This window comes from Zea mays, chromosome 8 (assembly GCF_902167145.1).
Source record: "Zea mays cultivar B73 chromosome 8, Zm-B73-REFERENCE-NAM-5.0, whole genome shotgun sequence".
Lineage (NCBI taxonomy): Eukaryota > Viridiplantae > Streptophyta > Magnoliopsida > Poales > Poaceae > Zea > Zea mays.
In genome coordinates, this window is record NC_050103.1 from 166,850,621 (window position 1) to 166,921,464 (window position 70,844).

The following is a 70,844-nucleotide window of genomic DNA, read 5'->3' on the forward strand; positions in this document are numbered from 1 at the left end:
GCACCAGACTGTCCGGTGTGCCACCCGACAGAAGGCAAGGATTGCCTTCCCGGATTGCTTTCAACGGCTCCTAGCTGCCTTGGGGCTACAAAAGGGACCCCTAAGCGCATGGAGGAGTACACCAAGCATTCTTTGATCATCTCTAAGCACCAAGTCTTCATTCTAGCGCGTTTGATTCTTTGTGATAGCAATTTGAGCTCCTTTTGAGTTGAGAACTCCGTGTGTGAACTTAGAGCTCAAGTTGTGACTAGTGTGCGTGTTTGTGCTGTTGCTTTTGAGACTTGTGGGTGTTGCTTTTCCCTCCCTTACATCCGTGCTTCTTTAAGATCATCATTTGTAAGGGCGAGAGGCTCCAAGTTGTGGAGATTCCTCGCAAACGGGGTATAGTGAAAGAAAGAAACACCGTGGTATTCAAGTGGATCCTTGGATCACTTGAAAGGGGTTGAGTGCAACCCTCGTCCATTGGGACGCCACAACGTGGAGTAGGCAAGTGGTGTACTTGGTCGAACCACGGGATAAATCATCGTGCCTCTTGTGCTTGTTCTCACTGTGACTATTGTGTTTCACAAGAGCTCGGTCTCTAGCCACTTGATTTAACTGTGCTAACACTTAACCAAGTTTTGTGGCTATAAGTTTTAAGTTTTTACAGGATCACCTATTCACCCCCCTCTAGGTGCTCTCAAGAAGTTGTTTCTTCCACGCCACAGGTTCCCAATCGCCCAGTGTCGGGCACCGCTGCTGTGCACGTTGCACGACAGCATACAGCTGCGCGGACATCCCGGACTCCGTCGAGGGCGGCTCCGGGAGCGTTGTCTGCAGCCAGGGAGTTGCTGCGACACCCTCCAAGCTCCACGTCCTCACCAGGGGTCATGAAGCAGTGGCAGGACGACGTCGACCGACTGCTCGGCATGGCACATTCTACCTTGACCAGGTCGAGGCCACGGTCATCCCGGCGCCAACATGAGGCATCAGCGTCTGTGCGCTCACCCTCAGTGAGGGACACACAGACCAACGACCTCCGGACCGAACTCAACCGTAGGAGAGCGGGAGAGGACGCCCGGGTCTCTTTAGAGAGGGCGCGTGAGCGCCGCCAAAACATCGAGGGCCGCAACCTCGATCAATACTTCGCCGCGGTAGCACCGCAGACCCCAATGGGCACCCGGTCCCAAGCGGGTGTCCCCTTGGTCAGTGTGGGCTGCGCCGCCCTCGCGGATCATCTCCACGCGGCATCATGGCCATCTAAGTTTCGGCCGCACCTGCCGGAAAAGTACGACGGAACGTCAAACCCGTCGGAGTTCCTGCAGGTGTACGTCACCGCCATCACAGCAGCAGGTGGAAACACCACCGTGATGGCGACATATTTTCATGTCACCTTATCTGGACCTGCCCGGACTTGGCTCATGAACCTCGCCCCAGGATCAATCTACTCCTGGGAAGAACTTTGCGTGCGGTTCGTTGCGAACTTTGCCAGTGCTTACCAGCAGCACGGTGTGGAGGCCCACCTCCATGCGGTAAGGCAGGAGCCTGGGAAGACTCTCTGGACATTCATCTCCCGTTCCACCAAGGTGCGAGGTACTATACCTCGCATTTCCGATGCTTCCATCATCAAGGCCTTCCGTCATGGAGTACGTGATGAGAAAATGTTGGAGAAGTTGGCCACGCATGACGTGGAAACTGTCCCCACACTCTTCGCTCTGGCCAACAAATGTGCCAGAGCCGCCGAGGGCCGCGCATGGCACTCGGCCCCACAAACCGGGGCTGCCCAGTCGGGTGGCTCAGGTGCTGTCCCCCCGGGACGGTAAGAAGAAAAAGAAGAAGGACCGTGACTACCAGAGGTCGCGGTCCACCGCTCTAGTCGTTGCAGCCGCGACCGGGGGTCGGGGCGACCGCAACAAACGCCCACGATCGCAGAGGGGTAACAGCGGCTCATGCCCTGTGCAACTCAACGGTCGCCACAGCGCCGCGGAGTGTCATGAGATCATTGACCTCGCGAAACGCATCAGCGAGCGGCACGAGCAGTCCTCCAAGGACGGCTCCCCACCTCGTCGCTGACCTGGCAAAGAAAAGGTCGACGACGGTGAGGTAGCCGCGGCTGAACGGGACCTCGGGTATCAGTCACCCGAGGGGGACCTGAAGGATGTCTTCACCGGAGGCTCCTACTCCGGTGGGGACAACTAGATGGACCCCCAGAGGGACCCCGTGCTCCCTAGTCTACGGGGCTGAAGCCTGCCTTCCCCCCGGAAACCCTTCTGGACTCCCCACGGGTCAAGGCTACTGACAAATCCATGCAGAAATGGCTACAGCACGAGGGCGAGGACTCCCTCATCAAACGCAGATGGGAACCTAGGGTCGGGACCTAGTCCTACGGCAAGTACCAAACCTAGAAGGGCCCCGCAACTCTCCCCCAGCTGGGAAGGACCCTTCAAGGTGACGGGAATACGCCGACCCGGGGGTGACTATCTTGCTATGACTAAAGGAGTACCTCTTCCTGGTCACTGGAGCATCTCTGTAAGTTCTATCCATAGGAGCAAGTCTGAGGGATCGAATTTTTCTCCCTTTTGTAACTAGGTAACGCATACGTGTATGCCAACCCGGTGAGGTCCGCCCTCATAAGCCCAGCCTATTGGTCTGCACCCATGCATGACAGGTTATAAAGAAAAGATTTACCCCCTCAGATGCGCCTCTATGATAGTTTTATCCTACTGCTCCATGGTCTTACCTTCCAGTTTTCCAGATGTTATTTTATCTAACCCACCCGAACAGTTCCCTTTCCATCAGACATAATGACATCCGAATTGAACAGCCAGGCTTGCAGTTTAGGACCTCTCTGCGAAAGCAGGAGGGCCCGACAGCCTGGGAGCCGGTTCTAGAGAACGGGAGCCCGTTCCATGGGGTGGTCTGGAGCCTGTGTGGCCGCTTAGCCTGGTTTCGTACCCGAAAGCATGCACACTCCACCACTCTGTGACGGATACCTAGTATCTGGAGCTATAAGTCATGTGGGTCCGACAACCTGGGGTCCGGAACTAGGGAATGGACATTTGTCTCCTGGGGTGGTCTGGAGCCCGTGTAGCCGCTCAGCCTGGTTTCGTACCGTGGGCCTGCACGCTCCACCACTCTGCGACGAGTGTCCTAGTACCTAGAACCACCATCCAGGGGGTCCGGACGCACAACTTGGCCTCCCAGACTAGACCCTGCAGGTCCCGAGCATGTATCAAAGGATGGCTAGTGTCAGATGATGGGTCCTGTGGGTGTACTACTAATGCTCCCTAGCCGAAGTTGTGTGCAGGCCCAGGTCCCAGTCGAGGTTACCTCCTGAGGGCCATCGCCAACTCTTTCTTAGGTATGCTGGTCTGCAGCCTCGACAAATTGAGCCTACGTCCCAGGGGGGGCCAGGTACCAAGGAGGAATCAGTTACACCACACGCAACATGGACAAGTGGTACACAGATAAGTGCTAATACTGCTTGATAAATAGTATTCAAAAGTACCTTACAAAAAGCAGAAGTATTACATCCGCTTTCAAGCGGAGTCCTAGCTCCATCTCTACTCTACAGGTATGAACTACCTCCACACCAGTAGGGCCGCGTGGTAGCTAGCTCCGAGCGGCTCGCCAGTGGAGGCGACCACCTCAGCACCGACGGCAGCGGCCACCTCTGCACCGACGGATCGCCAGCGACGATGACTACCTCATCTCCGAGCGGCTCGCCAGCAGAGGCAACCACCTCTGCAACGGGCAGCCTCACCAGCAGCGGCGACCACCTCTGCGCCGGGCAGCCTCCCCAGCGGTGGCGACCACCTCAGCATGCGCGCCATGGCGAAGAGGTCCTCGCCTCCGTCCCCCTACGGGGGTGAGGACAAGACCATCCAAGCCATGAAGCTGGGAGCACGGCGGAAGGCGGTGCTTGCGGTCTGGTCGCGACCGCGTAGCCGAAGTTCGCCTTCTTCACAAGGCTGGTGATCATCCTTTTCCTCCGAATGCTAGAGGAAGAGGCGGGCACCAGCCCATGTGGGAGGCGAAGCCGCGACTCATCTTGCTGCCCACCACCGCGAGGCTGATGAACATCCTTGAAGCCAAGCACCGGTGGAAGAGCGCCACTCCCACAAGGCCGCGCACCTCCAACAGAGGAAAAAAGGACCGGTAGCACCGGCCCGCTAGGGAGGACAAAAGGCACAAACTCTCTAGCGGCAGGCTCATCGGGGCGGATGACGCCGGCGCAAATCCTTCCGCCAAGCGCCGGCGTATTCCATCCAAGCGGGCGGTATACCATTTCGAGCACTCACTCAGTCTGGGTGCGCTCGGCATGAAGTTACAAGGCCATGGTAAACTATGGCGACACAAAGTAGAAATCTTGAAGGCAAAGGGGCGCAGAGAGCTCGAAGGCGAAAGGGCACCGCGAGTGGGAGAGAAGCAAGGCATGGCTGCTACTCGAGGGATGAACCCCTCTTTAAAGGCAGACTCCCCTACTCCCGCCTCGAAGCGCCGCAAGGAGCCTCCCCTGATGCACACCGGGGTATCCATTCCATGACACGGGGGCCCGGTCTCACAGGTCATACAGCTGGCGCGCTGCCCTTCAAGTGCGAAGAAGGCGAACCGCCACATAGGAAGCATGCTACCGCCCTGCGGTGGTACGCCTCCTCCATCTTCGCTACGACCAATGGTCAAGAAGGCGAACCGCCGCACAAGGAGCATGCTACCCCCACGGTAGTATGCCCCCTCGTCTTCGCTGCAACCAGCGGTCCAACCTCTGGCATGGGGGCCCAGGCCCACATGTCATGCATCCGGCGCGCCGGTTTCTGGGTGCAGAAAAGTCGCACCGCCGCTCGCGCCAATACCGTGCCTCCTCGAGGTCGTCGCAGAAGACTGAGAAGATAAATTTTCAAAACCAATGCAGCGACTCGAGGCACCCCGCACATGACCCAACAAAAACATTAAGTACGGAGGTCACGGGTCAGTCAGCCGCAGGGACAGGTGTGGCAGTCGGCGTGACCAGGGGCGGGCCGGCAGTAATTGCATCAACGGGCGCGCAGGAGCAGCGAACCAATCGCCAATCAAACTTTGGCCCCACCTGCAGGCTCGCACCCTCCCCTGAGGCGGGCCTGGGGGCCAATGTCGGTACCCTGCATAAGGGGTACCCCTTACTACAGTATGAAGACGCGGTGCCCGTACGGCGTTCTCTAGCCGCACGGTGAACAGCACCCGACCCCACCACGTGGGCGGCTTAAGGGGCACCACGTGGCGAGAAAAGATGATACATCCCAGGATGCATCATTTGGGTCGGACCTCCGCAAGGAAACACCGGACCCCTGTACGCACAACCCGGACCCTCGATTGCGGCCTGAGACTCCCAAGTAAGCATGTCGGGTCCCTTGGATGGGGTCCAGATGGCTCTGAGTAAGGTCCGGACCACGACAAGGTCCCGGGACAGGGGATACCCTGGCGTAAGCAAGGGTCCGGTGCTGACACGTGTCTAGGCCTTATCCTGTGCGCTTGCGCTCCCCGCTCAGGCGGAGACCCGATGCTGCCACGTGGCTTGTTGCCCGTGACGTAAGCCAGCGGGCGGAGCCTGACGTAAGGCCTCTAGGCCGCGCGGTCTCTGCATTTATTGCAGAGAGGACGTGCCGCCTGTCCACCCTGCTGACAGGCGATGTACCCCCTCAGCATTTATTGCATCCTGTCCACTCCGCTGGCAGGCGGCGCCAGGGCCACCCTGTAGACGGCGCACCTGTCTAGTTCATTGTCGATACAGTGCGCCCGTGCTGCGCGGTGCACTGTGCTCATCATTCCTTATACGATAAGCTTCCCCTGCACGCCGGTGCAACGCAGATCTCGGGTGTCAGGGCGCAAGAAGATTGCTCCAGCAGCAAACATTAGTAGCTCCAAGTACTACATCCGTTATGTTACTGGGCCCACATGTCGGGGCTAAGTACCCTTGTACATGCCCCCTTTAGCTATAAAAGGGGAGGCATACCATGTTACAACACAAGCTCTCTTAGACACACTTAGACGGAGGGCTCAGACTCTCGAACTTCCACAGCAATCCAACACACAGTGGAGTAGGGTATTACGCTCCGGCGGTCCGAACCACTATAAATCCTCGCTGCTTAATAATCGCTTAGCAGGACAGGCAAAACGCTTAAACCCCTTCCTCATCTTAGGATTTAGGGCGGGTGCACTCCGCCACCCGGCCGGAGAATTCCCTCTCCGACATGAACTTTATATGGTTGTAATATTTTGATTTTATGTGGTCAAATATACGGACCGGGCTTGGGCCGACCCAACGAAAGCACGACGTGGTTTAGAGCCGGGCTGGGCCACTATTTTTATAGTTCGGTCTGGAACGGTACGGTCCAAAAAAAATTTGGACTTTACTGGCTCGAACCCATTTGACATGAAACACAATGGACTTGGACCGAGCTGACCCAACACGGCCTAATTCCCAGCACTAGCACAGCCTCTCTCCAACATATTCTCAGTACTCCTGTCGTGTATTCTCGGATCGGGAAGAAATATTTGTACCATCATTTAATACTCATTTTGGATAAAAAAATAAACTACTAGTTCGGAACTAAAATAATTAATGGTCTTTTCCATGTGATTCTCTTGATAACATTACGTGCTTGCTTCCGAGTTCCAACATACCCACGCCTCTACAGCTTAATTTCATCATCGGCCGACCCGATTTGCCCCATATTTGACTAACTGCACAATCCTTCGCCCATACCCTCTTTCCCTCCCATAAAAAAATACCATCTCTATTTTTATAACATTTCTCCTATATTTTCGTGTCTAGGTTTTAATATAATTCCAAGCAATATTTTTATACAACCAACTAGCTAGTATGGATAGATTGTTATTTATGCGATCCCTTTATTTGCCTTGGTAACTGTATTTTTAATTTTGTCAATGCCTGACTATAGAAATAATCATAAATTATTAATTATTTAAATCGTGTATTTACTTTGATCTACGGCAGATCAAATTGACTAATAAAGCTAGGAATAATGGGTTTATTAGTAGAGTCTCGCGGTCTCACCTTTATCTTTATCTCACTTACATCTGAATCTTACGCATCATCTTTTATCCGTGCATCGCTACGGTTTCTATATATTATATAGATAACATTACTTAAATAAGAAAAATTATTCAAACATGATCCAAACCTATAGATTAAAAAAATAATCAACATGAATCTGTGTGTGCGCTACCGGAGAAGAGGTGATACCATGAAGTTAACATGTCGGCCAATGCAAATTCAAAGACAACAACGATGCATAGACACCGCATCTCTACTATATAAAACACCACTTTCTACGGTTTTACATATAAAACACCACTTTCTACGATTTTACATTTACTGTCGTCGTTTCCTATTCCCTATGCAAAAGGCAGGTGAGATTGTGCATATGTGAGGGTCTGAACCTTAGTTGTTGGCTCCACATTTGCACTCACCTAACCAGCAAAACACATATATTTGTGTGTTTTATTAAAACAAAATCTATCCATATGATATATAAACCGTAGCAATGCACGGGGGTACGTGACTAGTACGTCTTGTTCCAATTTTCTAAGCAATCAAATATTTTAGATTTTAACTAGACATAGATAAAAGATATTGCTATTTATAATGGATACATTAAATTTGATTTATAGTATTTTTTAGAAAAATAAATATTATTAATATTTTCTATAAATCTAGTAAACTAAAATAAAGCTCGACCGACAAAAAATTTGAGATATATATCACGATCTGCACCTGTGGTTTTCGCAGAACCAGCGACAACAAGCACGCATTACTTTTAGTTAAAAGACACTTGGATTTCGGCTCTCCTCCGCGCTTCACGGGCCTCTGGCCATCGCGTATTTGACGCGTGTCTGCGCCACGGACCTGAACTCTTTATCAATTCTCGCTCTGAGTTCGTCCCCTCCAAACGTCATCTCTCTCTCTCGCGTCGCGCACCTGGTTGGCTGGCTCTCCCGTCCATCTCCCTCCGTGCGCTCCGCCGCCTCGTCTTCTCCCCCTCCCCTCGGTAACCGCCATGACTCCATCTAGAAGCCCGGGGTCCTCTCACAGAGCGCCTCCTTCCCGGCGCGGGGCGCGGTGGCGGTCGCCGCCAAGAAGGCCGCGGCGGCGGTTGCTACGCCCAAGCAGGCCAAGGGCGTCGTGCCCATTGGATCAGAGACAGCGGCAGGTCAGGCTGCTGGCCTGGGTTCCTTTCATTATTTAGTGATGGGTGTCCTCACTCCTCAGTCTGTTGTGCCTCGGTGGAGTCGTGTAGACTGAATTCTCTGTGGAATTGAATGTTAGCGCTTGCAGGCCGGGCGGTGGAGAAGAAGGCGAGTTTGCCGTGGACACCTGTTGCTCGCCGGCCGATGGTAAAGGTCCTTGCTTGAGTGACCCCTTACTTGAAGCATGTGATTGTTCTGTCTATTTTTGGTTGCCCTGTTGTATGACTTGATTCGGTTCCTTTTGACCTAGCTTGTTAAGTCTGGATCAGTGGATGCGGCTGCCCCAAATGACGCAGTTCTTTCTGTCCAAGAGTAAGTGCTGGACCACTACCAATCCAGATTTGGTTCCCGTGTAACCTCTGATTCATGTGACTTGATGAATTGTGTCAGATTTGAAAATTACCATGGAGTTCTTTGTGCGATCGGGTACCTAACAGCTGGTGCTTTGAAGCAATCTTGTGTACGCTCATTTTATTCATGCTCCTAACTTTGTAGTTTGTTTAATGATTGCATTCTCTGATGTGTCTTTATGTGAAATTTGACATGGTTTCTTAGGTTGCTCTGCCTTGAAAGTTCATCTTGAATATAGTTATCGTATTTGCTAGAGTGACTTGATATTGTACTGTTAGAATTATGGTCTATGAGAACCTGTATATTTTCTTTAGTATTGGTAGTTAGAGAGAGATTGAGTAACATGCGGCAAAATGTGTGTTTATCTAAATTGACATATCACTAGGACATGAACAGAAACCATAATACAGGAAAGGGAGAGAGTGACACTTATCTTACCACAATTCAAAATACTTTATATTCATTTCTGATTCATTTGTGTCACATCAATATTTGATTATTTTTTCAAAACAATAGTTTGCAATTTGTTTTTAAAAATATCTCATATTCTTCAAATACGCGATGGCTAGAGGCCCGTGAAGCGCGGAGGAGAGTCGAAATCCAAGTTTCTTTTAACTAAAAGTAATTCCTTTTGCGTCGAATGATTTCAGTTAGTCTCTAAATAGAACACATCACACAATTAATGTGGGCTGTTTCGACTTTGTGTCGTCTTCCTGTTTCCTGATGCTTACTATAAATGGTTTGATCAGTGTTGTTTGTCGCACTAGATTCACTAACCAGAACCGTTATGGATTTTGGTTTCTATCGTTTATTTTGCTGAAATTATTGATATTGGATAACAGGTCAGATGAAAATACGGACAAACCATTGAAACAAACACAGTCAGAGAAAACAGAGGATGATGTGCACTCCACCACATCGTAAGAAATTCCTTGTGATTGATTGATAGCTACTTATCTGTTCTTCTCAGTGGTGTCAATACAAAATCCTGCTAATTTGATGCTGTGTTGCAGAAGTACCAATACTCCCCGTGCAGCAGCTCGTAAGAGTGCTGATGCTGGTTTTAGTTTCAGATTGGAGGAGCGTGCTGAGAAGAGAAAGGAGGTCTGTACTATATTCCACAGTGGTGTTTTAATTATCCAGATTTTGTCTACTTTTCGTTTTTCTTGTACTGAAGGGCCTTAGTCATTCCTTATATCCCAGTTCTTCCAAAAGCTTGAAGAAAAAATCCATGCGAAGGAACTGGAAAAAAACAAATTTGCGGGAGAAATCTAAGGCAAGAGCTGCTTTCACATTATTTGCATAAAAACCTATGGGATAATTGTATGTTTTAGTTCTGAAAGTTAATCTATGAACACTCAGGAGAGCCAAGAGGCTGAGATCAAACTACTGAGGAAGAGCCTAACATTTAAAGCCACACCTATGCCAAGCTTTTACAAGGAGCAGCCACCCAAAGTTGAGTTGAAAAAGGTAAGTTGATTTACTGCATGTAGTGAGGTTCCTGATATATTGAAACAAATGGTATCATGTGGTTTGGTTACATCTATTTTTTGTATTTAAATAGAAAGATTCACATTGAACCAGTTTGATAAGCTTCCATTTGCACTCATAAAAATACTCTATTACTCGAGCAATGTCGGAGCAGCAACAGCCATTGCCGCAGCCTCGGAGCAGCATGCGGGAGGCTCTGGAGAAGGAGGACAAGGAGAAGGCGGCGGCGGCCAAGGAGAAGGCGGTCGTCCCCAAGAACGGCAACGGCAACGGCGGCAAGAATGGCGGCGGCGCCGGCAGCGGCAACGGTGGAGCGCCCCCGCAGTCCGGGGAGGAGACGGCCCGCGAGATCCAGGTGGTCAGGGAGGCGTACTGCCGCGAGACGGCCGCGTCGGCCTACGTCATACCCGAGGAGCCGCCGGTCGTGGTCGACCTCGTCGGCTGGTACATCTACGGCTTCTGCTCCTACTTCATCACCCACCTGCTGCTGCCGGTCCTCTTCCCGGCCATCATCACGCAGGTCGCCTTCCCCAACTCTGACTTCACGCCCGACCCCAAGTACACCCTCAAGGGCGTCACCTGCTCCGTCCACGAGATGTCCATGTAAGACACGCAGCACACTCCTCCCTGCTTCCTTAGATCTTGTGGTTTTTCCTTTATTTCATAACCTTTATTTCTCTCCCTTCCCAAGTCGACACCCACCGCCCTCTCCCCCCAAAAAAATCTAGCGAGATTGATGAGTATTTTTCTCCCCGTCCCTTGGAGTGACTTGGTGAATGCGATGGTCCTGTCCCCACTTGACCCTATCTCGCCACCCAGCGGGCAGGCTCCTGCTCTCACCTCCCGTCCCTAGAGGTAGTCGCAGGCCCATGGACTAGCGAGTCGGCGTTCACCCTCCTGCTATCACGAGCGGAGGGGCTGCCTCCACCTGTCTCCAATCCAAATAACTCCCTCCTCCGCGCTTCATGGGCCTCTGGCCATCGCGTATTTGACGCGTGTCTGGTTGGTTATTGTTGCCACAATGCTAATTGGTTATTCCTAAGTGTGTTTTTGGCGTGCGATCCAGTAGAGCCTAAACTGTCTGCCTGATTGGCTGCTGCTTACTTTGTGTTCCACTGGAAATCGTAGTGGTGCGCACCTACTTTTTTCTACATAACCTCTATAACTTGGAATGTGTTCGATTGTCTGATGCTAATTCCCTGTACAGTGATTTGCTTTGATATCTGTTGTGTAATCTAAGGATGCCAGTTACATGATTTGAAAAAAAACTGTATCCACTATAAACTGTATTGTTACCTTGATAATTGTTAAATCTGAGCCACTGTCTGAATACTCTTGCCCCCTTCCCCCCAATTCCCATGGTGGTTTTTAAAGGTTGGTTTTGCTGTTGTTGCAGGTAACGAGACAACTAATGTACTCTTTGAATTGGTTAAAGCTTTTATTCTGTTTTGTACTCGTGTATTGATCAACAATGGCACATGAATATATCACTTCTGTTGCTAGAGCAATTGAATTAACCTACATAAACTATTTTTAATTGAACATGCATGGTCATGATGGCTGGTTCATTGACCATTATGAAGTGCTTGTGGATGAGAGTTTCTAGCTGCAATAAATGTATGCTGAAGAGTGATGTGATCTGCGTGCATGTTTTTTCAAGAATCAGAATAGGCTTGTTTCTCTTCTATTCTGCAGTGCATATATAGTCTCATGTTGTTTTCTTCTAAACCTTGACTGGTGATGTAGGAAACCTTTTGACAAGGACATGCTTCAACCTTCCAGGAGTTGATGTTGATCCTTTTGACAAGGACAAGGACAGACTTCAACCTTCCCAGCCTATACTACCACAGTTAGCTCATATGGTTTGTTTTTCCTCTGCATATATGTACTCGTGCCTGTGTTTCTTTTTTGGGGGTGGTGGGATCATGGTATACTGTTGGGAGGTTTTTCTGTTGCTGATGTGCTTGTTATTTGATCGTGTGCTTCTGTCGTCTCGGTGGCATAGTATTGTGTTTCTTTGAATTTGTGGAATCTCAACTCCGAAGCATAGTTAGCTCAATTCCCACATGTACCTTTTTGGGAGTCGGTTTTCATGTGTCATTGACCCCTACAGGTTACTCTATTGAGAGTTCTAAAAGTTTTGTAGGATATACATCTAACTGTGTGTTGACCAAAAACAACTTGCCAATTACCTATTCAGAGTATCCAGAGTTCCTTGACGTAACTACATCGGCTTCCGATAGTTGTCGTTGATGTAACATGAAAACCTTCTTTCCATTTCTTGTTGATCCACTTGTAGGGTAATGATTCACTAACTTTGTAAGACTGGTGAGTGTAAGGAGTTACTGCAAAGACTAAAAGGGTTCAAATTAATGTAACTCATATGGTAATTCTAAACCAAAGTGCATAGATAATCAGTGCAAGCAAGGCAAACTAGCAAATTTAACTGCTACAAAAACAGGCCAAATATCTATAAAATAACATAACTGTTATTATCAGCCCAAAAGTTGTGTTATTTGTGCTTGCATCTAACACTATAGAAGTGGAGCATTTTCATCAGTTATGGAGAAAGACAGTTTGAGGCCCAGATTTTAACAAAACAGTAACAGGTCAAACATCTATGTGGTTTTGAGCCAGAAACTCCCTTTTTTCTGGCCCAGGCCTGACCGATAGATGTAAGTCTAGATTTTTTCCCATGTGCCCATCTAACAGGTGCACAGGACTAGATTTTTTCCCAGGTTGTGATGGTTTTTTCTATATTGGGAATGGTTTTTGATCAAAAAATTCAGCCCATACCCAACCCAATGTATAGACTAAAATCGTGGCCTGTGCCCACCCAATATAATGGCTAGGTAAACCCGTTAATAATCTGGTCTATTTGTGTGTACTCTCAAGTTATCTGTTAGAATATCTTGAAACTTTAGCAAACAAGAACATGAAGACCACCAGGATCCAGTTATAATCAATGCTTTGCATGCCATAGCACACATGAGTCAGCATAGAGCATTTAGCCATGTGTAGGCACCACCCCGAAGATGTTACAAATGAATGAAGAAAATGTAAGAAGACTCCAATACAGCCATCGATTAGGACAGACCTTTTGACATAACTACCAAGGAACTCCCATTTGTTGCGCCAGCTATGACACTGATGTAGTAGTTATTTCCCCAATGCTCCATAATCCAACCCTAAAGTGCAAGAAAAAATACCTTATAGCTTATAAATGTAGCCATGCTTAGAAAAGCACTATGCTCGGGAATCGGGGACCTACCTTATCAAGGAATATGGGTGACAGTTCATATACTTGGGATGTGAAACCAGTCCCTGCATTCATAACGAGGGCCCAAATATTGATTGGAGCTGCTACTGAACTGATGAACAATCCATCTGCATTACCCTTCTTTATGTGTTGATGAGGTCTGGCATCTACTACATTGTAATGATATCTGAATGGAACCAAAGCATTTTAAAGCATGAATCCATATTGTTACTTTAGATGATATAGTTGACTCAATAACTTATAATCTGTAGCTATGGTACATTCTCAACTGTCTTTTTTCCAAGACATTTAGAATGGCAAAGTGGTATACAGATTTTACAGGGTTTCTGTTAATGAAAATCTACAGTTGTGATTGCATCACAACTGTGTATATATAGCATATGTTGATCTTTGCCAAATACCAGGGAAACATCTCAAAATTTAGTGATAATTAAGACTCGAACCTTCCCAAGGAGTTAACTCCTTTCACATTCAAACAAGATACCATAGAGAAGCAAAAAACTATATCTATCTAGCGAGGGCAAATTAAATTGTTAGCTGAACATATTTTTATTTCCTCTCAACTCAGCGACTCAATATTAGGTTGTGGGCGAATTAAATTGTTGATTCTGAGCTGCTTTTTTTGCCTGTTTTGCCAAAATCTGTAATAACACATGAAGCTAATTTCCAATTTTACATTTAGAACTATGAATCTTAGCCAAGGAATGTTTTGTCAGGTTGCCCTTAATAAGCCTTTTGGCTTGCAAGTTCTGCCTAAAGGACTGTTTCAGCAGCGGACTGTTTTAGCGCAGCTTCAATTGAAAGACGGGAAGATGGCCTCATCTTGCCGGTTCAAGAGAAAAGATGTGCAGTCGCATCTAGTGCCTGTTCATCATTTAGGGAGGGGAACATCAGGTTTGTTTCTTTTTTTAGAGCTAAGTCCTCACTACTCAAAAAGTCTGGTTCGCTGACACTCACTTTAGTCTACCACCGCTATCTGTTTTTGCTAACTTGGACATTAACTATAAAGAACATATGAATTATTGATTAGGTTGAACAGAATGTTGTTCTGAGAACAAAAACAGATTATCTCACTGAATTATTGATTACTTGTCTTGAGAATACTGTTATTGTAGGAAGCCTGTGCATTGCGTGTATATGAAAAAGAGTCTTACATAAGTATCGATCTTCTCGAAGATGTTATTTATTGGTGTTTGAGAATATATATATATATATATAGAGTTGAATTATTTCCTGCACAGTTCGAAGGATCGAGATCTCACTCTTAATTTTATTGGTAGTAACAGCTTTGTAATCTACAAGCTCTTGATGCTTACTTAAGCTGTACAATATGTCAGGAGAAAAAGCGGGAGATGGTTGCTTCTGCGTTTGGAGAAGACAAATCTGGTTCCCAACACACTTGATTGACCGTTGAAGACCTGAATTATCTGTTGATGGTGTAGACTCCCTCCTGAGAGTGAACAGTTTAGCTCATTGGATTGGTGTTAGACCGTGGTAGGTAAAAATGTTCTCTAAAAAATAACAAACTGCTTTCATTTATGGATTATTAGTTCTTGTAGCTTGTACAGTTGTAGAGATTTAGGGGTTGCTAGCGACATGTCTTCCAATTCTTTTTGCACTGGAAGCAGTAAGATGCTGAACTAGGTGAATTCTTCATATAGCTGCTATAGCGCCTGTTAACTTAGGGGGTGTTTTCTAGGTACTAATTTTTTGCCTTTCCTTTTTCTATTCAGTGTGTAGTTGATGGCTAACTTCATGACTATCATGAGTGACTTAACTGATTTTGTCAGAGAATTCAATTAGTAATACGCCTGATGAATCATAATCCTCTGTGCTACCTGTCCCGCCGTTGTAAAATAAAATATTATGGCATGTTAGCCTCGCTTTGTTAGTTTGGACAGTACTCTGTAATTTGCCTGGCTGCCTTGTAATACTAGGTTACTATAGCTGTCTGCATCGAGATTGTTTTGTGTTTTGAGCTAAGAAAAAACTCTCCATGGTTTACAGAACCAAGCCAAAAAAACAGATATCAGCTGTGACGTCACACTCAAAAGCTTGTTCTTTAGAGATGTACTTAATTATGTTTCTCTTGCATTTCATGTTGATTTGTCTAATTGTTACCGCAAATTAAGATTTTATTATAATTCCAATTTGATATGTCTCATCATAGCCATGATTACTGCAGGGCGCACGAAGTGGGCCTCCTGATCTAGTTGCTATTCAACGCATGCGCTGCGCCGCTGCCTGTCAGCACTCAGCCGTCGCCAGTTCAGTTCAGACTATGGTTGCTCACTACCGGAATCAACCTCTTCGCCGAGTGTCGGAAGCACTCGGCGAAGCCTTAAAAACACTTGGCAAAGGCTTTGCCGAGTGTAACACTCGGCAAAGAAGGCTCGGCAAACAGTACATCGGCAAAGACTTCTTTGCCGAGTACTTTTTTTCGGGCACTTGGCAAAGATCTTTGCCGAGTGTCAGGGTGCACTCGGCAAAGAAAAGCGACCGTTACGGCGCCGGTTGACGGAGACGGCGGCTTTGCCGAGTGTCAACGGTGACACTCGGCAACGAAGATATCTTTGCCGAGTGTCCTCCTGGCAGCACTCGGCAAAGCCGCCTTCTTTGCCGAGTGCCACTTGGGACACTCGGCAAAGAGCCCGCCAGGGAGGGTCCCCATGTCAGGCTCTTTGCCGAGTGTCCCAACTGGCACTCGGCAAAGCCGACCTCTTTGCCGAGTGTCAGCGACACAACACTCGGCAAAGAACCTAAGCCGGTGCCCAGGTCTGTGCTCTTTGCCGAGTGTTTTGACCCAGACACTCGGCAAAGAGCCTCTTTGCCGAGTGTTACACTCGGCAAAGTGACCAGTATGTACCTTTTTTATTTGATTTTTGTTTTCCATCCACACAAACAGAAGATATCACATATATATCACATATATACATCACAGATATCATCACAGACATAAATAGCCAACACAAACATAAAACCGTGACCACAAACATAAATATCCATCACAAACATAAGTGTTCAACACAAGTATTAAACACAAACATAAGTCTCAAACGTCGCAAGCTCTCACATAAGTATCAAACAGAAACATAAGTATTATACATAAGTTCTAAAGTCTAAAACAACGACTCATGGAGGTGGGCGGTTTGGCCGGGGTTGCGTTGGGCTGAACCCTTCCGGAGGGTTGTTGGATGCCGCCCCAGATTGGCCCTGCACAAAGAAGAGATAGCATGTGTTATACCAGATGCATTACAAACATCTAACTACAATTTTGGTACTCACAGGAGTGTGGAAGAGAGTAGGGTCAACTGGGGGGAACAATGGAGGTGGCGGAGCGATGCCCTGTGCGGCGCCAAGGCTCTGCATGTACTGGAACATCTCCGCCATCCTCTGATCAGCCGCCGCCCGCTCCGCCATTATCCTCGCCTCCATCTCTTCTAGTTGGGTCTGTAATATTACAAGCCAACGTTATAGTAACTCAAAGACTAGGTATATAACTAAAGGAAGGACGAGTTACAGAAGCACTAACCTCGAGTTGTGAAATGCGATGCTGTGAGCTGTCGTGCCGAGGTCGAATGGCTGGGCTCGAGCCAGTGCTCCTTGCTCTCACCTGAGACAGAGTGGGAGTGGAGGACGAGTCGATTGCCCCGTCGGCAATCCAGTACCGCCCATGTCTCTTGCCTCCTCCGACCCTCATGAGCACATCGGGGTCGATAGGCTCGGTGCTCGGATCATAGTCTGGGCCATGGACCTCCTGCGCCATGGCGGTGTAGTCATGGAGGCGGCTGTAGACGGCGGGGTTGGTGTAGGCCTCGGGCCCGTCATCCGGGTTGTAGGTGACGTCGGACGTCGCCTTACCCTTATGGGCCATAGCATAGGCCGAGAAGGTGGAACAAGGCCTGCCACCATGTGACGCCGACTGCAACGAAAACCAACGAGATAGTTAGAAATAATATCTAACTTAGTGCTATATATCGAAATAAAAAGGTGGCGTACCCATGCTTCGACATATTGGCCCAGGCTCCGGCTGCCTTGGTGGTGCGAGGGCCCTTGCATCTGCAAACGCCGTTCCCGGCTAGCTGTGTGCACCTCGTCCCACTCAGCCGAACACCACCTATCCACCATCTGCTCCCAGCACAGAGGATGTGCGGCGCACCAATGTGGAATCACCTGCAAAGTAAACACATAAAGTGCATATCAGAAGATAAAATAAAATTCATGCATGGAGTACTGGTACCAAACATGCATGACTTTACCTGCATGTACTGCTCCCTGGTCAACGACATGGTTCGGGCTTGAGGTTTGGTCACCTTCTCCCCAAGGACGGAGCCGTGGTAGGTGATGATGGCCTGGATGCGGGCCTCATAGTGCATGTCCACGACGAGCTTCTTACAGCACGTGGTGGCCACCACATCCGCCCTAGCCTCGTATCCAGCATCGCATCTGAAGAAATCCTGCATACAAAAACGATGTATCCATACATTATTTCAAGAATTTGCAACGAATGCGACATATTTTATATTCTACTAAGACTTACCCACAGCTCTTGCTTCACCCGCTCCGCCTTGTTATTGAATTCCCTGCCGTCCCGGTCTACTGCATCGGGGGCGACGGCGTAGTGGTCGAAGGTGAAGGCTGGGCCCGTCACTCCGGCGTACTCCACAAGTCCAGGGAAGTGTTCCCTGCACAGCAGGCCGAGGATGTTGTTGGGGGGGCGACGATGACCCCCAGCATAATCCAAAACCGTCCAAGACCTGTCCAAGTGATAAATAAAAAGTATTAGTTTATATTATGATTTTGAACACATAATATGAACAAGAATGAAGAACATAAAGTTACATACCTCTCCCCTTCCGGCCGAATCAACGGCCGTCTGTCCCGAAGTATGGGACGCGGCGGGAGACTCGCGGGGCCTCGCAGGTAGATGCTCCTCGAACTAGAGCCGCCTGAACCTGAGGCGTCCTGCTGCTGGTCGTCGTCGTCCTGCTGGTCGTCGTCGTCCTGAGGCGCCGGCTGCTGCTGCGCTGCCTGCTCTGCCTCCTGCTGCTGCGCTGCCTGCTCTGCATCGTCCGCCGTCCTACTCCTCCTCCCCCTCCTCCTCCTCAGGAAACCGCCCACCATATTTGTCCAACAACCTGCAATTAAGAGTAAACAAATAAGCACATATAAAAAGATGTATTTAAAAACAGGTGCGAAATAAAAAGTCATATAGCATTACATCGATTAAAAATAATCTTCATATGTGTCGGGGTTAGCCGGATCAAAACTCTCATCATCACTATCAAGCATTTCAATCTCAACACCATCGGAAGACGCAACCTCATCATTGCCTTCAAGGATTACTAAGTCATTATCATTTTGCACCTCATCATCCTCCTCATCAACAACCATTTCAATATCTACGTCCATTCCGATAGCTTCTGTTAAGTCTATCTCAAATCGCCCTTCTAGCCCATCTTCTTGGAAGAACTCTCCATCATATGTGTCCGGGTCTAAGTTGTAATCTTCATCGTTAGGAACAGGTAACCTCCCATGCGGCGATACCTTATACACAACATCCCAACCCTTAAGATGTTCTTTCGTTTGACACGCATATGGGAGATAATACACTTGTGTGGCCTGTTGGGCCACGATATAGACATCGTCTCCTGCTAAGGTGGAATCTTGTCGAATTTCGACTATCCCAAGATTAGAATGTGTCCGTCTCGTCACTTGAGGGTCAAACCAATGACATTTGAATATCACTGGAGTAAGAGGTTTGGAACCATAAAAATTGAGCTCATATATTTCTTCAATTCGTCCAAAATAATCGACATTGTCAAGCCCCGGCGTAAAGACTCCAGAACACGTTGTTTTCCGATTGGGCCGACTTTGGTCGTAGTGTGTTGTGCGAAAACGGTATCCATTGACGTCATACCCAGAATATTTCTTGACCCTATAAGCAAAGCCGTTGGCTACTTGTCTCAACTCGGCACTCATAGACGGATCTCTTTGGCCCTGCAAGTATTCGCAAGTTAAAAGATGCTAAATTGAGTTCAAAGACGTATCTCTTTTACAAACTAAGCACGTACCTTACGTTTGAACCAGGAAATGAAATCGGGCAACCCATTTCGCGCACCCTTTCTAAGAAGAGCGTCATATTCCTGTGGAGTGGGGTCCCTTGATCGACGCCAGAATTCATGAAGAAATTGTTCCATGTATGGCGTCACCTCTTCAAGGTTGGTCAATACGTATAGCATGATATGTCGCCACTCGTCATGATTCAGGGTCTTGGTGGTCGAGCCACTTGCGCTTCCGAGTTGGCCTCGAAATATGCTAAGGTTCGATTCATTGTCGCCATCATTGTAACGAGGGGGTGGATTATGCACGCTCGGCAATTTGTCACCATAATAAGTTGTTGTGAAGTTTGAGACCTCCTCTAGAATGTATGCCTCTGCAATGGAAGCCTCGATTTTGCATTTATTTCTACATTTCTTTCGAATAGTCTTTAGACATCTCTCGATTGGATAGCACCAACGTCCCTGCACGGGGCCCCCCATTCGTGCCTCATAGGGGAGATGAAGAATCAAATGCTGCATTGGATTGAAGAAGCCGGGTGGAAATATCTTCTCAAGCTTACACAGTAACACGGGGGCCAATCTTTCCAAGTCTGCAACCACGGTCCGAGATAACTCTTTTGCACAAAGCTGACGGAAGAAATAGCTCAACTCTGAAAGCGTTAGCCAGACATGCTCAGGGACATAGCCTCGAACCATCGCAGGAAGAATCCGTTCAATCCATATGTGGAAGTCATGACTCTTCATCCCTAAGACTCGCATAGTAGATAAGTTCACCCCCCTACTCAGGTTAGCTGCATACCCATCAGGGAACATCAACATCTTGATCCACTGAAGTACTTCCTTCCTCTGGGCCCTGCTTAGGACGAAATCGGCCTTAGGCCTTCTCCATGTCTTTCCGCCACTTGGCGGCTTCATCTCTAGTTTTGGTCTATCACATAACGCTGCCAGATCCACTCTTGCCTTCACATTATCCTTTGACTTATCAGGAATGTCCATAATTGTTGCCCACAGTGCCTCGGCAACATTTTTTTCAGTGTGCATCACGTCAATGTTGTGTGGAAGGAGCAGGTCGTCATAATAGGGGAGCCGAGTCAAGCCAGACTTATGTGTCCACATATGCTGCTCACCATATCCCACAAAACCACCTTCTGTATTGGCCACGAGCCCATCTATCTGTTGACGAATTTCGGCACCAGTCATCGCTGCAGGTGGGCGGTCTGTCACTACGACACCTTTCGTAAAGTTCTTGATGTCTAGGCGGAATGGATGGTCAGCAGGAAGAAATTGTCGATGTTTATCGAAGGACGAATATTTGCCACCCTTTTTCAACCAAATGAACCTGAGAGCTTCCTTGCAAACTGGGCATGGGAACTTACCGTGAACACACCAGGCACAGAATAGCCCATAGGCCGGTAAGTCATGCATGGAGTACTGGTACCAAACATGCATTCTGAAGTTTGTCTTCGTAGCTCGGTCAAACGTCCATACCCCTTCCTCCCAGGCACGTACCAATTCATCGATCAAAGGCTCCATGTACACGCCCATTTTGTTCCCCGGGTGTCCGGGAATTATCAACGACACGAATATATTCTGCCTTTGAAAGCACACACCAGGGGGGAGATTGATTGGGATAACAAACACGGGCCAACATGTGTACGGGGCAGCGCTCATTCCATAGGGATTGAACCCATCTGTGGCCAACGCAACACGTACATTACGAGCCTCTTCGGCTTTCTCACGGTGAATGTCATCAAAGTGTTTCCATGCTTCACCATCTGATGCGTGCACCATCTTGTCAGGATTGTATCGTTTTCCATTTTTGTGCCAAGTCATATGTTTCGCGGATTCCTCTGTCATGTACAGACGCTGGATCCTCGGTACGAAAGGAAGGTGTCGTAGGATTGTCAAGGGGATGTCGAGCTGCCTCTTTTGTCCATCACCAGAGTCTACCTCCATAAACCTAGACGAATTACACTTGGGACAGTACTTTGCCTCCGCGTATTCTTTCCTAAATAGCACGCAGCCCTTCGGACAAGCATGAATCTGCTCATACGTCATCTTGAGTGCACGAAGTAGTTTCTGTGCCTCGTACATGCTCTTTGGCAGAACGTGATCATCCGGAAGCAGACTCCCAATAACCGTCAACAAGCCATCGAATGCGTCTCTACTCATGTTGTACTGCGACTTGAACGCCATTACACGCCCAATGGCATCCAGTTGAGAAACCTTTGTCTGGCCGTGAAGGGGCTTCTGTGCCGCGTCGAACATGTCGTAGAACGCCTTTGCAGTCGGCTCTGGCTCGTCATCCATACATCCTCCCGTGTACTGTGCCTCCTGATAGTCGTTCAACATATCTGCTACCCCCGCATCCGCGTCATAATCCTCGACACGTTGTCTCAGCACCTCCTCTCTCGTACGATGCGCTTCACCATGAAATATCCACCGAGTATAGCCCGACGTAAATCCATTCTTCCAAATATGTTCTACCATGGTCTTCTTTGGTTTTCTTTTCCGGTTGTCACATTTGCTGCACGGGCACGGGACTAGACTCGCTCCTTTAGCAGCTTCGCCATATGCCCGTTCCACGAAATCATCAGTCTTTCTAATCCATTCAGTGGTGACATCGTTCCTTCCTCTACGGCCCGTGTACATCCACTCACGGTCCTCCATCCCCTAACAGAAGCCTAGCAACAGAAAATTTCGGCAGCACCTCCCCTGCACGGGGAGGTTTCGAAATCCTGCAAATAAAAGTATCAGCACGATGGCTGTCTTCCACGCATAATTCAACGGCACGATGGCCGGAAATCCATTCATAAAATGATAAGGACATTCAACCTACGCACAAATACCCTCATTCTCCTTCTCATTAAAAATGTGACTGTGTCTACTTTGATTACATTACTATAAACATGTGTTTGTTCAAATTAAAAGGTGGCGTAAATAATATTGTTTATTAACTAATACCGGTTCGTTATCAACAAATGACCAAAACAGTTAAACATGCATATAAATATTTTTGTTTATTAACTAACAAACACGCAACATATAAACATGCATAAATTCATGAACACACATATAAACACGCATATAAATAATATAAAAACGCATAATTTATACCTTCGGTGGCGGGGCGACGAGCGAGCGGGTGCGGCGGGGACGGCCGTGGGGAGGGGGCGGACAGACGGCGCACGGCACACGGCCGCGGAGAGCACGACGCACGGCCGAGGAGGGCGCGGCGGGCGGCGCGGCGGGTGGCGCGGCGGGCGGCGCGGCAAGCGGCGCGGCGGGCACGGCGCACGGCCTCCAAGGCAGACGGCGGGCGGCGCGGCGGCGGGCGGCGCGGCCTCCAAGGCGGGCAGACGGCGGGCGGCGCGGCGGCGGACACTACGGCGGCGCGGCGGCGCGGGCAAAGAAAGAGAGAGCGTGAGAGAAGAGAAAGGAGAAAGAAGAACCGGCATATAGTTATTTTCCTTCTTTGCCGAGTGCCAGCGATCTGGCACTCGGCAAAGATTTTTTAAAAATTGTAAAATATTCTTTGCCGAGTGCCAGATCGGCGGTACTCGGCAAAGAGTTCTTTGCCGAGTGTCCCCCGTTGCGGCACTCGGCAAAGAGTCTTTACTACTTCTTTGCCGAGTGCCCCCAGTAGCGGCACTCGGCAAAGAGTCTTTACTACATCTTTGCCGAGTGCCACACATCTAGCACTCGGCAAAGCCCTCTTTGCCGAGTGTCATCTCCAGACACTCGGCAAAGTGTATTTTCATTTTTTTTATTTTGCCTCTCAAACTTTTTGTGGTATGTTCCTACACTATGTAGACCTACATGTATCATTTGTGGACAATTATAACATAGTTTACATAGTTAGTAGATTTAGTTCGTTTATTTGAATTACTTCGGAAAATTCAAATTTGAACTGCAGGTCACTCGAAACTTGGAAAACCGTGCATGAAAAAATGATATTCATGTTACTTAGCATAAGTTACGACCGATTGCAGAAGCGTACCGGAAACTTCGAGCAACATGCTCACTAAACATGGCCGTGAACTTGGCATCCACATGTTTAAAAATTGTATAAAACACAAACAAAGTCAGAAAATCATGAAACTTGTCCACGTGTCATGATATCATATGTACAGGCTGTGATAAAAATTTTAGAATGTTTGGAGAAAGTTGTGAGACACTATGTGTAGAAACCTAAGAGATCCACATGAAATCTAGGTTTATTTCATGTGGATCTCTTAGGTTTCTACACATAGTGTCTCACAACTTTCTCCAAACATTCTAAAATTTTTATCACAGCCTATACATATGATATCATGACACGTGGACAAGTTTCATGATGTTCTGACTTTGTTTGTGTTTTATACAATTTTTAAACATGTGGATGCCAAGTTCACGGCCATGTTTAGTGAGCATGTTGCTCGAAGTTTCCGGTACGCTTCTGCAATCGGTCGTAACTTATGCTAAGTAACATGAATATCATTTTTTCATGCACGGTTTTCCAAGTTTCGAGTGACCTGCAGTTCAAATTTGAATTTTCCGAAGAAATTCAAATAAACGAACTAAATCTACTAACTATGTAAACTATGTTATAATTGTCCACAAATGATACATGTAGGTCTACATAGTGTAGGAACATACCACAAAAAGTTTGGGAGACAAAATAAAAAAAATGAAAATACACTTTGCCGAGTGTCTAGGTATGACACTCGGCAAAGAGGGCTTTGCCGAGTGTCTATTACGTAGCACTTGGCAAAGAAGCCTCTTTGCCGAGTGCCAGCCGTTGGCTCTCGGCAAAGACTGACGGCCGTCAGCTCTGGGACGGCCGCTGACGGCCCTTTGCCGAGAGCCCCGTTTGCCGAGTGCGTTACACTCGGCAAACTTGTCTTTGCCGAGTGCCTACCTGTGCCGAGTGTTTAGCATTCGGTAAAGGGGCTCTTTGCCGAGAGCCTAACTTTACCGAGTGCGGCACTCGGCAAAGCCTTCTTTACCGAGTGCCCGACAAAAGGCACTCGGCAAAGAATGTAACACTCGGCAAAGCCTCGGATTCCGGTAGTGGCTCATGTTGAGTACGTACCAGCATGCAGCAGCTCTTGCATGGCGAGTGGCTACAGGGAGAGACGGGGAGGGAGGCGATGTCCCCCTCTAATCCTTTCCAAGTTTCATAAGAGCTACTAATTTTTTTAGCTAATCATAACATAAATAGTGTAAAATACTTTCTAACAACCCTCTTAATCTAATTTGCCCCTTTCAAATTCAAATCCTGGCTTCGCCCTGTGCTTGCTTCACCATAACAAGTAACAAATGACATGTCCAAAGTTGCGCTCGATCTCAACAAGGCAACAAAATCTGCGTCAAGACGATCTACGAGGACAATATAGGCTTCCTCCAGACAAGCAGACAGCTATTACTTGCTGCTAATATTGCCTATTGTCATGTACTTACTCCGCTCTTTTTTATTTATCATGTTTTAATTTAAAAATAAACTAGCCGTACCGATAAATATTCGAGAACTGGTCACTTACCATGCAGCATACACGCAGATGCAAATAGGCTAGAACCTGGCTGCTGAGTGCTGCCCTCCTCGACCTAGACCGTGTCTCCTTATAACCTCCTCGTACGTCTGCGCTCGCTCGTCGTCTCGGCTCGGCTCAACTCTGTTCTCCAGCAGAAAAGGCAAGGACGAAGAATATGGCAGCGACGGTGGTGACGACGACGACGAGCAAGGCAGCGAGGACGAAGAGCGGCCTGATCTCGAGAATCCTGCAGCGGTGCAAGTCCGGGCTGAGCGTCGGGTCCGGGCGGTCGCCGTCGCCGTCGGGGTGCTTCCCCGTGTACGTGGGCCCCGGGCGGGAGCGGTTCGTGGTGCGCGCCGAGTGCGCCAACCACCCGCTGTTCCGGCGCCTCCTGGACGACGCGGAGCGCGAGTACGGCTACGCGGCGCAGGGCCCGATCGCGCTGCCCGACTGCGGCGTCGCCGCCTTCCTCGACGTGCTGTGCCAGATGGAGCGCGCCGGCGCCGACGGAGAGGTCGCCGTCGCTTCCACGCCGATATGCGGCATGAACAGCGGTAGCAAGGGCCGCGCCGCCGGGTACCGGATGCTGTTGTCGCCGGTGAATGGTTGGTGGAAGGAGGTGAGAGCGAACAGAAAGAAAAGATTAGCCACTAACACATCACATATGGGGGTCGATGCTAATCATGGTTAGTGAGCTAATGATTGTTGGGTTCTCTCTTTCTGTCGAAGGTCACTGTTTTGATTCATCTAACAAACATGTTACAGGACCAAATGGCGAAGGTAGAACAACGAAGGAACGAAATGACACAACAGAGCTTCGACAAATGATACGATCACAAGTTCGGCTTAAGATGATTCTAAAGGTCTTGTAACAAACCAAATCAAGAGTAGAAAGACAACTTTACCCTTAATATTTGTATTACAACAAATGTATAGATATCAACGACACAATTATACTTTCGCCTGGACTGCGCCCCATATCTATAAATAGATGAACAGTACTCTGTACTGTTCATGCGATCATTGAAGAGAGTAATTAGAGAAAGCCTAAAAATGCTATCTCGATTATTCACTCTCCAAAGGTAATTCTTGTATTTCCCTTGGCTCGCGGAGCCAAAGATAAATATGTAATCATTTGTTCTTGTATTTCTCAAAGTATAGTCTTGTTAGAACATCTCGTTCCTTAAAACTTGAAGCCATTTCGAGCTCTTCCCGCGTTTTGCGGTCGTTGTTTTGTAGAAAGGTCCTTTGTCTTTCCGCGATTCAACCCATGGTCCTCGCCTAAACCCCAATCAGGTTCGGTTGGGCGGCCCATCGCGGTCCCCCGAGCACCGATCTCGCCTCGCCCAAACCCTAGCATGTTGTCGCCGCCTCCTCCTACTCTGCCTGCTTCGAAGCCCTTGACTCGCTTCACCGCCTCGACGAGCCTCTCAACAACCTTCGCCACAGCGACGGGCACGAGCCCCTCCACCGCCTCCGACTTGTCGCCTCGGCACACCGCTTTCTGAAATGGAAATAGGGTTAATCATTTCCTATAATTAAATTTTGGTGGTTGACGACCGACACAAACACATGGACTAACTAGTTTGTCTAGAATTCATGTATTATAGGTGCATAAAGTTCAACACAAACCAAGAAAGAATTTAGTTAGGGGGCACAATTTAATTGGAGCAAAGAACTTGAGTGTGCTGAAAATTGGGGCACCGGACAGTCCGGTGCACCAGGCCGTACAACTCCAAACCAGCCACTCTCGGGAATTCCAGGGCGCGCTCCGCTATAATTCACCGGACTGTCCGGTGAGCCAGCGAAGCAACGGCTAGCTCGCGTCAACGGTCGACTGCAAAAGCACCTGCCACGTTGAACAATGCGTGGCAGAGTCAGAGCAGCAAAGTCAGAGGGCACCGGACTGTCTGATGCCTCAAGAAGACAAAGGCTCCAACGGTCGACCAGCTCCAAACCCTAACAGTTAGCTGACGGGGCGGAGCACCGGACAATGAACAGTTGGTGTCTGGTGGCACACCGGACTGTCCGGTGCGCCCATCGCCAGCAGCCTTGGCCAACGACTACAAGGTGGTTGGGGGCTATTAATACCCCCCAACCACCACAACCTTTGGCATCCAAGCATTCCAAATATCTCATTCAATACAAGAGCAAAAGACTGCACTCCAAGACATATAAAATAGATTGAATCCTCTCTAAGCCTCCAAATCAACTCAATTCCATTAGGGACTTGAGAGATGGTGTTTTGTGTTCTTTGTTGCTCTTGTTGCTTGGCTTGGCCTTTTTTTCTTTTCCCATTCTTATTCTCAAGTGCTTTGTAAGCGAAGCAAGAGACACTAAGTGTGTGGTGGTCCTTGCGGGGTCTTAGTGACCCGTGAGATTAAGGAAGAAGGCTCACTCGGTCTAATTGACCGTTTGAGAGAGGAAAAGGGTTGAAATAGACCCAGTCTTAGTGACCTCCTCAACGGGGACTAGGTTCTTTGGAACCAAACCTCGGTAAAACAAATCATTTTGTTCACTCGCCTTGATTCTTGTTTGATTTGTTTTCCCTCTCTTCGGACTTGAATTTAATTCTAACGCTAACCCCCGAACTTAGTGTGTGTTTAAAGTTATAAATTTTAGGTTTCGCCTATTCACCCCCCTCCCTCTAGGCGACTTTCACTTTCTTACTAGGGCGGCACCGTTGTTCGCGCAGAGCAACAGAGATGCCGCATCCGCATGGACTCTGCTGCCACTGCCCCCCTCGAATCTGCCTTCGCCTCTTCCACCAACGTCGCAGGCAAGGAGATGTCTGCCCGCCACCTCGCCCACCGCACTACCCCAACATGACCTCCTCCTCGCGCTCCTCCACATGGTCCCCTGTGCCCCGCTCTGCCGCCTCCTCGACAATATCTAGGAGGTTCTGCTCGCCACCAGGCTCACCCTCCTCTTCCCCGTCGTCCTACTGACGTTTGTCGTGCGAATCTTCCACTTTAGCTAGGCAACTCCTCTCCATCTCCCTCTTCCTCCTCCTCCTACTATCATTGCAACTTTTCCCCTTTAGTATGTGAAATGGTGGTATGTTCTGTGTTTGAAACATGCAAGTTTCACAGATGTTCAAATAATGCAACCAGATATTCATATAATGCACAGAGCCGACAGTGGGGTGTGCGAGGGATTGCTCGTGGTTTTGCTCGTGCATCTCTAGCGTAGTCTGCATCTCGTGCTGCTACCTGCCTGTTTCTGTTGATGCATCTCTATGTGATTCTAACAACCAAGAAGCATATGTGGCCTCTATTTAATCCACCATAAAGAAGTATTTGGCGTGTTGGCCCTATTTCTTTTCCAGTGATCAAGTACACTTGCAATCTCAGAAATGGTGCTTTCAATTGTTCCCTTTTTAAATTTATGTTCAATTTTTTGTGTTACAAAATCATGTTTCTATTTTCATTTTACTCAATCGGATTGTAGCTAATACGTTTTTTGTTCAAACTCATTTTGTTTTCATGTTTGCATTTTCCTATATTTTTTGCCTTTGCAGAACAGATACGGTGGAATTGAGATGTTTGGTTCTATATATAGAGTGTAGGCATTGAATAGAATCAGGTCTACATACTTATTTTTATGCAATCAAAGTAGCTGTTAGTGGGTTCCTAGAATGACAATGTTGGTTTGGTTGAGAAGGAACATGGAAATCAGAAAGTTTTGCTCTCAGGCATCAATCTTGACGAGGATGCAAAACCAAAAGGGGACAACTGTGAACAGTGGTCATTGTTCGCCGACACTGGTAAAACTCTGCACAAATCACCAACAAACGCTTACACTGCAATGAATATAGCAATTTGATAACTTGCAATGGTCTATCTTATTTGAATTATATCTGCTCAACTCAAGCATCATTGACGTTGGCGCTGGCCTCCTCTATACAAGGCCAGGGGTAAGTGCATTCCTCCCTTTATTAGCTGATTCCTTATCCTCTCTGTCTCTTGTTCGTATTTTGTAGACCTGGATCCGAGATATCGCCAGCTCCCTCTTTTTCATTGCGGCCCTCATTGCTCTTCCCTACCACCAGACACCGTTGTAATAGAATTGCTGATATCGATGTCATCTGTGAACTGACTGTCGAGGAGGCCTCCGTGTATACAGGTTTGTTTTGCTATCGAGGACTGCTTCTATATCATATTCGTCTGCTTGCTGGGTGATATTCTTTGGTTCGTGATCTAGGCGTCCTTTTGGTCATCCTGGAGTGACTTCCACAAGCTAGATAGTCTAGGCCAAATAATATCAATACGTGATGAAAAAAATCTGTGTCATACCTACAAATATAACAACGAAATTTGTCATCAAAATATAAAATAGTGGAACAAGATGGTGTATATAAATAGGGGAAACACAAGAGAGTGGACATAAAATAGTTGCATTGGATATGTTGATGGACCTGTATTTGCTTTGGGTGTGCAATGGCTACGAACTCATATTTAGGATGCGAGTGTAGCTACTAGATTTATTTCATGATGATCTATTTACATAAGCTATATAGAGCAAACCTAGATTGCGTAGGGAACAGATGCAACTACAAGTTTGTACCTTCAACATTTGAATTCCATCTTCATAAGTGAGCTTCGAAGTTTTGTCTAAATACTGCCGGACGTTATTAGTGGTGGCTACATAACCAAAGAGCTTAATAGTAAAATTACAAAATAGGCAAGAATGTTTACCTTCGAAGGTTCAGATGGATATTGCATGTTTAGTGTTTCAAGTTCTTTCTTGTGGTTTTCAGACAAGTGTTTAGATATTGATACGAATAAGCCATCTACGATGTCACAGACCAGTGTAAAATATGTAATTATAATGACTGCTTCAGGCAATTAAATTGTGCATTCTCACAATCTTACCTCGAAATAATGCTCCTTATCCCCATTTCAACATCAAGACCAATGAAATCATAGAGATGCATGTGTATGTTTGGATTTTCTGCTCTAAACATAGGTCTGGCCTCAAATACTCCTTTTGGCTAAATGGTGGTCCTGATTGGCAAAATCACGTAAGTGGTTAGGACGTGTATCAACAGATGCCTGCTTTTCATTTCAGTTTGAGTGAGGCTTCGAAGCCATCCAAAAAGTTACTTACACACTCATCATTCTTCCAAGCTTGTTCAAGTGCTTAATTTCTTGTTAATTGCAGTCAAAATATTTTAGATTGGTATGAGAACAAAGTCCTTGAACTCCACTCATATGATATTTTATGTTAACAACTGGATAAGATACTATCTTGTTTATCTCTGGCGTCATGGATTTGATAGTTTTTATGGTCTTATGTACTAATTTAAATTTAAATATTCTACAGTTTGCTGAGTCCATTTCCAGCGGCAAGTCGGTATGCAACCGAAAGTCGTGGTTTCATTTTTTATCTATGAATCTATTATAAATAAAAGCTAAAGTAAGAGTACACTTGTTTGTAATATTTCAAAAACAGACCATGTCATTTCTATTTCGTGCTGCCAGATTTCAGAAGCTGGTATTTTACTAGTAACAGTGATGGCATTTGATGATGAACTAGATGTAGCAGATGGCATTGGAGAAGCTGATGTGATTCTTGCATCAAGTTTTTGAAATGAAGCAAAATCTCTGGATTAGTAGTGCTGCCAAATACCGCAAGCTTCCCATATTTGTTGCCAAGATGATTGTGCTTGCATTGACATACTTCTTTTTTATATTGTAAATGGCAGACTAATACGATGGCTCAAATAGTTAAGGCTATCAGAATGCCTCGCAAGATGAACATGAACTGAGACAAAATTTTAAAGATGAACACGGAAATTGCAACATACTTTAATGTAAATTGCTGCATATTTTAATGTTAAAGATGAACATGGACTGGGACAACTTGGTTATCATATTACTAGATTGGACCATATGCTAAATGGTTGAACTCAAGCATAATAAAAGCTTACCTTCTACAAACTACTGATGACCATCTTCATGATGGTACTACTGCATTTTCAAGTTTGAAAAGATTATACACATGGTATAGTCCAGCTATACAATCTTGACCATTTAGGTAACACACCTCGCTCTTGCAACAAACATAATCTGATCGTGTGGGTATTTCACCAGAAAAGGCAATGGAAATTAAAACTTTGAGGTGCGTAATTTGACAATACAAACATAATATTCTGATACTGTTGGTAAGAGGGCAAGATGCCATTTTTCAGTATTCCTTGTATCATGAGACCATATATGATCTATTAACAACATATCTGTAGTAGAGAATACATGTATCAGTGCACCTCACAAGAGGACTACGGTGGTAGTTTCATGGTGGCAAGGATAGCAACAAAATGAAAGTGGAACACCCAAAATGCTGAAAGGAGGCAGAGTCCGTGTATTCGAATTGAGGTTGTCTTTTATGTAAATAAAATTGAACCGCCAAAAAAGTTCAATGGTTTTATTAATATGCATCACATTTGGATATAAGCATAAAAATAAGTGCAAGATCAAGTGACCTTGATATAGCGCCCGATAGGGCGCTGTTTTCTAGTATAAATAAAAGAGAGAAGGATTCTTATCATTTGCTCATCATTTTGACATGAAAACCTTCATTATGTTATAAAGCTTCACTTCCAAACAATCGTTATTCGAAGGATTGATCGGAAGTGGAATTGCATATCTGTTATCACCTTCGTCCAAAAATTATTATCTTCGAAAGGAGATAATGCTTCGAAGGACGAATGTCCTTAATTTTTAATATTGTGTTGTCTTATTTTTGATTTATAGCAATTGAAAACAAGTGACCAAAATGATGCTACGTGAACTCTAGCTAGTATGACTGTATGCATGACTAAAGTGTCATTCACAGCAGAGTTCAATATCATATTGTGTGTATGTGCATGCATGTGTGCTGTGAATTGTGATATATGGTGCTCGTCCATATCTGGTCGGATCGATTGACTCATCCAGATCGTGGACACGACACTTTGGTCTTCGTTTCGATTACGTGATGTTTGGTTAAACCACAGTAAACGCAAACGCAAAGGCGCAAGCTGAATCAAATCATATCCATTCTGGTTACAAAACTTGGAGCGAACCAAACACTACCTATTCCTTCTGTTATTCTTTATTTGTTGTTGTTCGAACGATAAATGGGTTAGTCGGTGCCCTCAGTTTTGCCAGTGTCCTCATTTGTATCATTAGTCATGTTTTTTTGTTCAGTTTTACCTTCTAGTGGTATAGAGTAGAAGGACAAAATTGAGCAAAAAAACACGACTAAGGGTAAAAATGAGGACACCAGCAAAACTAAGGGCACCAGGTTAAAAAAAACCCTTAATTATATCCATATGAGTGACAAAACACCGAACCAAACACTAGCAATACAAGTTTATGGTTTAAAACTCCATCACACTCCGTAGGAAATATGTTGATAATTCATCATTGAAAATGTGTGGACGTGTCGTGGGAGAACTACAAATGAAGTTGTATTTCTGTATTGCGAAGTCCGATTATTGTTTTTTTATGAGAACTAGAGTTTTTTGTCACATATGTATGTCATATGTCATTTTGGTAGGTAAATATTATGTATATTAATTATTTTTTACTGTGCAGTGTGACCTGTCAAGGTTTTCCATTTTTTCAGCAAAAAAAAAACAAAATCCTGTGGTAAACCGTTTTTAAAAATTTTGAATTTAAAATGACAAACCGGTTGATATTGGTGGTCTCGCGAAAAACTGTTACCGGCGGTGTGGACAGTTTTTGAATACAAAACGGTACGGTGAACTCTGAACGAAACTGGCAAACTGCCCAATTTCCTGTCTCGCTTCGCGGAATCGCTCGCCGGCGACGTTGTCCTCGGCGGTGGACGGCTAAGGGTCGTCACATCCTGGCCTGTCGAAGCGTTGCAGGGCGTGGACGCCACCGCGGCCTCGGGCGGCTACAAGGTGAGCGCCTAGGGACCCGCGCAGGGCATCGCGCAGTGCCTCGATCGGCGGCATCGAGGCGGGCGACTGCACCGCGTGCCTGTCGCTGGTGGTGGCGCAGTTCCGCGCTCGCCGCCGATGTGTACCTGGTGCGATGCTCGGTGAGGTACTGGACCGCCAACGTTAACGACCACCTCAGGTTGTCGTCGCAAGGTACGTGGATGCAGATGCGATGACCACAGTACCATACGTAATGATCAGTAGCGCATTTTGATGTTCGATTCGAATTAAAACTACAATATAAAGAGACAAAACATGATAAAAACAGTAAAAGCAGTAGAAGTCAGTACGAATTAAAACCCAGCGAACTAGGTCGGGCTATTTTAACATTCTTTCATTTGATCGTCTTACGCTATATGAAATATGCTACTGTATTTTGCAGTCCCGTGATCAATAAGTTTTCATTAGCATAAACTCGAATCTGTAGGACAAACAAAAAACGCCTTTGTTATCCAAAGTCCAGATCTTAAAAGCAGAAAGAGCGTAGGGTGTGCGAATTAGTCGTTTGGTTGCAACCAGTGTGACCGCTCAGCCACTCAGGTTAAGAGCCAAAGGCTATGAAAAGAGCATACTGAAATCTGGAACATCAATATGAGCAGCTACAGTTACTGTGAGACAGTAATTGCAATAACCTTCTGTGTCTTATTCTTTCAATAAAAAAAAGCATCAGCAACAGCTTGTTTTTTTCACTCTATGTTTAAATTGGGCTTCGTTTGGAACTAGGGAGTTGTTGACACCTTTTTCGGGTGCCAAACACTCAACAAGAACCGGCGGCGGTGCTCTCTGTACAGGCGCGGACGGTCCGCGACCAGGGACCGGACGGTCCGCGACCTGGAGCAGGGGCAAAGGTTCCCTGCCTGACGGCCGGACGGTCCGCGCCTACAGGCCGGACGGTCCGCGCGTACGCAGGGGGTGGCGAAGGTCGCCGGCGGCGCCTGGATCTCGCTCCCGGGAGGGACCCCGTCGGGGAGGAGAGATCCTAGGTGTTGTCTAGGCTCGGCAGGCCGACCTAGACTCCTCTAATTGACGTAGAGTTGAAGAGAGGCGGAGAATTTGGAGATTGAGAGGCTAAACTAGAACTAGACTAGAACTATTCCTAATGCGTAAGGTAAAAACGAGAAATAGACTTGATTTGTTCGATTGATGGGGGGTTCAATCGGTCGTAGCCCTTCATCTATATAAAGGGGGAGGTCTGGATCCGTTTCCAACTGTTTCCCGAGTTAATCCCGCGGTTTTAGGCAACAAATCCCGCGAGAAACTAGGAACCCTAACTGACTCTGCGCGCGCGCGGACCGTCCGCGCCGCCACCGCGGACCGTCCGGACCGCGGACCGTCCGGCCTCAGGGCCGGACCGTCCGCAAGGCTCATTTTAGCCTTCAACATATGCCCCCCTGCCTTTTGGTGAAGGTTAACGAACCAAAAGCATATGAACTAAACCTGATGTAAGTCATCGGCTTTTCAAAATAGAGATCATTCAATAAAGCACCAATGTATAAAGGCCGTTTTGGATTGTGTCTTTCTCGGCCATGACCATTTCATTAATGGATCAAAATGAATAGAATGGAGGTGCCCCCAGCCTGGATAGACAAAGGGACTATACATGTACCATGCATTCATCACCATGTTATTCCACATTTGGGTAGGACAATATACCGACGATGAATAAATGGGTGGAAAGTACCCTGGTCCCATAGGATGAACAGACGATGCTTGTCGCGTCGCCTTTTGGGCCATTTTGTCCGGTCGTTTCGTTTTAGTAGGTGACCGGGGTTTCTTTGTTGACCGATCACGTGGAATGGTCTTTTTGCTAGCATTTTTGGAGAGCAACTGATCAACAGTAGAGTCAGCTTTGATCAGTCGACCATTTGTGCTTCGCCGTTGTGTCTCCTTCCCTTTTAAGGTTTTGTGTGGAGGCTGACGCCTTTGGGCATAGGCGGACTGTCCGGTAGAGTTAGCCGAATCGTCTATCTGAACACCGGACCGTCCGCTCGTAGGTGCCAGATCGTCCGTGATGCTCAGGACAGGCTGTCGTGCTTGACTCATTAATTGTGCCTGCCCCCCGGTGCCTCCGGACTTTTTAGCCTTATTGCCCGGAGCCTTTCGAACAATCTCCTTTTGTGATATATTCGACGTGCGAGGACTACCAATGATTATGTCTTTGCTTTTGCCTTTATCGGCCATTTCGGGCCGAACTAAGATCTTTTTGCATGCGATATCTATTGTATTAACAGGAAATGATTGTGTGTCCACTTGCATTTCCTGAAAAGCCAATCGGCCCTCATTTATGGCCGATTGTACCTGTCGACGAAAAACATTACAGTCATTGGTGGCATGAGAAAAAGAATTATGCCACTTACAATAAGCACGTCTCTTTAATTCATCTATAGGAGGGATAGTATGAGTTAATTTAATGTTGCCATTTTTAAGTAGCTCATCAAATATCTTATCACATTTAGCAACATTAAAGGTAAATTTAATCTCTTCTTGCCGATTCTTTTGAACCGACTGTAAGGAAGAACATGCTGAAGATTTGGCCTTTGTTGGCCAAATAAACTCAGCGGTATATACATCTGCGGATTCATCATCTGAACTATCACGCTCTATTAGATGTATAGTACGGGCGGCCAATTTTGATGTCTCTTTAAATCGGCTTTCACAGGCTAAAGCCCGCTGATGTAGCTGGGCTATCGAAAAGAACTGGGTCCCATCTAATTTGTCTCTTAAGTAGGATAGCAACCCATTAAAAGCTAACCCTGCTAGCTCTTTGTCTGCGACATGGATCCGAAAGCATCGGTTTCTAGTGTCCCGGAACCTCCGGATATAATCATTAACCGATTCTTCGCGTCCTTGTCGAACTGAAGCTAAGTCAGCTAGTCCTAATTCATATTCCCCGGCAAAGAAATGTTCATGAAATTTACTTTCTAACTCATTCCAGGAATTAATGGAATTAGGAGGCAGGGCGGCGTACCATGCAAAAGCGGTACCAGTAAGGGATAGAGAAAATAACCGAACACGAAATGCTTCTCCATCGGCCAATTCACCTAGGTGTGCTAGGAACTGGCCTATGTGTTCGTGTGTGCTTCTCCCATTCTCACCAGAAAACTTAGAAAATTCTGGTATCCTTGCCCCTTGTGGATATGGGACAGTGTCAAACCGGTGATTATACGGCTTTTGGTATGATTGCCCTACTCTGGCTACACTAACTCCGAACTTATCTCGAAATAGTTCGGTCATCTCTTCCCTAATTTTTTCCATTGCACCCGGTGGCAGACCACCGGACCCTGGGCTGTGGGGCTCATTTGGTCGGGTATTAGTATACCGACCTTCTTGCCGTGATCGATCGATAGTGTTGATCGGTCTGTGGTTGTATGGTACGTTATGGTTTAAATATGTAGAGGGTGAAACATACTGCTGCTGAGGTGTGTAATAATTTGGTGCATGGTGTGCAACAACAGGTTCTGCGTATGTGTATCCAGTTTGTCCGGTGGTAAATCCGAACTGACCGGTTGCGTTCGCCATTATCGGGACGCCATGTGGTAGTCCTGGTGCAGGCCCGGACTGTCCGGCAGGGAAAGCCGGACGGTCCGTGTAAGGGCCGGACGGTCCGGGCAGAAGCTCGGACGGTCCGACCGCGTCCAGGGTCACCGGTCTGCCAAGCAGGGACGGCGGTGGTCCTAGGGCGGCCCCAGACTGTCCGGCAGAGCAAGCCGGACGGTCTGCATATGGGCCGGACGGTCCGGGCAAAAGCTCGGACGGTCCGACCGTGTTCATGGGTGCTGATCTACCAAGCAGGGATGGCGGTGGTGGTACTTGTCCTGTATATGAGTTCATCGGCATACCATATAATGGCTGGGGCTGCAAATCCCCATTTGTTGCCGATGTATTAGACATAGATATCCTGTTACTAGTCTCATATGATGGAAGACTAGGAGCAACAGACTTCTCCAACGTACGCGTTAATTTTCTAATTGACTCTTCTAACCCTACAATCTGTTGTTTCATTTGATCCTGCTGCTGATCTACATACTGTTTAATAAATTGGATGTTGTCGGGTTTACTTACGTTGGGGACTTGAAGCGAAGATAGAAGAGATGCGACGTCGGTCTCTCCATGTTTGACAACTTTCTGGTGGCGATCCACCGTGTATTGTGATAAGAATTTCTCCCTCGCTTGACGCATGTAGTCCTCGTATTGCTGTTGCTCATCGGCCGTCCGACTTTCAACAGCCGGCTTCAGGATATTGTCCGGGGAGATATCGGTGTGATCTTTAGAACCGGCCATTTGAGGGCCTGATTTTTAGTAGATCTAAACACCGTCCCCAGCGGAGTCGCCAAAAGTATGTTGACACCTTTTTCGGGTGCCAAACACTCAACAAGAACCGGCGGCGGTGCTCTCTGTACAGGCGCGGACGGTCCGCGACCAGGGACCGGACGGTCCGCGACCTGGAGCAGGGGCAAAGGTTCCCTGCCTGACGGCCGGACGGTCCGCGCCTACAGGCCGGACGGTCCGCGCGTACGCAGGGGGTGGCGAAGGTCGCCGGCGGCGCCTGGATCTCGCTCCCGGGAGGGACCCCGTCGGGGAGGAGAGATCCTAGGTGTTGTCTAGGCTCGGCAGGCCGACCTAGACTCCTCTAATTGACGTAGAGTTGAAGAGAGGCGGAGAATTTGGAGATTGAGAGGCTAAACTAGAACTAGACTAGAACTATTCCTAATGCGTAAGGTAAAAACGAGAAATAGACTTGATTTGTTCGATTGATGGGGGGTTCAATCGGTCGTAGCCCTTCATCTATATAAAGGGGAGGTCTGGATCCGTTTCCAACTGTTTCCCAAGTTAATCCCGCGGTTTTAGGCAACAAATCCCGCGAGAAACTAGGAACCCTAACTGACTCTGCGCGCGCGCGGACCGTCTGCGCCGCCACCGCGGACCGTCCGGACCGCGGACCGTCCGGCCTCAGGGCCGGACCGTCCGCAAGGCTCATTTTAGCCTTCAACAGGAGTCTTATCCATCGGCTGGTACTTTCTCGAGTTGTCTTAAGTGAAACCTTTTTGTGGTTGGTTGAATCAATAGAGAGAGAAAACTGTACAGATGTGTGATACCAATTCAAACGTAGTATGAGAATATAGTTATGGCCTATCCAATGATATTAATTTTGTGTTATAAATCTTAATGCTTCTTCTAACTTTAGAATTTTAATATGACAGAGTGCTTAAAAAGTAAAGTATGAAACATTTTTTCCCTAAGGTTCTCTTCAACGACTCCCTCTCGCGCTCCAACTATCGGTTATGGGGTGGGTTCCGACGCCCCCTCGCCGTCCAACATCTCTCCCCTCGCCGAGGGGGAGCTCTAACCTAATTGATTGTATTTAGTGGAAAATTAATATTGTTGAGTTTAATTAGCCGATAACAATGTATATTATGGTACTACATATATGATATATGGTAGTATTTTTTAAAACTACAAAAACTGAGGTACAAAAGTTAAATAGCTCAATTAAAGGATAATGAGGGAGCTAGATAGGGAGAATGGTTGAATAAGAGGAGAAATAGGGGGAAGAATAATTGAAGGAGAGGTATTTAAATACGAATAGAATGTACGAATGCGGAGATTTGGGAGGAGGAATGGTTGGAGATAGCCTAACATCTCTAGTGAAAACTGACATGGAATATCTTATTAGTAATACTGTAATATAGTAAGATATTAAAGATAACTAGTTCTGGAACTCACAACAATGGCATCATATGTTGTTAACTAAGCAGTGTTTGATTTTTAAGGAATAATTTTTAGTTCATCTATTTTATTTCATTTTGAATCTCTAAATTGTCAAATAAGAAAATTAAAATGGAGTTTTAGTTTCCGAATTTAGCAATTTAGAGACTAAAATGAACCAAACTCCTCCTAACGCTTTTTTTAACATCCATTCAGGTACAACGACGAGTTCACTACGACATACAGGTGCCATCAACTCAACACAAACAAATTTTCAAATCAGAAAAGAAGAAACACAGATAACAGGTACTCAGGTAGCACTTCCGTATACAAGCAAGCAAACATTGGGTCCTCCACTTCAAGCCGCGGTCACCTCGTCCACGAGCCGCTGGAACTCGGCCATGGCCGCGGGCGGCAGCCCCAGCAGGACGCGGACGCCGCCGCCGCCGCCCCCCTCCTCCCCGCACGGCAGGAAGAGCGCCACCTCCTTCTCGGGGAGCGCCGCGGGGCCGCACGCCGCGGGCGGGCCCCACCCGAAGTCGGCCGCGCGGAACGGCAGCCGCGACCACGCCGTGATGAGCAGCGTCGACGCCAGCGACGGCCGCGCGCGCGTCGCCTCGAAGTAGTCCACCGCGGACCGCATGTAGGCGTCCGTCACGGCCCCCGCGGCGCCGCGCACCAGCCGCACAGCGCGCGGCAGCGAGCGCGCCAGCTCCCCCGCGGGGCACGCCGCGCTGGTCAGCACGATGGCGTTGCCGAAGTACCCCTCGGGGAGCGGCGGCGAGAACCTCGGCCGCCCGTCCACCGCGAACAGCAGCTTGCTCGGGCGAGACGCCCGCATCCCCAGCGCCCGCGTGCGCGCGCTCCACACGAACCCGGCCAGCGCCTCGAACGTGGTGCACGCGCGGCCCTCCAGCGCCGCCGCCGCCGCCGCCGCCTTGACGCGCGCGATGGACGCGGGCGTGAACTGGAACGACCGGTGCAGGAGCGGGGAGTCCTCGTACTCGTCCTCGTCGTCGTCGGTGATCTGCGCGAACTCGTGGTGCGGGAAGTCGACCTGCGGCGGGTCGCGCGCGCGGAGGACGGCGCGGTCTAGGGCCGGCGGCAGCGACAGCGGGAGGCCGCGCGCCGTCTCGCCCCACGAGTTGACGAACTGCATGGCGCCGACGCCGTCGAACATGCAGTGGTTGATGGCCAGCCCCAGCACGAAGCCGCCGCACTTGAACTTGGTCACCTTGCAAGTCCATGGATCCATCGCCCGTCGTTATTATCTAATAACTAACTCCATCGATCCAGGAGATCGATGCACGAGCAGCAAATCGTACGTACCTGGGCTGCAAGCAGCGGCATCTCGAGTATGTTCTTGGCGCCGGGGACGCTGTACACGAGCCTGCCGAGCACGGAGGGGTCGGGCTCGGTGACGTCGCCGATGTCCGCCATGGCGCAGTCCGCGTCGGCCTCCACGAACACGGCGCCCTCGCCCGTGCAGTCCACGACCAGCTTCCCGTCGCCCGAGGTCGCCAGCCGCCCGGCGAGCGGGTAGTAGTGAACGAGCACCTTCGCCAGCGACTCCCTCAGCACGTCGCAGGCGCTGACTCCGCCGCCGGCGCCGCCGTCTGCCGCCCTGAAGCAGTACACGGTCTGCACGATGACGGCGATGTTCTGGTCCAGGTTGGAGAGGTAGTAGAGGCCGCCGGGTGTCTCCTCCGCCGGCGTCACCAGCGACGGCTCCCCCTGCTGCTTGATCCGCATCTCGAACACACTCTGCGTGCATATCCGTCGTCCATGTCAGAAACGGCGAGAACACGACTAGCAAAAAAAAACTTGATGAACGGACATTACCATTGCTGGAGTCAGACCAGCAGCGGAGCACAACCGGGACTGGATCTGGACCTGGACGACGCAGCGCGCGTGTAAGAAAGAACTCGGAGGGGAGCGGATCGAGGGAGAAGGCTTATAAGAAGAGGAAGAGAGGTCTCTTGTGCGTGCGCGCGAGTAAGGTGGTTGGGACATTTGGATGGAGTGAGCCAAGGGATGCAGCCAGCATGCAAATGCACGCTCGTAGTTCTTCTCCGAGCAGGTGAGAATCGGAACCGTATTCTAGATGATCTTGGGTTTCAGGAAGGTTGCTAGTGGAAATGGCAAGCACAAGCAGGCAGAGAAGACGGCGACTGCAGCTGTGATCATTTTCATCGGAAGCGTTTCATCTACAGACCTATCCACCAGCGGTGCACACACAGCGTCTGAGCACATGAGAGAGAGTACGACCACTTGAAACGCTTAAGATCACACAGACAAGGACCCAACAAAAATGCCCACATAGCAGAGAATCACTGCGCTAACATTGCGATGGCTAGGTAAACAACAAATGCAAGGAGCAGGAACGATTCAGAACTCGGATACATAGTTTTACATGGATAAATAGCTGAAACAAGCCCAGAATTGTTCTGCATATTACAGTCACGCTAGCTACCTACGCAACCAAGCTATCGTACATGACCATACACTAGAGACTACATCCACTACCAAGTCAAGCACAACTAGGTGTGTATGGCTGTGAAATGGTTAACAATCTTTGTAACCAGTACCCAGGTCACCGGCTCGTTCTCGCGGTGCCCCCAATTGTACAGAGCCAAAACCTCCAAACACGGGAGAATTGGCCGGAAAATAGTCCTTCCAGGTTCAATCCAAACCACCACTGGCACATCCGGTCCACAGAATCACTTCTCTTCTCCTCCATCGGGATCACTCTTTGACTTCTCCACCTTGCCGTTGTCTTCTGCTTCATCTTCCGAGCCTTCTTCACCTTCATCATCAGACATGCTATTTATTACATCTTCTATGATGCGTTTCACTTCTGCTTTTCTGTCCATGAGGTCCATTTCGAAATGGGTCCCTGGGTTTAAACGAACCAAGCATGTCAGTACACTCATCTGCTACTGCTAGAAAACTAAGGTTACAGCCGATGTATCAACAGTTTCTTCATATATCTACACCAATGAAATTCAAGCAGCATAAAAATGTACCTAATTGTCTGAGAATATCAGCCAAAGTTGCCTACACAAAAAATAACCAGTCAGAATACAAAAAAACACATAAAACTATAGACCATGTTCAAAACACAAACTGCTTACTGTGTTGAAGTCAACTTCCTTCAAAATGCTGCTAACAACAGCATGAAGCTGTTCATTGGTTGGGGCAGTCCCAGCACCTGGGCCACCCTTGCCTTTTCCTAGGGAGCATAAACAGAAAATAGCTTATTAGAGCTATGGCAGTCAAGCAGAGTAACGCATGTATATGGCATCACATCACAAATCACAGGCCTTTTAACTGAAAATGATTTTTGGACAGAAGAAAAAAAAACTTGCAGTCTTAACTCTTAAATTAACGAGCACAAATAAACTCAAAGCTGCACTAGGATGGCAACAATCAAAAGGAAAGAATACCAAAACAATACCAATCAATACACACAGCATGTGGTAAGCATTACAAAACTTGTACCTTTATTCTTATTCCTGGCAGCTTTGTTGTTTTGGGCTTCTTTTCCATTATCCTTCTTGGATTTAGAAACCTTCTTGTTTGGCTTATTTGAATCTGGTGGCGCATCAGTTTCTTTTGAGCTCTTTGCTCTCTTGCCAACCTTTTTTATCTCTACCTCAGGCTCATTTTTACTGTTTTGAGAAGGCTTTGATGCACGTTTTGCAGGTTTCATAGAACCCTTTTTTCCTGGTGCATCCTTTTCCTTTGCATCAGTACCAGTTTCTTTAACCTGTTTTACATCTGTAGACTTTTTCTTTGCTGGAGGCTCATCAGGTTCAGCATCACTCACAGCATGATCATTTGCCTCAGAGTCAGAGCCCACATCAGCTTCGTCTCCTGTTGATGCATCCTCAGAACCAGCAAGATCAGCATCATCCCCATCATCATTCTCTTTACCATCTTCAGCTGCTTGTTTCTGAACTCTTTTCCTTTTCTGTTCAATGAGACAAGCAGACACCAAGATTCCATTAATCAGTAAAAATGATAATACAAAAAAAAATTTAACCACTATACATATTGCCCATGTATGTTGACTTATTGCCTAGACAGTAAGAAACTAGATTGCTAAAAAAGAAGAGCTCAAAGAGTATACATAGACGTCTGTCATGAAACAGTTCAAGAAAAGAGACAGAAGTAATGTCCTCAGTACCAAAAAAATGCTTAAGGAAACATCATTATGCATTCACCAAGGTGTTCTTAAGCACGAGGCAGAGCCCTAACGTTATATAGGTCGTAGCCATCCAATTAAACACCGTGGATGTCAGAAAACATGTGCAATGTCAAGATGGCAAAATGATTTGTTGGGTTGTGATTCCAGAGGTGGTGTGGCAGAAGGGATGGGAGGAGACAGCTGCATGAGAACAATTGTCTGCAGCAAATTGGTGGCGGTAGGTAGGGACATAGTCACAAAGTTCATGGGATGATTGGGTCATGGAATGCAGATCAAGAAACATGGTACACTCCTTAAAAGGAGTTCCACTATGAGGGCAAGATTGTTCATGCTTCCCTGAAAAGGAACGGTGTTCCCAGGACGAGGAACATGGCAACATACAACGTTCCTGGTGACACTAGGTAGGGCATCAATGGGTGTTATGAACTTATAATGTTTATTAGATGGGCTAGTCGACTTCCTATATTCCTCCCAGGCCTGAGTGGGGTTCTTAAGACATTCCTCTTTCTCATTTATTCTTGCAAATTTATGCAATACGTATGCTGATATGTCATCTAATCTATGTTTAGCTATAGGCAATGGGAGGTGACTTGAGTCCACCAAGCACCTAGTGTCTTTTATAACCAGACATTAATAAGCAATGGTAAGACACCAAAATATTAGATATTTAGACTAGTACTTGAGAAACTTAAGGCATGTTTGGTTCGCTACCTAACTTGCCACACTTTGCCTAACTTTTCTGCCTAAGGTTAGTTATTCAATTCGGACGACTAACCTTAGGCAAAGTGTGGCACATTTAGCTAAGAACCAAACAGGCCCTTAGTAAATCCAGGTGATCGTATCTGGTTACTGAAATAGCCATTTGAAACGGCTATTTGACACAAACCCCTATTCAAAAAACTATATATTTGTCCAAATAGCATTTTGAAATCTATTTACTGATAACTAAAACTCGGTTACATGTTTACACAACATTTTGAAATAGCTATTTCCTGAATACCCTTTTGAAATAGCTATTTCTTGCTACCTAAGCAGGTAATATAATCAGTTATATCTGTTTAACCAAACAGCTATTTCTTGATACCCTTAAAGCAAATTCAATCGGCTATGACTTTTCAAACAGAAATTTGAGATAGCTACTTTTTAATACCTAAATAGACAATTCAGTACAGCTAGCCTGCTTTTTGCTCTAAGAAATGCATCACTAACTTTCCTTGGCTCATTTTTGCAAAAAAAATGAATACTAAAGCAATATGCACTAAAGATAAATGGTTTTGAATTTGACAGGGCAATAAAAAGGAAGTTTTAGCTGCAAAACACCAGATATTATTACCTTCTCTGCAGAAGCACCTTCAGAAGTTACCTCACGACTTACTTTAGATTTCCTTCCGCGTTTCTTCCCCTTCTACAATGACAGAGAACAGGACAGACACTTCAGTTCACAGTGCCAAGCTCAGAGCTAGTAAGTTGAGTACTGCTAAGCATATAGTGCTGCCCTTAAGGACATAACCAGCCAATCACATTACTTTAGGAGGCCCCAGGCAAAAAAAATCATAGGTGTATCACCAGAGTATTTCATGCATAGCATTTCCAAAAGTTATACCTTTTTATCAGTGAGAATAACATCCCTGGTAACACAAGGAGACTCTAAAAATTCCAAGAGCTTGGCAGAAACTTCTTCCTGAATTTCAGCAAATCACCGACCATTACTAAAGATCTCACTGCTCATGCATAAACAAAGCTCAGCCAACTAACCTTCTTTGTAGTTACTTTTACAATAACGTCCAGAATTTCACAAAAATCTAGCAACTTCTCCTTGTTAAATTTCTCAAGCTTTTCCTTTATTTTGGTCCTGTGCTTTTCCTGATGAACATCACATACAGGTAGCGCAAACATGACCAACAACACACAAAGCCTAAATAATCCAAGCATAGTTGCAAAAAAAGGTCATCTTATTAAAAAGTATAACAAAGCTAACAACAGTGTCATGATTGGATTAATACAGAATATACATGAGATAACCACGACTGAAATAATAAAGAAAACTCATCACTTCTTAGAGCATTCTATGTCATATCATTATAGCCATTAGGCTAGTATAGTATTACAACCATGAATCTTAAAAGAGGTGATCCACTAATGATAGAGCTAAGCACATGACATGGGGAAGAATTTTCTTTTACACAGTATGGTACTTGATAGAATATGAGCTACCTAGGTACAAGGGGTGTATAATATAGGCAAGGATCGTCTAAGGTTTATAAAAAGCACCCAATCAATAGAGATTCTTGCCTAATCTATGATCAACTACCATAAACACCAAGGCACATATGGCAGGCATGATCAGCCTAATTAATAGTCTAACAGTACTGTCATGGAAAGACTTACTTGATTGTCTGTCCAAACAAACCCGGAAAATTGAGATATGTTTCTCTTCAAAAAATGGTTCTGCAGAGAATCAACACAGTTAACAAAATAAATGGAATAAACAATATTGGAGCTACAAGAGATTTAAGGAAGCCTTACATTTGATTTTCTCCCATACAATACAGTATGAAGGCTCTGTAGACTCTCATCAGCCTTTCTCTTTGATAGTTTGAATGAAACTGGTATTGCACAGACAAGAATATAGATTAAGAATCTAATGCAACAGATAATAAAGCAACAATGACGAGGCAACAGGTGCTTATAAAATGTTTCCATTTATTCAGTGCAATTTGCTCTTTTCTTCTTTCTTGCAATAACTTTGATATAACTTTTAATGAACAAGAAAATCAGTAATCATGACACTGAGACAATGGGATCAACATGTAGAATAGAGCACTCGAAGGTTGTGCAACAAGAATTATAACAGTTTTTATAAGAAACAACAGAATTGAAAACATGGTTACACAAACACAAGGATCCCCACATAATTGGTACTCACAAGCTACTTGCAACATTATCTTTATGGAACAACTACTACAATCTAAAATTTATTTTCCTGGCGTATTTAAGCTTTAAGGCTTTCTCCAAAGGCCAATGCATGGTCCGACATGGAGCTGATGAATTGATTCACCCTCACTAGAGCAAGTGATTCTTTGGAAGTGTTATGACCGGCATCACCTACCAAAGGAGACAGCAATAGAATTCAGTTTGTTAGAGTTGGTTGTTAGATTGGTTTGTTAGTCATTTGGATAGACTTCGTTGTTAGATTGGTTTGTTAGTCATTTGAACAGATTTTGTTAGCCAGATATAAGGATTGATTTGTTAGTCATTTGGATAGACTTTGTTAGCTAGACTAATTAGGCGTCTGTGCATTGCTACGGTTTCTATATATTACATAGGTAGACCTTGTTTAAATGGGATAGTTGTCCAAACACGTTCCAAACATATACAATGATTTGTGCTCTATTTAAAATGGTCGTTGTGCTCGATCTTAACGTGTCTACCATGTAACGTACATAAATGCATTTCATATGCCGAGTGAGAAACCGCAATTCCAATCCCTGGGTTGTCTCCCTCTCACGTGAGGTGGCTCTTGCAGCACCAAACTCTAGCCGTCGCTGCCCCTCTCCGCCTTGCCGCCACTAAAGTAAACAGCCAAAAGTCCTGAGCGTCTTGCGAGGATGGTGGCGATGAGGTCCTCCTCGTGTGGCCTGGCACGGTTTAGCCCCACGAGCACGACCCAGCCCATTGTTAACCGAGCACGACCCAGCCCAACCCGATCACCATGTCATGCCTAGGGCTTAGGTGCAGCACAGTGGGCTAGGCGCAGCATGGCCTGGTATTATTTTTTCATAAAAATATCTATATTATGCTTGCATATATTGTATAAAACACAAAACATGTGTGTTCTGTTGGCTAGGTGGGTGTGAATGTGTGCTTGGAGCCAACAACCATGGTTCAAGCCCACACTCGTGCATAATTTTAGCTTACTTCTATCATTTTACAATTTAAAGGCCGTAGGGGAGCAAGGAGGGGTAACGCACAGAGAGGTACACGGGAGGGTGACACACAGAAAATATCCTACTTTATATTAGTAGAGATTTAATGGTGCTACAATGGCTCTAAGTAGCTGCAAAGAATAAAGAAAGGCAAGCAAGGCAACAATATGTTGTCAAGCTCCCTTGGCTCCCAGCCCTCCTCTCTCCAGTCACCACCATATGACGCCGAAACTATCGTCACCAGCCCCCTGTCCACCATACATACGAGCTAAGGAGTAGTAACTCCACTAGAAAAAGACAATGAATCGACTCATTTCAAGAGTCAAATCGTGACAATTAAAATAAGGGAAGAACCACTGGTTTCTGCTTGTGAGGAAAACAGATGGGCAAAAGCAAGTATGGACTGTTTTTTATTTGGCGATGGGAAGAAACGGCTGTGGGCATGCAGAGACATTTTTGTTTTTGCACATGGGTACCAGTCCCGCATAGATAAGTTCAGTGCAAGAATTGACTAATTTGGAACCTGACATGGATGTCATTTTCTCTCATACGTCAACTCAGCACAATTAGTGCCCTTAGGAACCTATCAGGCTGGACAGCAGCACATTATCCGTTACAACCTATGGGACTAAGCTTGTGAAATGTATCTCAAGTTATTGATTCATTCTTTTGCATTGTATCAACACCACATGCACCAGTTTAAATTCCTAAATACACACAAATGATAAGTCCAAACTCCAAACAAGAGCCAGACACCTATAAGAAAGGTATAAAGTCTTAAAAGCCGTGCTCAAATTGGATGCCACTGATTAGAAGGTCTGTTTAGAAGGTGAACATGTAGGACAAGGATGTCACATTTAGGGAGTCCATCGTCAAACTACACAACTCTACATCGGATTACCAGGCAGAACCAGCTTCACTCTACAAAACTCTACGGTGTGAAAGATCATATGATACACATCAAAAGCAGGGTTATCGGGAGAATAACCCTACACAATCCACAAGACGGTTTTTTTACAGAACTATCAGTCGATTACCACACAATGGTCTGCCACTAGCGTAGAGGGATTATCACACAATGAAATGCCAGCGAAGAGGGAGAACATGCTAGTGATACGAAAATAGTGGGGCATAGTTCAGGAGGTCGAGCTTACCATTGGGTATGTCCTTGAGCTTCGTTCCGGAGCCCTGCAGCACAAAAGCGGGGGCAAAAAGATGAGCTCAAAGGACAAAAATTGAACAAACCTCCCAGTCAGAAACACAGACGGCAATACTAGCATGGAAAAGGGCGTGTTCCAAGAGTCAGGACATCCTTGAAAGTAGCGACTTTTAGCAAGCTGCTAGTGCGACAGCAGGCGGGACGGAAGCCGCGTGAAAACAACAGATCAGGGGCAGGCGCGACATGCCCGAGCGGGAGAGAGAGGAGTCGCTAACGGCTGGCTGACCTGGAGAATAGCGGGGGACTTCTTGGCGGGCGTGGCGCGCGGCGCGAGCTCCGAGTACCTCTCGACCGTCTTCCTCTCCCTGGACGGGCGCTCGAGCGCGGGGCCCGCCGACTTCTTGGACGGCGGCGTCTTCTTGTCTGCCGCGGCCGCCGCCTCGCCCTTCTTCCTCCGGCCGGGCCGCTTCTTCTCCGGCTGCTGCTTTTGCGGCGTGGCCTCCTCCCCCGCGGGGGGCGCGGGGTCGGCATCCATGGCGTCGCCGGCGGGCGGATCCGCGGCGGGCGGGGACGCGGGCTTGGCGGCGTCAGCGGAGGCCATGGGCGGGAAGGAGGATCGGGGCACGGAGCTAGGGTTTTAGGCTCGCGCGCGTAGGGGGTGGGGGGAATGTTTGGGAGGCGGAGCGGGCGGACGCGGACGGTACCGTCGGTAGGGGCAGGACTCGGGAGAGGGCATGCGTTGCGACTTGCGAGCGAGCTGGGGCGGGGCGAGCAAGGGCTGATTTTGTAAATTGGAAAATGGTGGGAATTAATGGGAGAAATCTTGTTACTATTTTTCTCAATTTTGAATAGGATTTTGTTACCATGAATTCTCTCTATTTTTTGTCACCAAACCAACTCTAATCCGCTCCAGTTTTATAGCCCCTATCAAATTTCTCCATAAAAACCGATTTGGTGATCATAGATCCTTTTGAAATCTCTAATTACCAAATTAATCATAAAATTTTATTTGGATACTCTAGTATTCACCTAATTCTATGTGTATTGAGATTGATTGGAGTGTGATTTAGTTTTATTTATATCTCTGTATTTCAATACATATGAATTAAAGTGAATACTATAATACCCATAAAAACGGTTTCTAGTGGATTCGGCTCGAACGGGGCAGTAGGATTGGGCAATCAGTGAATTGAATTTGTTCCATTCAGTTTTTCAGTTTTATTTTTTAAAAGTTCGGATTCTAAAACAACAACAATCTAAATGTGGTTTGGAAAATCGAAAATCTGTCCTTCGGTTAACCGTTAAACTCGGTTTGGCTTTCGATTTTACCCAAAAAACAAACTGTATTGTAGCTGCTGCTCTACATGCCACCAGTACTGAACAATTGAAGCAAGCTAGCAACGGCCATTATAAACCAGCGGCAGCCTATCAGATTCATCACAGCACACCAGCAAGCCGCAGCCGGCCAGTCGGCCACTGCACATTAAACAATAGCCAGACATGAGCACAGTAAACAGCAGCAGCAAACAAGCAGGCTAAGCAGCAGCCGGCCACAGTAAACAACACATGAGCACGCACAATACAATAAATAACAAGTCATTTGCAAAAGAAACAACTTCCTCCAGGGCTTCAAAAATAATCAGTGAAGCACACGATACACAGTGTGTCAGATTCATTACACATAACAGCAACACATTGACTAAACTCATAACTGAAGTAAATGCACTTTAAACATGAGAAATACCATCAGTGCATCAGTGAAGATTCATGCCACAAAGGCTCAAAGTGCATCACACACTTTAAACATGATAAATAGCATTTGAACATGGCTTGGTGACGGATCTACTTTTAGCAGCCTTCTCCATAGCCTTTGCATCATTATGTTCTACAATTAATTATGAAGTACAACGTAAAAACAATTAAAAGTGTAAGTTATTTGCAGTTGATAACATAGACAAGTTAAAACCTATTCACAAACTAGTAGACAAGCTTGTCTTCTTCTAGTTTGGCTAGCTATTCCACGTCTTCCTCTATGTTGATGGGAGTTGATCGTCGCAACCAATTTAGTGTACAAATAAGAGCTTGGATCATGAACGAAGTTATAGAGGATCTTAAATCATATAAAATTCGTCCACTTGTACTAAAAATTGATTTGAATGCAACCATTGATATAGGAATTGCCAACACATCACTAACTATATGTGCCAATATAGGAAATCTAGATTCATTCACTTTCCACCATGTAAGAGTATCAAACTTGTTGTTGTCATCTTCATTGTTCTCATTAAGGTATTTGTCAATTTTAGATTTGGTAGTGCCTATTGAACTACCGCCTACCTTCATATTTTTAGCAACTAATGATCTCATCATTCTTCCTCCTCTCTTTTGAGTTTGATCTTCATTGACTTCTGCCATTGAATCGTCATTTAGATAATACATGTTTCTATATTCTTCAAACAAATCATATAAACATTGTCTCGCTGCATTCCAAACTTTTTCTCCCTTTTCCTCACCAAACATTTCCCCGGTTGCTAACTTGGTATAATTAGATAACTTGTATCTTGGATCGTGAGTTGTAGCAACAAAGATGAGCAAGTTTATGTTCTCCTTCACCTTGCCCTTTCCCTCCCCTCGTTTGCATTCTCGTTGTCATGTCAATTGCCCCAATACTTATCATAATTGTCCTTCATTCTCCTAGCCATTGTTTGGCGTAAATAATCATCTCTATCAGCCCACTTTCGTAACAACATATTCACTTCACCAATCTCATGAAAAATATTCATTAGTTGTCACACTTAGTTGAGTGGAAACACGAAGAGTGATACCATAAATGTGATATCCTGGCACCTGGGATGGGATATCTTGGCCCAAGTCTTAATAGAATTAATAGAGTAATCATATCAAAAAGGTGTATCTTCTTTTTCGGAAGACTATCTCGAAAGAATTTTCAAGTTAAGCGTGCTTGGCTTGGAGCAATTTAGGATGGGTGACCGACCGAGAAGTTTTCTCGGGTACGCATGAGTGAGGACAAAGTGTGCACAAAAGACCCGTGTTGGTCTATGGGGACGATATATGATTCTAGAGAGCTGACAGCCTGACAGGAGTAAGTACCATCGGTCCAGAAATTGGACGGGGTGTTACAATAAAAATGACCAAGAAATTCATTCATCTTTTTGCATTTTCCCAATCATCTCCAAGTGGAATTCCATGACATTTGTCTCGGCATAAATCAATAGTGTAGGTTGGATCTTCTTCCTCATAATTTGCAAAAACTTTCTGATAACTGATTGCACTATTTAACATAAATATATTGAATTCCACCTAGTGCAAACATCTAGTTTCAAGAAAGCACTAGTTTGTACATTCTCATCCTCTGCAACTTTCTTAAACTTCACTAACCTAGAAGGTGAATCCTTAATAAACCTAACAGCAGCCCTCACACGTCTAACTGAGTCATCCATTTCTTTTAAGCCATCAGAAACAATTAAGTTAAGTATATGTGCAGCACACCTCACGTGAAGAAACTTGCCCATAGTAATGCTAGTTTTTTTATTATTCATTTGTCTTCGAACATAATAAACACCAGAATAATTAGAGCTAGTTGGCAGGGCACAACACGACGAACCGCGCTGAGCCCCACACGACGAAGGCCAGGGGTCAACATAGCCAGAATGATGACGCTCGGGCCCCACACTACCTGTGTCGTCTGCAGTAAAGAATACGGGACAACTAGACGACTACAAGCACCTGTGGCTCTATCCCATGGTAGAACGCCCAGTTTCACCTTCACCTGGTGGCTCCTTCCTAAGGAAGCCACCGCTGGCTGACCCCCTCCTTGTCGGCCCCCGGACAAGGGAGCGGACTCTTGGATCCCCGAAGCACGACGGACGCTAGGACGGATCCCAAACAAGACGATGCCTAAAAGACCAACGAACAGGAGGAGGACCCGGAGGCCGAAGCCCCGTCGTCAAGCCAAGGCTTAGTTAGGATTCCACTTTGTAATCACCACCACCATGAATAAGAGACTTGGGAGCCTCTCATCCATCGCTTGCCTCCTTGTAACCCCCTACTACGAGCTTTAATCATCAATGGTGCTAGTAGCACAAGCCGTGCGATGACTAGATGTCGGGACGTTCTACCCAAACCAGTATAAATCTTACGCCCACCGCGCCCACCGTCCAAAGTCCAGAACGTGCATAGTAAATTTACTTATCGGTGTGAGGTTCGAAATACCAACACTCATCTTTAATGACCATTTCAGTAAATGCCTTTCTAATTGCTTCAGGATCAAACTTATAGATTGCAACATTTTCACCATGAGATAATTGTAAATTGCTTTTATTTGGATCTCTACTTTTACGAGGACTACATTAGCAAATATTAAAATGAGCACGTGGTGCAGATGTTGTTAGAAAATTAGGCATTAACAATGCAGATGTGAGAGCACCTAGAGGGGGGTGAATAGGTGATCCTGTAAAACTTAAAATTTATTGCCACAAAAACTTGGTTAAGTGTTAGTGCAATAGGATCAAGTAGATGGAGAGGAGTACTTGTGAAACACAGAAACCACAGAGAGAAACAACATAGTAGACACAGTGGTTTATTCCGTGGTTCGGCCAAGTACAAAAATTGCCTACTCCACGTTGTGGCGTCCTAATGGACGAGGGTTGCACTCAACCCCTCTCAAGTGATCCAATGATCAACTTGAATACCACGGTGTTCCTTTTTCTTATCACTTTTCCCGTTTGCGAGGAATCTCCACAAGTTGGAGTCTCTCGCCCTTACAACAAATATCAAAGTGAAAGCACTAGAGTAAGGGAGGGAAGAAACACACACAAATCCCAGCAATACGCACACAGACAAGCCAAGACTTGAGCTCAAATGAAACACAACAAGTTCACCACTAGAACGAAGCTCAAATCACTAAGAATGTCAATCGAGTGTGCGAGGATGGAGTGCGGGAGTCTTAGAATGTTCATGCTTGATATTTTCCTCTATGCGCCTAGGGGTCCTTTTTATAGCCCCAAGGCAGCTAGGAGCCGTTGAGAGAATCCAGAAAGGCAATTCTTGCCTTCTGTCGGGTGGTGCACCGGACAGTCCGGTGTGCCGCCGGACAGGCACTGTTCAGTGTCCGGTGCAGATTGCTTTCCTAAATTGGTGCAGCCGACCGTTGAAGATTTAGAGCCGTTGGCGCACCGGACACTGTCCGGTGCGCACCCGACAGTCCGGTGCCCCATTCAGACCGTTGGCTCGGCCACGCGTCACGCGCGGATTGCGTGGTCGACCGTTGGCTCACCGGACAGTCCGGTGCACCACCGGACAGTCCGGTGAATTTTAGTCGTACGCCGCCGACGAATTCCGAGAGCGGTCAGTTGACCAGACGCCAGCCTGGCGCACCGGGCACTGTCCGGTGCACCACCGGACACTATCCGTGCACCCAGACTGCGCAGAGTCTTGGCTGCTCCAGCCAAGTCTTTTTCCTTTTGTATTTTCTTTGATTCTAGCACTTAGATAAATATGTTAGTACACAAAAAACAATGTACTAAGTCTAGAATCATACCTTATTGATGATTTGCACTTCATACACCATTTTGCACAATTTACACTTAAAACATTTGTGTTGGGCACTTAATCACCAAAATACTTAGAAATGGCCCAAGGGCACATTTCCCTTTCAATCTCCCCCTTTTTGGTGATTTATGCCAACAAAACAAAAAGCAGCTAAAAGAAGTGCAACATTAATCCAATTTTGAACAAGAATTGTTTTTATTCAAATTTGGCATATTTGGATCATCTTTTGCCACCACTTGGTTTGTTTTTGCAAATCAACTTCAATTTCCTATCTCTAAGTCAAACACACTTGTTGAGGCATAAAGAGAGGTATTCCAAGAGAAATTGATCAAAGATTCAAAAACTCCTCCTTTTTCCCATAATCAAACATTCTCCCCACAAGAGACCAACTTTTGACAAAGAGATACTTAGAGTATTTTGATAAATCAAAAGTTCTAACTATACTATTTTCAAAATTCTCAAGTGGTAGTTGATCCGTTTGCTTTAGCCTTAATTTATCCCCCTTTGGCATCAAGCACCAAAACGGAATCATTGTTGTCCCTTTAACCTCATTGCCTCACCAAAATCTTCATTTAGGAGTAAAAAGGCAATAAGAGCATGGAGATGAACTTGGAGTAAATTACCCTTTCATCGGAGTGCAGTGGAAGTCTTTCATGGTCCAAGTCCACCTTTCCCTTTCAATCCACTTTTGAGACTAAAACAAGTAAACTCAAACACAAGGTTAGTCTCAAAGTGTCAAGTTGTAGCATGCCTCCCCCTAAATAAGTGCATCACTTACAAATGGACTTGTGAGGTCCGGGGATCATGTGTACAACTTGAGCACCATAAATAAGCAACAATATGCATAAAGAACATGATCAAAGACATAAACACATGTATGCTATAGATCAATCCAAGTTACGTGAATCTAAGACATTTAGCTCACTACGCAGTCTGTAAAAGGTTGACTCATCTAGAGGCTTGGTAAAGATATCGGCTAGCTGGTTCTCGGTGCTAACATAAAACACTTCGATATCTCCCTTTTGTTGGTGGTCTCTCAAAAAGTGATGTCGGATGTCTATGTGTTTCGTGCGGCTGTGTTCAACAAGATTATCCGCCATGCGGATTGCACTCTCATTGTCACATAGGAGTGGGACTTTGCTCAGATTGTAGCCAAAGTCCCTGAGGGTTTGCCTCATCCAAAGTAGTTGCGCGCAACACTGTCCTGCGGCAACATACTCGGCCTCAGCGGTGGATAGGGCATCGGAAGTTTGTTTCTTAGAACTCCAAGACACCAGGGACCTTCCTAAGAATTAGCACATCCCTGATGTACTCTTCCTATCAACCTTGCATCCAGCATAATCGGAGTCTGAATATCCAATTAAGTCAAAGGTTGACCCCTTTGGATACTAGATCCTGAAGCAAGGCGTAGCAACTAAATATCTAAGTATTCGCTTAACGGCCACAAGGTGACACTCCCTTGGGTCGGATTGAAATCTAGCACACATGCATGCACTTAGCATAATATCCGGTCTACTAGCACATAAGTAAAGCAAAGAACCTATCATAGACCGGTATGCCTTTTGATCAATGGACTTACCTCCTTTGTTGAGGTCGACATGTCCATCGGTCCCCATTGGAGTCTTTGCGGGCTTGGCGTCCTTCATCCCAAACCGCTTGATCAAATCTTGTGTGTACTTTGTTTGGGAGATGAAGGTGTCATCCTTGAGTTGCTTCACTTGGAATCCAAGGAAGTAGTTCAACTCGCCCATCATCGACATCTCAAATTTTTGAGTCATCACCCTGCTAAACTCTTCACAAGACTTTTGGTTAGTAGAACCAAATATTATGTCATCGACATAAATTTGGCACACAAATAAGTCACCATCACAAGTCTTAGTGAATAAAGTTGGATCGGCTTTCCCAACCTTGAAAGCATTAGCAATTAGAAAGTCTATAAGGCATTCATACCATGCTCTTGGGGCTTGCTTAAGTCTATAGAGCGCCTTAGAGAGCTTACACACGTGGTCGGGGTACCGTTCATCCTCAAAGCCAGGGGGTTGCTCTATGTACACTTCCTCCTTGATTGGCCCGTTGAGGAAAGCGCTCTTCACATCCATTTGGAACAACCTGAAAGAATGGTGAGCGGCATAGGCTAACAAAATGCGAATAGACTCTAGCCTAGCCACAGGAGCAAAAGTCTCCTCAAAGTCCAAACCTGCGACTTGGGCATAACCTTTTGCCACAAGTCTAGCCTTGTTCCTTATCACCACCCCGTGCTCGTCCTGTTTGTTGCGGAACACCCACTTGGTTCCCACAATGTTTTGCTTGGGACATGGCACCAGGGTTCAAACTTCATTACACTTGAAGTTATTTAGCTCTTCCTACATGGCCAACACCCAGTCCGGATCTAGCAAGGCCTCTTCTACCCTGAAAGGCTCAATAGAAGAGACAAACGAGTAATGCTCACAAAAATTAGCTAATCTAGAGCGAGTAGTTACTCCCTTGCTTATATCACCCAAAATCTGGTCGACGTGATGACTCCTTTGAATCTTTGCTCGGACTAGAGTTGGAGGAGCCTGTGGTGCTTCTTCCTCCATAACATGATCATCTTGTGCTCCCCCTTGATCACACGCCTCTTCTTGATGAACCTGTTCATCATCTTGAGTTGGGGGTACACCATTGTTGAGGAAGAAGGTTGATCTTGCTCCTTTTGTTCCTGTGGTCGCACATCTCCAATTGCCATGGTGCGTATTGCGGCCGTTGGAACATCTTCTTCATCTACATCATCAAGATCAACTTGCTCTCTTGGAGAGCCATTAGTCTCATCAAATACAACGTCGCTAGAGACTTCAACCAAACCCGATGCTTTGTTGAAGACTCTATACGCCTTTGTATTTGAGTCATAACCTAACAAAAACCCTTCTATAGCTTTGGGAGCAAATTTGGAATTCCTACCTTTCTTCACTAGAATGTAACATTTACTCCCAAATACACGAAAGTATGATACGTTGGGTTTGTTACCGATTAGGAGTTCATACGACGTCTTCTTGAGGAGGCGATGAAGGTAGACCCGGTTTATGGCATGGCAAGCCGTGTTCACGACTTCCGACCAAAACCGCTCCGGCGTCTTGAATTCACCAAGCATCGTTCTCGCCATGTCTAAAAGAGTCCTGTTCTTCCTCTCTACCACACCATTTTGTTGTGGTGTGTAGGGAGCGGAGAACTCGTGCTTGACTCCTTCCTCCTCAAGGTACTCTTCTACTTGAAGGTTCTTGAACTCGGACCCGTTGTCGCTTCTTATCTTTTTCACCTTTAGCTCAAATTCATTTTGAGCTCTTCTTAGGAAGCGTTTGAGGGTCCCTTGGGTTTCTGATTTATTCTGCAAGAAGAATACCCAAGTGAAGCGGGAAAAATCATCGACTATAACAAGACCATACTTACTTCCTCCTATGCTGAGGTAGGCGGCGGGTCCGAAGAGATCCATATGAAGTAGCTCCAGAGGTCTTGATGTGGTCATCACATTCTTGTTGTGATGAGCACTTCCCACTTGTTTACCTGCTTGACAAGCTGCACAAGGTCTATCTTTTTCGAAAGTCACATTTGTTAGACCTAACACATGTTCTCCCTTTAGAAGTTTGTGAAGGTTCTTCATCCCCACATGTGCTAGACGGCGATGCCACAGCCAGCCCATGCTAGTCTTAGCAATTAAGCATGCATCTAGACCGGCCTCCTCCTTCGAAAAGTCAACTAAATATAGTTTGTCGTCTAGTACACCCTTAAAAGCTAATGAACCATCACTCCTTCTAAAGACAGACACATCTACATTTGTAAATAAACAATTGTAACCCATATTACATAATTAACTAACAGACAACAAGTTATACCCGAGCGATTCTACTAAAAACACATTAGATATGGAATGCTCGGATGAAATAGCTATCTTTCCTAATCCTTTAACCTTGCCTTGATTCCCATCACCGAAAATGATTGAATCTTGGGAATCTTTGTTCCTGACGTAGGAGGTGAACATCTTCTTCTCCCCCGTCATGCGGTTTGTGCATCCGCTGTCGATAATCCAGCTTGAGCCCCCAGATGCATAAACCTGCAAGGCAAATTAGGCTTGGGTTTTAGGTACCCAACTCTTGTTGGGTCCTACAAGGTTAGTTATAATCGTCTTTGGGACCCAAATGCAAGTCTTGTCTCCCTTGCATTTGGCCCCCAACTTCCTAGCAATCACTTTCTTATTCTTACTACAAATTGCAAAGGAAACATTACAAGCATGGTAAATTGTAGACGGTTCATTACTTACTTTCCTAGGCATATGAACAACATTTTTCCTAGGCATATTTCTACCATGCACAACAGAGGAACTAGAAGCAGTCATAGCATGTGAATCATAAGCATAGTTCCTATAAGCATTTCTAGAGAATTTTCTATCACAATAAATGAAAGCATGATTCTTTTGACCACTATTAGCCATAGGGGCTTCCCTTTCTCCTTGGCGGAGATGGGAGATTTATGACTTGTTAAGTTCTTGGGTTCCCTTCGAAAGCCAAGTCCATCCTTAATAGAGGGGTGTCTACCAATAGTGTAGGCATCCCTTGCAAATTTTAGTTTATCAAAGTCATTTTTGCTAGTCTTAAGTTGGGCATTAAGACTAGCCACTTCACTATTTAATTTCGCAATAGAAGTAAGGTGCTCAACACATGCATCAACATTAAAGTCCTTACACCTATTACAAATTACTACATGTTCAATACATGAGCTAGATTTATTAGCTACTTCTAACTTAGCGTTTAAGTCATCATTGATATTCTTTAGACTAGAAATGGACTCGTGACAAGTAGATAATTCACATGAAAGCATTTCATTTCTTTTAACTTCTAAAGCAAGAGACTTTTGCACACTTACAAATTTATCATGCTCTTCATATAAAAGATCCTCTTGCTTTTCTGACAATCTATTCTTCTCATTCAAAGCATCAATTAATTTATTGTTCTTATCAATTTTAGTTCTATCTAAACCTTTGAATAAACTTGCGTAGTCTACTTCATCATCACTAGATTCATCATCACTTGAAGAAGCATATGTAATAGTATTTTGAGTGCTTACCTTCTTCTCCTTTGCCATGTGGCAGGTGTGATGCTCGTTGGGGAAGAGAGACGATTTGTTGAAGGCCGAGGCGGCGAGTCCTTCGTCGTCGGAGTCGGACGAAGAACAATCCGAGTCCCACTCTTTTCCAAGGTGTGCCTCGCCCTTAGCCTTCTTGTAAACCTTCTTGTTCTTTCTCTTCCCATTCTTTCCTTGTTCCTGGTCACTATCATTATCGGGACAGTTAGCAATAAAGTGACCAATCTTACCACACTTGAAGCAGGAGCGCTTTCCCTTCGTCTTGCTCTTGTTGGGATGCTCCTTGCGACCTTTGAGCGCCGTTTTGAAGCGCTTGATGATGAGGGCCATTTCATCCTCATTTAGCCTGGCCGCCTCAACTTGCGCCACCTTGCTAGGTAGTGCCTCCCTGCTACTTGTTGCTTTGAGAGCAACGGTTTGAGGCTCGTGGATCGGCATTGGGCCATTCAACGCCTCATCAACATATCTTGCCTCCTTGATCATCATTCGCCCGCTTACAAACTTTCCGAGTATTTCCTCGGGCGTCATCTTGGTGTACCTAGGATTTTCACGAATAGAGTTTACAAGATGAGGATCAAGGATAGTGAAGGACCTTAGCATAAGCCGGACGACGTCGTGGTCCGTCCATCTCGTGCTTCCATAGCTCCTGATTTTGTTGACCAGGGTCTTGAGCCTGTTGTATGTTTGGGTTGGCTCCTCCCCCCTGATCATTGCGAACCTTCCCAGTTCGCCCTCCACCAACTCCATCTTGGTGATCATGGTGGCATCATTCCCCTCATGCGAGATCTTGAGGGTGTCCCAAATCTGCTTGGCGTTATCCAAGCCGCTCACCTTATGGTACTCTTCCCTGCACAAGGATGCTAATAGAACAGTGGTAGCTTGTGCATTTTTGTGAATTTGTTCATTGATAAACATGGGATTATCCGTACTATCAAATTGCATTCCATTCTCTACTATCTCCCATATACTTGGATGAAGAGAGAACAAGTGGCTACGCATTTTGTGACTCCAAAATCCGTAGTCCTCTCCATCAAAGTGTGGGGGTTTGCCAAGAGGAATGGAAAGCAAATGAGCATTCGAATTATGCGGAATGCGAGAATAATCAAAAGAGAAGTTTGAGTTGATCGTTTTCTTTTTCTCGTCGTCATCGTCTCTTTGGGAAGAGGAAGACTCGTCACTGTCGTAGTAGACTATCTTCTTGATGTGTCTCTTCTTTTTCCCGTCCTTCTTCTTTTTACTTGAGCCAGAGTCATTGGCTTTGTCGTCCCTTAGCTCGTTGAAGATGGACTCCTTCTCCTTATCGTTGACCACCATCCCCTTTCCCTTAGGATCCATCTTTTTGGGCGATTAGTCCCTTTCGTGAAGAGAATGGCTTTGATACCAATTGAGAGCACCTAGAGGGGGGGTTAATAGGTGATCCTGTAAAACTTAAAACTTATTGCCACAAAAACTTGGTTAAGTGTTAGTGCAATAGGATCAAGTAGCTGGAGAGGAGTACTTGTGAAACACAGAAACCACAGAGAGAAACAACACAGTAGACACAGTGGTTTATCCCATGGTTCGGCCAAGTACAAAACTTGCCTACTCCACGTTGTGGCGTCCCAATGGACGAGGGTTGCACTCAACCCCTCTCAAGTGATCCAATGATCAACTTGAATACCACGGTGTTCCTTTTTCTTATCACTTTTCCCATTTGCTAGGAATCTCCACAAGTTGGAGTCTCTCGCCCTTACAACAAATATCAAAGTGAAAGCACTAGAGTAAGGGAGGGAAGCAACACACACAAATCCCAGCAATACGCACACACACACACAAGCCAAGACTTGAGCTCAAATGAAACACAACAAATTCACCACTAGAACGAAGCTCAAATCACTAAGAATGTCAATCGAGTGTGCGAGGATGGAGTGCGGGAGTCTTAGAATGTTCATGCTTGATATTTTCCTCCATGCGCCTAAGGGTCCCTTTTATAGCCCCAAGGCAGCTAGGAGCCGTTGAGAGCAATCCAGGAAGGCAATTCTTGCCTTCTGTCGGGTGGTGCATCGGACAGTCCGGTGTGCCACCGGACAGGCACTGTTCAGTGTCCGGTGCAGATTGCTTTCCTAAATTGGCGCAGCCGATCGGTGAAGATTTGGAGCCGTTGGCGCACCGGACAGTCCGGTGCCCCATTCAGACCGTTGGCTCGGCCACGCGTCACGCGCGGATTGCGCGGCCGACCGTTGGCTCACCGGACAGTCCAGTGAATTTTAGCCGTACGCCGCCGACGAATTCCCGAGAGCGGCCAGTTGACCAGACGCCAGCCTGGCGCACCGGACACTGTCCGGTGCACCCAGACTGCGCAGAGTCTTGGCTGCTCGAGCCAAGTCTTTTTCCTTTTGTATTTTCTCTGATTCTAGCACTTAGACAAATATGTTAGTACACAAAAAACAATGTACTAAGTCTAGAATCATACCTTATTGATGATTTGCACTTCATCGACCATTTTGCACAATTTACACTTAAACCATTTGTGTTGGGCACTTAATCACCAAAATACTTAGAAATGGCCCAAGGACACATTTCCCTTTCAAGTTGTTGTTAGAAAATTAGGCATTAACAGTTTTAATTTAATCCAGAAAATCAGTGTGACATATGTGACGACATGTATGTGCATGTGTGTATCACTACTCACATAAGCAGCAAACACCAGTAAAACATGCACAAATACGAAGAACAAAATGTACCCTGCGAAGGGATCGATGCTCAAGTCATTTAGTGGCTCCATTCACACGAGACATCTCGTGTGTATGTTCGATGTAGTCGTACACGGTCAATGCAGACAGGTTTACGCAGTGCAGTCCCTCGAACGACGTCGATAACGAAGAACCGAATCGGCGTTGGTCGAGCGGATGGAGCGAGCAATCGCGAGTATGCTTCCCAAAAAACTAATCGCCCGCACACCTGTGCAAGTGTAGCTCTACCGACGGCGATTTCGGAGGTCTGCTCTCGTTTGAGAGACTGTTTGCGTAACCAGAAGAGCGTCCACCTCCTCCATATTTATACACACGCAGAGGGAGTGGAATGGACAGTAACGGTTGCCATAAGAGCCAGAAACTGACAGCCATTACAACCCGTCTGTTACAAGCCATAAGAGAGGAAACGAACAGTAACAGACGGTCATCACTCCAGGCAAATGTGCAACCGTTAGGAAGGAATATTCGGACCAAGGTCCAATCTATCATGAGCCACGACCACGGCCCGGCCGGCGGCGCGCGCGAGCGTGTGGTAGTCCTTCATCTTTTTTCTCAACTTCTCAATAGATGCACCAATGGTCCACCTATTTAAGTTGATTGATTTGTCTCTTAAACTTTCAGTATGGTACTAAATTATTAGTACACCGTAGCATTAAAGTGGACTTTTAGCATCGACTATTATTGAATATTAATTTAGGCCAAGCCCACATTAATCCAACAATCTCCACCAAATGCCAAGTCACACTAAAATGCTCTCATCATCTCACACGTTTGATTTACTAATATTTCGATGGAGACTGTTAAGTTGAACATCCACCTAGAACCTAGACTACACCTAACCACAACTGCACAATGGTCTGGGCCTTGAATTGACAGTTTTGCGTAGAATAAGTTACATCTAAACTCTTTACCAGTACTAGATTGCTAAGCGCATCCCCACTGGTTGGAGCATATAAGTCAAGCTCCATAGCCTTTCGTGTGTATCTAGAGACCACCCATATCTCATAAACTGTGACTAACTGTTAACCCATATAAGTATGTTCCTCTAAAGATGTTCTGTAGGACAACACCTTTGCTTCACAAAGCCACTTGGAACATATTAAGGTGTAAACACCATCCTACCTTATAGTAAGGAAAGATATGCATCTGAAATGAGCCTTATTAAGGGTCTTTCCTCTCAGTCTACCACTAGTTTGTTTCACCGTTCTAATTCACGGGATCTTCGATCAAATAGAATATGTTGCCACTATGATAAACTTTAGGTGGGTCTCAGGCCCATCTCACTTGATGCACTATCTATCACACTACGTGATAGCCCCTTAGTAAATTGATTTGCCAGATTTTTAGATGTATGGACATAATCCAACGCTATTACTCTGGAGTTTCTTAATTTCCTGATGGATTTCAAACGCTCTTTATGTGCCTTGTCGACTTCATATTATCCTTAGAACTATTTATCTTAATTATCATAGTCTGATTATCATAGTTCATGAAAATGGTCGGCACATGTTTTTCAACCACTGGTAAATCCATAAGGAGTTCACGAAGCCACTCAGCCTCAACTAAAGCGGTATCTAATGATGTGAGCTTTGTTTCCATATTCGACCTCGTTAAGATCGTCTGCTTGCAAGACTTCCGTGAAACAGTGTCATCTACGAGTGAAAACACATATCAACTTGTGGCATATATCTCATCAGCATTAGATATCCAATTTGCATCACAATAACCCTCAAGTATTGTTGGGTACCCGATATAATGGATGCCTAGACTCATAATACCTTTTAGATAGCACATAACTCTCTCAAGAGCACGCCAGTGATCATCTCCCAAATTTGAAACAAACCGACTAAGTTTGCTCACAACAAACGACATGCCAGGCCTCGTATAGCTAGCTAAGTACATGAGTGAACCAATTGTTTGGGAATATTTCAATTGATCCCTAGATATCATTTGATTTTTCTTCAATAGCTTACTAGGATCATAGGGTGTTGGGGCAGGTTCACATTCGGTATAACCAAAGCGACTCAAAACTTTTTCCACATAATGGGATTGCACAAGTGAGATCCAACCAATGCCTTCCCTCGGTGGCTTAATGTTAAGAATAACACCAGCTTCTCCCAAATCTTTCATTTCAAAATTATTAAATAAAGTCTTTTGTCTCTTTAATCACATCAAGACTCGTCACCAAGATTAGAATATCATCAACATACTGAAAGCTCTCTTGTGGGTTTTGGTGTTTGGATGACAACCCAATTAAAGGACTAACAAGTGTGCTAAGTGTTGAACAGGTGCTTAATGCAAAGCTAACAAGGTTCAACACAAGTGAACATGTAAGATGGACATTGCTTAAGTGAAACTCGGTGTGCGTAACTCAGAGACAACCGATCAAGCCAAGGATGGAGGCAAGAAGAGCTTCGAGGTACCGAGTGCACGGGAGAAGGTCAAGGAGACCAGGAACCCAAAGCCAGGGGTGAAGAAGACTTATTGCAAAGTCAAGGTTGATCGAGTTAAGAAGAGATATGGTGCATCAAGGATCACTACATAAGGACATGACTTACAACCTTTGAGGTAACATCTACAATTATGTGGTGTAAGTCATAAGGCTCAAGATCAATCTCGAGAAGTGAACAATGGGGTTAGAGCTCAGATATGTCAATCTAGATCAAGTCAAGTTGACTTGATGGTTTAGAGTCCAACATCGACCTCAAACATGCCAAATTGGGTAAAACGATGAAAAAGGTTAAGTATGTAAGATTTGAGTGTTCAACCATGTTGCATACACCTCTTACTACAAGTTTGGTGCTTTGGTTTGCTCTCTAACTCTTTCACTAGAGAAAGTGCCATTCTGAGCTCTACTTGAGGAGAAACATAAAAGCTAGGAGAAGAACAAGAAAGAGGTACGTTTCTAGGACTAAGTCAATTGGATTATACTCTAAATGTGTTCGTTTAAGTCTCAGGAAAATCCTCCCAAAAGTTGAAGTCAAACAGAGAAAGAATGGAGGAAAAAGCACTTAGTGTGTTGTTGGCTGGTGCACAGGACAGTGAATAGTAACTGTCCAGTGCACTGGACAGTGAATAGTAACATGTCTGGTGCGCAGGCCAGTGAATAGTTACATGTTCGGTGCACAGGGTGGTGAATAGTAACCTGTCTGGTGCACATGCCAGTGAATAGTATCGTGTCTGGTACACCAATGGCTAGCTCTTCCAAAGAAGGAAACTGTCAATCAGATCTGTTACTGTTCACTGTCTGGTGTGCCACTGGACAGTCCGGTGCACCCACAAACAGGGAAGGCTGGGAGCTTCCAAATGAAGCTCCAACAGCTCTTAGCAACATAGTGGAAGGCTCTATCTGTCGTACTGACAGATCTGAGCAAACGAAGGAAGGAGTTGAAATAGACTCCAAGCCAAGGTGTGGCTAACTCCAACGAGGACTAGGCAAGCATTTCAGGCTTGGCCGAACCTCGGGATAAATCCCTATGTATGTGTGCTCTGCTCTGTGTTGTGTGTTGTTTCTCTGTCTTATTTGCTTTTTATACCTGCACTTCAATACTTATATGTGGTATAAGCTATCTTGGAAATGCAGGGTATTTTAAGACAGGAACTTCAATTCTGCTGCAACCTACTCAAAGGGTCTTTCATTCCACTGTGATCCAGCCTTTGAGTAGAGTAAGAATTTCCAGTTTTTACAGTGATAATTATTATTCACCTATTCACCCCCTCTAGGCGACATCCAGATCCTGTTCCCGGGCATAGGGAACTTTCAATTGGTATAGGAGCTAGGTGAAAGTCGCCTAGAGGGGGGTGAATAGGGCGAATCTGAAATTTATAAACTTAAGCACAACTACAAGCCGGGTTAGCGTTAGAAATAAGAACGAGTCCGAGAGAGAGGGTGAAAAACAAATCGCGGGCAAATAAAGAGTGAGACACAAGGATTTGTTTTATCGAGGTTAGGTTCTTGCAAACCTACTCCCCGTTGAGGTGGTCACAAAGACCGGGTCTCTTTCAACCCTTTCCCTCTCTTAAACGGTCACTTAGACCGAGTGAGCTTCTCTTCTCAATCAAACGGAACACAAAGTTCCCGCAAGGACCACCACACAATTGATGTCTCTTGCCTCGGTTACAATTGAGTTTGATCACAACAAAGAATGAGAAATAAAAGAAGCAATCCAAGCGCAAGAGCTCAAATGAACACAAATGTCGCTCTCTCTAGTCACTATTTGATTTGGAGTGATTCCGGACTTGGGAGAGGATTTGATCTCTTTGGAGTGTCTAGAATTGAATGTTATAGCTCTAGTAATGTGTTGAAGATGGAAAACTTGGATGCCATTGAATGTGGGGTGGTTGGGGTATTTATAGCCCCAACCACCAAAATGTGGCCGTTGGAAGGCTGCTGTCGCATGGCGCACCGGACAGTCCGGTGCGCCAGCCACGTCAGCAGGTCGTTGGGTTCTGACCGTTGGAGCTCTGACTGGTGGGGCCTCTAGGCTGTCCGGTGGTGCACCGGACAGGTCCTGTAGACTGTCCGGTGCGCCAACTGCGTGTGCTCTGTCCTCTGCGCGCGCAGGCGCGCATTAAATGCGTTGCAGTCGACCGTTGCGCGTGAAGTAGCCGTTGCTCCGCTGGCACACCGGACAGTCCGGTGTGACACCGGACACTGTCCGGTGCATCACCAGACAGTCCGGTGAATTATAGCGGAGCGGTCTCCCATTTTCCCGAAGGTGGCAAGTTCAGCTTCGAGTTCCCTGGTGCACCGGACACTGTCCGGTGGTGCACCGGACAGTCCGGTGCGCCAGACCAGGGTGCCTTTTTGGATGTCTTTTGCTCTCTTTGTTTGAACCCTTTCTTGGTCTTTTTATTGGTTTATTGTGAACCTTTGGCACCTGTAAAACTTATAGACTAGAGCAAACTAGTTAGTCCAATTATTTGTGTTGGGCAATTCAACCACCAAAATCAATTAGGAAAAAGGTGTAAGCCTAATTCCCTTTGAATCTCTCCCTTTTTGGTGATTGATGCCAACACAAACCAAAGCAAGTATAGAAGTGCATAATTGAACTAGTTTGAATAATGTATGTGCAAAGATTACTTAGAATTGAACCAATAAATATTTTCATAAGATATGCATGAATTGTTTCTTTATTTTTAACATTTTGGACCACACTTGCACCACATGTTTTGTTTTTGCAAATTCTTTTGTAAATTCTTTTCAAAGTCCTTTTGCAAATAGTCAAAGGTAAATGAATAAGATTTTGAGAAGCATTTTCAAGATTTGAAATTTTCTCCCCTGTTTCAAATGCTTTTCCTTTGACTAAAGAAAACTCCCCCTTGATAAAATCCTCCTCTTAGTGTTCAAGAGGGTTTTAAGATACCAATTTGAGAAATCATCATTTTTGAAAAACCTGTTCTTTTAAATTTTTGAAAATTGGTGGTGGTTGAAAATTAGTGGTGGTGCGGTCCTTTTGCTTTGGGCTAATACTTTCTCCCCCTTTGGCATGAATCGCCAAAAACGGATACTTGAGTGAAATATAAGCCCTTTTAACTACTTTCTCCCCCTTTGGCGAACAAAATATGGGTGAAGATTATACCAAAGTTGGAGAGAGGCTCGGAGCGACGGCGAAGGATTGTAATTTGATGGAGTGGAGTGGAAGCCTTTGTCTTCACCGAAGACTCTAATTCCCTTTCAATCTATGACTTGGTTTGAGATACACTTGAAAACACATTAGTCATAGCATTTAAAAGAGACATGATCAAAGGTATATTAATGAGCTATGTATGCAAGACATCAAAAGAAATTCCTAGAATCAAGAATATTTAGCTCATGCCTAAGTTTGTTAAAAGTTTGTTCATCTAGTGGCTTGGTAAAGATATCGGCTAATTGTTCCTTGGTGTTGATATAAGCAATCTCGATATCCCCCTTTTGTTGGTGATCCCTTAGAAAATGATACCGAATGGCTATGTGTTTAGTGCGGCTATGCTCAACGGGATTATCTGCCATGCGGATTGCACTCTCATTATCACATAGAAGAGGAACTTTGGTTAACTTGTAACCATAGTCCCTAAGGGTTTGCCTCATCCAAAATAATTGCACGCAACGATGGCCTACGGCAATATACTCGGCTTCGGCGGTAGAAAGAGCGACAGAATTTTGCTTCTTTGAAGCCCAAGACACCAGGGACCTTCCCAAGAACTGGCAAGTCCTCGATGTGCTCTTTCTATTAATTTTACACCCCGCCCAATCAGCATCCGAATAACCAATTAAATCAAATGTGGATCCCCGAGGATACCAAAGCCCAAACTTAGGAGTATGAACTAAATATCTCAAGATTCGTTTTATGGCCGTAAGGTGAGCTTCCTTAGGGTCGGCTTGGAATCTTGCACACATGCATACGGAAAGCATAATGTCCGACCGAGATGCACATAAATAGAGTAAAGATCCTATCATCGACCGGTATACCTTTTGATCTACGGATTTACCTCTCGTGTCGAGGTCGAGATGCCCATTGGTTCCCATGGGTGTCTTGATGGGTTTGGCATCCTTCATCCCAAACTTGTTTAGAATGTCTTGAATGTATTTCGTTTGGCTAATGAAGGTGCCCTCTTGGAGTTGCTTTACTTGAAATCCCAAGAAGTATTTCAACTCCCCTATCATTGACATCTCGAATTTCTGTGTCATGATCCTACTAAATTCCTCACATGTAGATTCGTTAGTAGACCCAAATATAATATCATCAACATAAATTTGGCATACAAACAAATCATTGTCAAGAGTTTTAGTAAATAAAGTAGGATCGACCTTTCCGACTTTGAAGCCATTAGTGATAAGAAAATCTCTTAGGCATTCATACCATGCTCTTGGGGCTTGCTTGAGCCCATAAAGCGCCTTAGAGAGTTTATATACGTGATTAGGGTACTCACTATCTTCAAAGCCGGGAGGTTGCTCAACATAGACCTCTTCCTTGATTGGTCCATTGAGGAAGGCACTTTTCACGTCCATTTGGTAAAGCTTAAAGCCGTGGTAAGTAGCATAGGCAAGTAAAATGCGAATTGACTCAAGCCTAGCTACGGGTGCATATGTTTCACCAAAATCCAAACCTTCGACTTGTGAGTATCCCTTGGCCACAAGTCGGGCTTTGTTCCTTGTCACCACACCATGCTCATCTTGCTTGTTGCGGAAGACCCACTTGGTTCCTACAACATTTTGATTAGGACGTGGAACTAAATGTCATACCTCATTCCTTGTGAAATTGTTGAGCTCCTCTTGCATTGCCACCACCCAATCCGAATCTTGTAGTGCTTCTTCTACCCTGTGTGGCTCAATAGAGGAAACAAAAGAGTAATGTTCACAAAAATGAGCAACACAAGATCGAGTAGTTACCCCCTTTTGAATATCGCCGAGGATGGTGTTCACGGGGTGATCTCGTTGGATTGCTTGGTGGACTCTTGGGTGTGGTGGTCTTGAAACTTGTTCATCTTCCTCATCTTGATCATGGGCATCTCCCTCTTGATCATTGCTCTCCTCTTGAGGTGGCTCAACATCTTGATCTTCTCCTTCATCATTTTGAGCCCCATCCTCATCTTGAGTTGGTGGAGATGCTTGTGTGGAGGAAGATGGTTGATCTTGTGCATGTGGTGGCTCTTCGGATTCCTTAGGACACACATCCCCAATGGACATGTTCCTTAACGCGACGCACGGAGCCTCTTCATCACCTATCTCATCAAGATCAACTTGCTCTACTTGAGAGTCGTTAGTTTCATCAAACACAATGTCACAAGAAACTTCAACTAGCCCAGAGGACTTGTTAAAGACTCTATATGCCCTTGCGTTTGAATCATATCCTAGTAAAAAGCCTTCTACTGCCTTAGGAGCAAATTTGGATTTTCTACCTATTTTAACAAGAATAAAGCATTTGCTACCAAAGACTCTAAAATATGAAACATTGGGCTTTTTACTAGTAAGGAGTTCATAAGATGTCTTCTTGAGGATTCAGTGTAGATACAGCCGATTGATGGCGTAGCAGGCGGTGTTGACCACCTCCGCCCAAAACCGATCCGAAGTTTTGTACTCATCAAGCATGGTCCTTGCCATGTCCAATAGAGTTCTATTTTTTCCTCTCCACTACACCATTTTGTTGTGGCGTGTAGGGGGAAGAGAACTCATGCTTGATGCCCTCCTCCTCAAGAAAGCCTTCAATTTGAGAGTTCTTGAACTTCGTCCCGTTGTCGCTTCTAACTTTCTTGATCCTTAAGCCGAACTCGTTTTGAGCCCGTCTCAAGAATCCCTTTAAGGTATCTTGGGTATGAGATTTTTCCTGCAAAAATAACACCCAAGTGAAGCGAGAATAATCATCCACAATAACTAGACAGTACTTACTCCTGCCGATGCTTATGTAAGCTATCGGGCCGAAAAGGTCCATGTGTAGGAGCTCGAGTGGCTTGTCAGTCGTCATGATGTTCTTGTGTGGATGATGAACACCAACTTGCTTCCCTGCCTGACATGCGCTACAAACCCTGTGTCGGGGACCATAATTAGGGGTACCCTAAAGACTCCTAATTCTTAGCTGGTAACCCCCATCAGCACAAAGCTGCAAAGGCCTGATGGGTGCGACTAAGTCAAGGATCGGTCCATTCGAGGGACTCGATCACGCCTCGCTCGAGCCCAGCCTCGGGCAAGGGCAGCCGACCCCGGAGGATCTACGTCTCGCCCGAGGCCCCCCTCCAGCAACGGACACACCTTCGGCTCGCCCAAGGCCCAGTCTTCACCAAGAAGCAACCTTGGCCAAATCGCCATGCCAACCGACCAAATCGCAGGGGCATTTAATGCAAAGGTGGCCTGACACCTTTATCCTGACGCACGCCCTCCAGTCGACAGAGCCGAAGTGACCGCAGTCACTTCGCCGCTCCACTGACCGATCTGACAAGAGGACAGCGCCGCCTACGCCGCACCGACTGCTGAGCCACTCGACAGCGTGAGGCTGACAGCAGCCAAGTCCGGCCCTAGGCACCATGGGAAACTCTGCTTCGCCCGACCCCAGGGCTCGGACTCGGGCTCAGCCCCGGAAGACGACGAACTCCGCTCCGCCCGACCCCAGGGCTCGGACTCAGGCTCAGCCCCGGAAGACGACGAACTCCGCTTCGCCTGACCCCAGGGCTCGGACTCGGGCTCAGCCCCAGAAGATGACGAACTCCGCTCCGCCCGACCCCAGGGCTTGGACTCGGGCTCAGCCCCGGAAGACGACGAACTCCGCTTCGCCCGACCCCAGGGCTCGGACTCGGGCTCAGCCTCGGAAGACGACGAACTCCGCTTCGCCCGACCCCAGGGCTCGGACTCGGGCTTAGCCCCGAAAGACGACGAACTCCGCTTCGCCCGACCCTAGAGCTCGGACTCAGCCCTGGCCTCAGCCGACGGTCTCCGCCTCTCCCGACCCCGGGGCTCGGACTCGACCTCGGCCTCGGAAGACAGACTCGACCTCGACCTCGGAGGAGCCTTCACGTCGCCCAACCCAGGGCACGAACCGACCACGTCAACAGGAGGCGCCATCATTACCCTACCCCAAGCT

At 46.1% G+C, this 70,844-nt stretch overlaps 5 protein-coding genes across 6 annotated transcripts; 3 read left to right on the plus strand and 2 right to left on the minus strand.

Moving 5' to 3' along the window:
• Positions 1-9,439: 9,439 nt before the first annotated feature.
• On the plus strand, positions 9,440-10,092 carry LOC109941562 (protein WVD2-like 4). Its single transcript, XM_020542657.2, has 4 exons — positions 9,440-9,497; positions 9,591-9,681; positions 9,781-9,853; positions 9,940-10,092. Exons 1-4 carry the CDS (start codon positions 9,476-9,478, stop codon positions 10,054-10,056), a joined length of 303 nt encoding a protein of 100 aa, XP_020398246.1. The 5' UTR covers positions 9,440-9,475; the 3' UTR covers positions 10,057-10,092.
• Positions 10,093-10,210: 118 nt separating this feature from the next.
• On the plus strand, positions 10,211-12,565 carry LOC109941617 (uncharacterized). Its single transcript, XM_020542747.3, has 2 exons — positions 10,211-10,671; positions 11,815-12,565. Exons 1-2 carry the CDS (start codon positions 10,211-10,213, stop codon positions 11,855-11,857), a joined length of 504 nt encoding a protein of 167 aa, XP_020398336.1. The 3' UTR covers positions 11,858-12,565.
• Positions 12,566-24,441: 11,876 nt separating this feature from the next.
• LOC109941937 (uncharacterized) lies at positions 24,442-25,614 on the plus strand. Its single transcript, XM_020543208.1, has one exon. The coding sequence runs from the start codon at positions 25,099-25,101 to the stop codon at positions 25,612-25,614; it is 516 nt and encodes a 171-aa protein (XP_020398797.1). The 5' UTR covers positions 24,442-25,098.
• A 13,140-nt stretch (positions 25,615-38,754) lies between these two features.
• LOC111589918 (uncharacterized) lies at positions 38,755-40,797 on the minus strand. The gene is made up of 3 exons (XM_023300801.2): positions 40,423-40,797; positions 39,910-40,344; positions 38,755-39,814 (listed from the first exon to the last, which is right to left on the minus strand). Exons 1-3 carry the CDS (start codon positions 40,591-40,593, stop codon positions 38,939-38,941), a joined length of 1,482 nt encoding a protein of 493 aa, XP_023156569.1. The 5' UTR covers positions 40,594-40,797; the 3' UTR covers positions 38,755-38,938.
• A 104-nt stretch (positions 40,798-40,901) lies between these two features.
• On the minus strand, positions 40,902-48,681 carry LOC100281533 (uncharacterized). Of its 2 annotated transcripts, none has more exons than NM_001368025.1 (11): positions 48,162-48,514; positions 47,871-47,904; positions 45,317-45,396; positions 45,179-45,238; positions 44,546-44,653; positions 44,394-44,471; positions 44,124-44,192; positions 42,082-42,553; positions 41,715-41,812; positions 41,607-41,637; positions 40,902-41,476 (listed from the first exon to the last, which is right to left on the minus strand). In NM_001368025.1, exons 1-11 carry the CDS (start codon positions 48,474-48,476, stop codon positions 41,301-41,303), a joined length of 1,521 nt encoding a protein of 506 aa, NP_001354954.1. In that variant the 5' UTR covers positions 48,477-48,514; the 3' UTR covers positions 40,902-41,300. The 2 variants fall into 2 exon arrangements, with proteins under 2 accessions (NP_001354954.1, XP_020397691.1); XM_020542102.2 differs by having other exon boundaries at positions 40,903-41,476; positions 44,124-44,195; positions 48,162-48,681.
• Positions 48,682-70,844: the final 22,163 nt, after the last annotated feature.

What these genes read in the sequence shown, in the direction of transcription:
- LOC111589918 (XM_023300801.2), bottom strand. Translation starts at nt 40,593, where the DNA reads ATGTCCCAACCACCTTACTCGCGCGCACGCACAAGAGACCTCTCTTCC. An exon ending in CTGGTCTGACTCCAGCAATG is followed by an intron (nt 40,345 to 40,422) that starts GTAATGTCCGTT and finishes ATATGCACGCAG; the next exon opens with AGTGTGTTCGAGATGCGGAT. An exon ending in TGCCGCTGCTTGCAGCCCAG is followed by an intron (nt 39,815 to 39,909) that starts GTACGTACGATT and finishes TGGACTTGCAAG; the next exon opens with GTGACCAAGTTCAAGTGCGG.
- LOC109941937 (XM_020543208.1), top strand. Translation starts at nt 25,099, where the DNA reads ATGGCAGCGACGGTGGTGACGACGACGACGAGCAAGGCAGCGAGGACG.
- LOC109941617 (XM_020542747.3), top strand. Translation starts at nt 10,211, where the DNA reads ATGTCGGAGCAGCAACAGCCATTGCCGCAGCCTCGGAGCAGCATGCGG. An exon ending in TCCGTCCACGAGATGTCCAT is followed by an intron (nt 10,672 to 11,814) that starts GTAAGACACGCA and finishes CTGGTGATGTAG; the next exon opens with GAAACCTTTTGACAAGGACA.
- LOC109941562 (XM_020542657.2), top strand. Translation starts at nt 9,476, where the DNA reads ATGATGTGCACTCCACCACATC. An exon ending in GATGTGCACTCCACCACATC is followed by an intron (nt 9,498 to 9,590) that starts GTAAGAAATTCC and finishes GCTGTGTTGCAG; the next exon opens with AAGTACCAATACTCCCCGTG. An exon ending in GTGCTGAGAAGAGAAAGGAG is followed by an intron (nt 9,682 to 9,780) that starts GTCTGTACTATA and finishes CTTATATCCCAG; the next exon opens with TTCTTCCAAAAGCTTGAAGA.
- LOC100281533 (XM_020542102.2), bottom strand. Translation starts at nt 48,476, where the DNA reads ATGGCCTCCGCTGACGCCGCCAAGCCCGCGTCCCCGCCCGCCGCGGAT. An exon ending in TGCCAGGAATAAGAATAAAG is followed by an intron (nt 41,813 to 42,081) that starts GTACAAGTTTTG and finishes TATGCTCCCTAG; the next exon opens with GAAAAGGCAAGGGTGGCCCA. An exon ending in AGGAAGTTGACTTCAACACA is followed by an intron (nt 41,638 to 41,714) that starts GTAAGCAGTTTG and finishes TTTTTTGTGTAG; the next exon opens with GCAACTTTGGCTGATATTCT.